This window comes from Solanum dulcamara, chromosome 10, assembly GCF_947179165.1.
Source record: "Solanum dulcamara chromosome 10, daSolDulc1.2, whole genome shotgun sequence".
NCBI lineage: Eukaryota > Viridiplantae > Streptophyta > Magnoliopsida > Solanales > Solanaceae > Solanum > Solanum dulcamara.
Window position 1 is genome coordinate 22618931 of NC_077246.1, and position 72089 is coordinate 22691019.

Sequence of the window (72089 nt, forward strand, 5' to 3'; positions counted from 1 at the left end):
TCAAATTATGCACATCACATACCACAAACTCACATTAGACTCCAATCCAGTTCATCACATAACATCCTCATCAATATACCTCTTCGTCAATCATTCTACATATATTAAATAAGCACCATTCACATCATCACTCACATCGTCACTAAAACATCATCATCACATCATCATCATATATTATCATTTACATCATCATCAAACATTATTATCACATCATTGTCAAGTATCATCATCACATCAATCATCAAACATCTACTCCAAAATCCTTATTTTTGTCCTATGTTCATTTTATAGAAGCAAAAGGACATTCTTAACAAATCAATTCATTCTTTTCATTCCAATCAATACATATATATACACATAACTATCCACCTCAACTCAAGACAAATTATGACCAAAGAAATCTCATCTTGGGTACATGTGAATGAAACATGAACCCATACGCTCAACAAAACTTCAACTCAAGAATATCGTCAATACCTATAAATCTATTTACAAGGATATATTTGTAGTTAATATTATGGAAAATACTATTTAGTAACTCAAGTCATTAAAAACATCACTCAACTAATAGTACTTAAAACATTCTCTAGTTTAGGAAAACTTTCAAGAAAACCTTCTTAGAAGGTTCAACTCCTTCCAACTTCTATCCACACATATATGGGCATATGGAAGAACTAAATCCATATTTTAGGTTATCCTTACATACCTTGGTAAAGACTTGAAGAAAACCTTGAGGTTGGGTCTTTAATGGAGGACTCTAATCTTGAAGCTTTTTGGACTCCTTTGTTGGAAATGGAGAAGAAAAGTAGAGAGAAGGGAGAGGAGCTCTTAGGGCTTTTTAGAGAGAGAGTGAGGGCTGCCAAATGAGTTCCCAAAAGGCCAAGGGCTACATATATATAATTGGGTAAGTTCCCCAAATTGCCCCTCCTCAAAAAGTTCTGAAAATAGGCTAAAACGCCCTTGGCGCGATAGTGGCGCGTCGCGCCCTTACAGCGCCAAGGCTGATTACGCCTAAAACCTGCACGACTTTTAGTGGCGCATCGCGCCAGGGACCAAACTACTGAGGCATGTTCCTGGCGCGATAGTGGCGCGTCGCGCCCTTACGGCGCCAGGGCCATTTCCCCAGCAGTGGTAACCCAGGCCAAAATGAAATCCCTGTCGTGCTAGTTCGTCTTCGGATCGTCATATCTTTTGGCCCCGAACTCCAAAATCTACGTTCTTGGTGGCGTTGGAAAGAAGACTCAAAGACCTTTAATTTGGTAGGTCGTGGTCCACCCAGTTCTTTATATCCTAGTAGATATGGTCGTTTGAAGTTGACCCTTATACTAACTCGTCCAAAAACTTAATCGATTGGAGTTCTTTGGACTCGACTTGGTGTTAGAGATCCCTTATTACCCCTAAACACCTCTAACACACTTCAAATACTTAGGAATTAGTCCTAACTCACATGTAGAATTACAAGTCCTCCGGCCCGAGTCTACTCACACGTGAAGAAAGGTTTGATTCTTTGCGAAAAATTTTCTGGGGTGTCACACCCTACCACAAGGGTATATTGTACGCAGTCTTACCTTACATTTCTGTCAGAGATTGTTTTCAAGTCTATTTAAAAAAATAAAGACATATCACATATTAATATTTTTTTAAGAAGGGATAATACATCAACCCCCCCCACACCACTTGGCATCATAACTTACTTTAGTACTTTAATTACATGGGTGTTTAAATGCTCCCTTAACAACTTTGAAATAAATTAAATATCATCCTGAGATCATAAAACAACTCTCACCTACCACATCATCGCTATGTAAGCACCACATCACTCCCATGTCAGCACCACGTCATTAATTTTATTTATTCTTTAACACATCTTAAATTAATTTATACTAATTAATTTATTAAAAATATATATATTTTTTTAAAATCAAAATATAAAAATGGCCCACTTTTATAAAAAAAAAATGTCATGCATATGATTTTATAATTTTTTAAAAAAAAACTAGTATAAGTACCCGTGTGATGCGCGGATTGTTTATATTTATTTATAGCTCATGCTGCATATGACTTAATAAGATGCAACTCAACTTTAATGATTATTATATACATATTTTAAAAATAAAGAAAAATTTTGAAAGTAAAATAGTTAGTTGACTTGATTGAGAAAGAAATGTGATAGAAAAAAATATTTCATTATGTAAATGCAAAAAATAATTATTATAGAATTTTATTTGAAATAATCTCTAAATGTATAGTGTAGAAAAAGAAAAGTCAAAAAAGAGAGGAAAAGAAAGTCAAAAAGGGGAGGAAAAAGGGAATAGCAGCCAGCAGCAAAACGCGTACAAAAATATTAACGCATTTTTGACAGAAATTAAGCAACTTTTCAAAAAAAACTTTTGAAAAAGTTGACAGCGTAATCATTACCCTTTTTGACAGGAAAACCAAAAAAAATTAGCACATTTTCATCCTCCTATAAATAGAGGGCCTTTTTCCCTCATTTAAATCATTTAGAAAAAGTGAGAGTAAAAATACAAAAAGAGATATACACCAAGATAAATATTGTAGTTTTGAGTGTCCTCTTTAATAGTTGTTTCTTTTACAAGAGAGAAGTGTTAATTGTTATTTTCTCCTTGTATTTGAGAGCAGTGTACTCTATATTTGAATAGTGACATCCTTCTACCCCATGTTTTTTCCCTTCTATCTATTAAAAAGGTTTTCACGTAAAATTTTTGTGTCCAATTTATTTTCATATTAATTGTCATATCAAACTTTAGTTGTGGGGCTTCCTCCCTACAACAATGTTATCAAAGCCCTCGGTTATTCTGTTTGTTTTATGCGAAGATACTATTCGTGAATAGTAAATTTTTGTAAATAGTAAAATTTGGTGAATAGTCCTATTCACGTGAATAGTACATTTTGGTGACGGTATAGTTTATCACAATTGTTCGCAAAAATATTCAGAAATGATCTACAAGGGTGTGAAGCAAATAATAATGTCGAGTACAATAAAGTTTGACGTTGACAAATTCAATGAGACTAATTTTTCATTGTGGAAAATGAAAATAAAAGAGATATTGAGAAAGGACGATTGTTTAGCTGCAATTGAAGGCGAACCCACAGATTTTACTGATGAAAGCAAGTGGAATGACACACACAGCAATGCAGTTGCTGATCTACACTTGCCACTAGCTGATTAAGTGTTGTCTAGTATGGCTGAAAAGCGGACGGCGAAGGAAATATGGGATACTCCTACAGAGTTGTATGAGGCCAAGTCTTTGCATATTAAAACCTTCTTAAAAATAAGATTGTATACTCTTCAAATGGCAGAGTCCATGTCCGTTAATGAACACATCAATACTTTGAATACTCTATTTTCGCAACTTACAATAATGGGTTGCAAAGTAGAGGGGACTGAACGTGCGGAGCTTCTACTTTAAAGTATGTCTGACTCGTATGATCAATTCATCATCAACCTAACGAACAATAAAGACAGTTTAGTTTTCGATGAAATTGTAGCCGTTGTCTTAAAAGAAGAAAATCAACGCAAAAATAAGGAAGATAGACAAGCAAGTTCGCAGCAAGCTGAAGCTTTGATGATGGTGAGAGGAAGACCAACGGAACGTGGCGTCAATGGGAGTCACAATCATGGTAGATCTCAATCAAGAAGTAAGAAAAATATCAAGTGCTACAATTGTGGCAAGAAAGGGCACTTCAAGAAAGATTGCCGGTTCAAAAAGAAGAGTGAACACCCTGAGCCATCAAATGCTCAAGAAAATATTACATGTACCTCGGATGATGGAGATATTTTATGTAGTGAAGCAATATCAAATAATGAAGGCAGAAAACGTTTCACTGATGTCTGGATCATGGACACACGAGCAACATGGCACATGACTTCCCGGAGAGAATGGCTCCATCAATATAATCCTATCTTAGGAGCGTCTGTGTTCATGGGAGACGATCATTCTTTGGATGTTATTGGTATTGGGTACATCAAAATAAAAATATATGATGGCATGATACGCAACATCCAGGAGGTACGACATGTAAAAGACTTGAAGAAGAATCTATTGTCTTTGGGACGATTAGATGATAATGGATTTTCATATAAGACTCATGGTGGAGTCATGAAAATATCAAAAGAAGCGCTTGTAGTGATGAAAGAAGAAACACTTGCTGTAAATATATATGTACTTAAAGGTGAAACACACCAAAAAGGAGAAGCATCAACCGCATCAGCAAGTTCATTTGAAGAATTAACAATGATATGGCATCGTAAACTTGGCCATATGTCGGAATGAGGTTTGAAGATTCTTGCTGAGCAAAAGCTTCTTCTAGGGCTCAAAAAGGTTTCACTACCCTTTTGTGAGCATTGTGTTATCAGTAAGCAACATAGACTGAAGTTTAGCAGTTCTTCTGCTAAAAGCAAGGAAATATTAGATCTGGTCCACTCTGATGTTTGGCAAGCACCGGTGGAGTCCCTAGAAGGAGCAAAATATTTTGTGTCATTTATCGACAATTACTCCAGGAGAAGTTGGGTGTATCCAATCAAAAGAAAGGTAGATTTTTTTTCCAGTTTTCAAATAGTTCAAAGTGCGGGTGGAACTTGAATCTGAGAAATAGATCAAGTGTTTGAGGACAGATAATGAAGGAGAATACACTAGTGATGAATTTGATAACTTTTGTAAACAAGAAGGTATTAAACGATAGTTCACGGTGGCATATACTCCACAACAAAATGGAGTATCAAAGCAGATGAGTAGAACCTTGTTGGAATGGACAAGAGCTATGTTGACAAATGTAGGGTTGAAAAAACCATTCTGGACAGAGGCAGTCAAAACCGCCTGTTATGTGATTAATCGGTCACCATCAACCGCAATTGATCTGAAAATGCCAATGGAGATGTGGACAGAAAAACCAGGTGATTATTCTCGCTTACATATATTTGGAAGTCCTACTTATGTTATGTACAACACCCAAGAAAAATCGAAGTTGAATCCAAAATCCAGGGAATGCATTTTCTTAGGGTATGTTGATGGAGTCAAGGGGTATCACTTGTGGGATCCCACAGCCCGCAAGGTGGTAATCAGCAGGGATGTTGTATTTATTGAAAATAAGATACAAGAAAAAGAAGGTAGCACTTCAAAAGAAAAATCAGAGACTACTACAGTTGATTTGAAGAAATAGAAGAAGCTCCAAACTTGAGAACTAGCACCAGAGCACGAAGAACAAGAGCAAGCTGAGATCAAAACTCGAGAAGTTCAACGGTCAACTAGGAAGAGAAGAGAACCAGCTTGGCACTCAGATTATTCTATGGAGAGCAATATTGCATATTGTCTACTAACAAAAGATGGAGAGCCTTCAACTTTTCACGAGGCTATGAAAAGCCAAGAATCATCTCTGTAGGTGGCAGCAATGTAAGAAGAAATTGAAGCTCTTCATAAAAATAAAATATGGGATCTTATTCAATTACCACACGGAAGAAAGGCCATTAAAAATAAATGGGTCTACAAGATCAAATACAATGGTAATAATGAAGTGGAGAAGTATCGTGCAAGATTGATGGTGAAAGGATTCGCTCAAAAAGAAGGTATAGATTTCAATTAGATATTTTCTCCGGTGGTTTGACTCACAATAATTCGAGTGTTCTTGGCGATGTGTGCTACATTTGACTTATACTGGGAGCAGTTAGATGTCAAAAATGCATTTCTTCATGGAGAACTTGAAGAAGAAATTTACATGCTCCAACCAGAAGGTTTTGAAGAACAGGGAAAAGAGAACTTAATTTATAGGTTAAACAAATCTCTATATGGTCTCAAACAGGCGCCAAGGTGTTGGTATAAGAGATTTGATTCCTTCATTATAGGTCTTGGATACAACAGATATAGTTCAAATCCTTGTGTTTATTACAAGAGATTTGGTGATGACGATTTTGTTATTTTGCTATTATATGTTGATGACATGTTGGTAGCAGGCCCCAACAAAGATCGTCTCACAAATTTAAAGGCACAGTTAGCTAGGGAGTTTGAAATGAAGGACTTGGGACCAGCAAACAAGATTCTAGGGATGCAAATTCACTAAGACAGAAATAATAGAAAGATTTGGCTTTCTCAAAAGAACTACTTGAAGAAAATCTTGAGACCCTTCAAGATGCAAGATTGTAAGTCAATTTCTACCCCACTTCCTATTAAATTCAAGTTATCCTCAAGTATGAGTCCTAGCAATGAAGCAGAGAGGATGGAGATGTCTCGAGTACCGTATGCATCAGCAGTGGGAAGTTTAATGTTCACCATGGTATGTGCAAGACCTGACATTGCACAAGCAGTGGGAGTGGTAAGTCGATACATGGCTAATCCTGGTAGAGAGCATTGAAATACTGTTAAGAGGATCCTGAGATACATCAAGGGTACCTCAGATGTTGCAATGTGTTATGGAGGATCTGACTTTACTATTAAAGGTTATGTTGATTTAGATTATGCAGGTGATCTTGATAAAAGCAAGTCCACCACAGGTTATGTGTTTACTCTTGCTGGAGGAGCTGTAAGCTGGGTTTCAAAACTGCAATCTATCGTGGCTACATCTACGACGGAAGCAGAATATGTAGCAGCTACACAAGCTAGCAAAGAGGCAATATGGATGCAGATGTTATTGGAGGAGCTCGGGCATAAACAAGAGAAGGTTGCTCTGTTTTATGACAGTCAGAGCGTTTTGCATCTTGCAAAGAATTCGGCATTTCATTCAAGGACAAAGCACATACGAGTTCAGTATCACTTTGTTCGTGAGAAGGAGGAAGAAGACAATGTGGATATTCAGAAAATTCACACCAATAAAAACCTGGCAGATATATTTACGAAGCCGATCAACAGTAACAAGTTTATATGGTGTCGATCTTCTATTGGCCTAGCAAAAACATAACATTGCAGTAATTGGGTAGAAAGGATGGTGTAAAGACTTAATTGATTCTCAATTAAAATCTTCAAGTGGGAGAATGCAGAAAAATAAAAGTCAAAAAATGGAGGAAAAGGAAGTCAAAAAGGGGAGGAAAAGGGAATAGCAGCCAGCAGCAAAACGCGTACAAAAAAATTAACGTGCTTTTAACAGAAATTAAGTAACTTTTCAAAAACAACTTTTGAAAAAGTTGACAGCGTAATCGTTACCCTTTTTGACAGGAAAATGCGTATAAAAAAAATTAACGCGTTTTCATCCTCCTATAAATAGAGGGCCTCTTGCCCTCATTTAAATCATTCAGAAAAAGTGAGAGTAAAAATACAAAGAGAGATATACACCAAGATAAATATTGTAGTCTTGAGTGTCCTCTTTAGTAGTTGTTCCTTTTACAAGAGAGAAGTGTTAATTGTTGTTTTCTCCTTGTATTTGAGAGCAGTGTACTCCATATTTGAATAGTGAGATCCTTCTATCCGTGATTTTTTTCCTTCTATCTGTTAAAAGGGTTTTCACGTAAAAAAAATTTGTCCAATTTATTTTTATATTAATTGTCATATCAAACTTTAATTGTGATGTTTTCTCCCCACAACATATAGTAACTTAATCAATAACATCGGAACTTCACTTTTTTTTTCCAAAAAAAAAAGAACTTTCCACCAAAAAAGAATCCTAAACGCTTACTTAAATATCGTTTAAATAATCATCTGAGCAAAAGAATTTTTTATGAAAAGTTTTTACCATTCTTTTGTAAATTAAAGTTAAATTTTTATTTGTACTCACTTGAAAATCAAAGCCAAGCTTTTGGTTTTGTTCTTCTAGCTCCTGTCTCCGTCGTTTTTGATGGGGCAATGCTTGTGGTGAGTCACTGCGTCTGTCACAATTAATGGTAAATCCTCCTGATTAGCCTATTTCCTTTCTTCATGACCAACCACTATATTATTCTTATATATTTTCTTTCAAATGAAAAGATGTAATATTTTGATCCTATCCACAGAGAAATTTGATCGTCTTCTTTACATGACAGGCTAAAGTCGTTATTACTTATGACTGCAGGAGGGAAAAAAAGGTTGAGGAGGCATGGAAAGCTGTACCTCCATCTTCGTATAAATGAAGTGAAATCCTCCATATTATTATAATAGTACTAATTAAGAAATTAAAAATACATTAAATAGCAATTTTGAAATATAAGGTTAAAAGGAAATCAAATTCATCTCATACGATATAGGTATCACAGGTAGCAAAAATTAGGAAAAAATAATTCTCTAGCAAACCAAACAAATCTGCAAATGGGTCAAATCTCAATAAAGAAATTTAAAATTATTTACGTAATACTAAAATTTACTTGCATATATATATCAATCCTTTCAAGAGGTTATTCTCAATAATCTCATCATTTGGATGCTGTTCTACTACCTTTCACATTCTAAAGAGAAAAACAATGCTCTACATGCCTCCAACATAGACTTGAGGATGGCCAATGCATCGTTCAGAAGATGCACATTTCAAGCAAATGTGAATGCAATAGATGATTAATCCTCTCCTTCCACCACAAAAATAACAAATACTGAAAAAACATAGTTCTCAAAGAATCCTCTTCTTCCACCACTCCATACAAAGTTAAAGTTTTATGCTTGCACAACTGATTTGTCCATCCGCTGTGCCGAATACATTTATAGTTAGTAACTGATGACTTCTCAATTATTTAGAGAGGTGGGAAAAGTATGGTAAGATTACCATATGCAATTACCAAAAAAATAAATAACCATCTACATTTCAAATCTATTGTCATATTTTAAACGGATTCAATTTGTATAAATTCTAACAGGATCTATGTTCCAACATATATAGAATGTAAAAATGATGGGTGTAAAATTTTTATTTACGATAGTGCGTATGTTTAGATTAAGAACATCATCTCCAAATATATGAATACTTAATATTTACTTGTAGTCCATATAACAAATAAACATTGAAACCTATGTTACTGGCCTGTACGAAAATATTTCATGTTCATAAAATAATTAATTGCTAGCAATAAAACAGAAAGGCTAAAAAATTACCAAATACATCTTTTTCAAGTGATATCCAAACAATGACATAAAGATTAAAGCAATATTAAAGAAAATTAGCAGAAATGTTTACACAAAATCTAAAGCTATTCTAGAAATCAAAAGTGACTCGGTGCTTTGATGCTCTATAGAGTGTCTATCCTGAACTATGACCGAAGTTAAGGTGTGTCACTGAAATTTCAGTCATATTTCAGGAGGGGTCGATTTTATTTTCCTCCTTTCTTGTGGCTCTACTAAAAGGTTGAAGATAAAAAGCTGCTTCAAGAAGACATTGTTGCAAATTGTATAACGACATAATAATCCAACGCTTTTTAAAAGTTACGTTGTTGATATTATTAAAGATGCAAGGCATTTGCCTCCTTAGGAAAACAACTGTAGTACATAAAGGTTGTCCTCGGAGGAAGATTGGCTATATCATAGTGGTTAATACTCTTTCCCTTTTTATGAGATTTTGGATAGTGGATAAGTTTTTGTATACAAATACTTGCCTATATTCTGATTTTTTCCAAATAACATAAAACAGTTTTATATTTATTATAAAAATAAAGATAGCATGGTAATACAAGGATACACCAAACAAAATCCTTGCACTTTAATAGGATGTTTTAAAAAACATTACCATGTACATACTGTAGAAATCAAAAGTAAGAAGATGTAAAATGAAAAACATTCTCCAAAATGTACATGTGCAGAGCTAGAACTTAGACATGAAACCAAAAAAACTTCATAGGCTGCAACTCAGTAACAACAAAACTTATGAACTCACCAATTCCGAACATATATATTCCTAATTAAGTCTCTTCTGGGATCTGTCTCTACACATTTTGCTGCAAATAGCTAGTATCCTTTTCATGTTGATGCTCCTCCAACTCATCAACCTGTACAATAATTATTGTGACAACAATAGTAGTTTCATTTTCATGTGGCTGCTTTTTAAAGACTCAAATAGCTATACAATTCTATCTACAGTAACTACTCGCTCTTTTTCCAATCCCTTATCTAGGAGATTCCACCTTTTTTTCTCCTTTGGTTACTCAAGCTCACAACCTTAGGGTTGACTATAGTCCGAGTACTCCCTCTTATGACATTAACTATAGGCTATTAAGTAGTGCCGCCCTGTTATTGCTTCTTCGTAGTCTCATCCAGCTCTATTCTATCCAGATATAATGTGTTGTACAAATATTACGGCATAACAGTTTATCTAACTGATTCTTGGTCTCAATTATTTGACTATTTATATTGGAGAGTGATTGTATTAATGTTTCTAACTTCTTTTTTGACAACTATAGAAACTAATCATCAGAAGGATGGGTGAGAAGAATTGAGAAAATAGAGTCTCCCTCTGTTTCTTGAACTTGCCAGAATTGTAGAACAGTAGAAAAAGATAACTTCTGCAACAACTGATGGTGATTAATGTACCTGGTACACGTAAGAATATGCCTCATGTTTGGATGCCCTTAAGATTTGTTTAATTGAATCCCATAGTAAATCTTTATGCACCGGAGAAGTTGTGATTGGATCCAACTTTTCACACCTAGTTTCATAAACTTAACTGCTTTATCTTCCATCGTTCTTTAGCCAGAAATTGCAGTCCAACAAATGAATTCATGTAATTTAAAGACCAAAACAGTTTGAGTTTCTCTTGTGCAACTTTAAGATTTACTTTCAGAAAAGCATCCTAATAATTGTGAAAGACAGAGAAACCACAATCCTAGTTAATGAAAATAGAACATGAATATATCCAGCAGATTATAATTCCATGTACAGTGAGTGCAAGAAAAGCAGACCAGAAGAGAAAACTAACCGTCTCTTCCTTTCTTGATCCTCAATTGTACGGTGCTTCAAAAATTGACATATACTTCTCAAAAGAGACACTTCTAATTACATAACACTATCCATATTTGTTATTATATCTTTCCATATGAATCTGGTGATTGGAGGGGGTGCATATTGCAATGTATTTTCCTCCGTAATTTGGTCAAAAAATTCTCATGAACCTTAAAATTATAATTCCACAATTTCATGAGAAATTACTAAAAATTAAAGATAATGGAGAAGCATAAGAGCGTCTAAATGAGTACAAAAAGTGTAATAAAAACAAAATCTTTTAAAACCCAATTGGGCATCTCTGATTTGTAGATCGACAAAAGAATAAGAAAATTTGAAGAGGGTAATTATCAAACGAAACCTTCGAAGAAGAGGGTAATTATCAAACGAAACTCATTACTTTCATGATGAAGACCATAATTTCATCTTTGACTGGAGTCCATCAAAAAATAATGTGCCTTGTTAAAGCCTTATTAGAAAAAACTCAGTGGAAAAATTCAGTCGTATAAACCCTTGGTTAAGGAAAAAAGAGTACAATCCTATTTTACTCCCTGATAAAAACTTCATTTGATATTTTGGAGACGGCGCATTACAATCTTATATCTTAGTTTCTCAAAAGTTGATGTCGGTAATGTCTTTGTGAATAAATCTACAAGATTATCACTCAAACGAACTTATTGTACATCAATATCACCATTCTTTCGGATATTTTTGACTGGAGTCCATCAAAAAATAATGTGTCTTGTTAAAGCCTTATTAGAAAAAAGTCAGTGGGAAAATTCAGTGGTATAAACCCTTGGTTAAGGAAAAAAGAGTACAACGCCTATTTTACTCCCTGATAAAAACTTCATTTGATATTTTAGAGACCACGCATTACAATCTTATATCTTAGTTTATCAAAAGTTGATGTCGATAATGTCTTTGTGAATAAATCTACAAGATTATCACTCGAACGAACTTATTGTACATCAATATCACCATTCTTTTGGATATTATGTGTGAAGAATAATTTTGGTTAAATATGTTTCATTTTGTCTCCTTTTATGAAGCCACATTTCAATTGAGCTATCCACGCGACATTGTGTTTGAATATAATTGTGGGTCCTTTGATATCATTTTTTAGGCCGCATCTTTCTTTGATGAACTATATCATCGATCTCAACCACACACATTCTCTATTTGCTTCATGAATTGTTATTATTTCAGCATGATTTGAAGAAGTAGCAACAATAGACTGCTTTGTAGATCACGATGATATAGCAGTTTTTCCGTATGTAAATAGATAGCCTGTTTGAAATCGAGCTTTATGTGAGTCTAATAAATAACCTACATCTACATAACCAATAAGGTCTGCACAACTTTTGTTAGTATAAAACAAACTCATATCAATGGTACCCTTTAAGTATTGCAAAATATGTTTGATATCGTTTCAATGTCTTCGCGTTGGGGATGAACTATACCTTGCCATCAAATTAACAGAAAATGTTATATCAGGTCTGGTTGCATTTGCAAGATACATAAGTGCACCAATAGCACTGAGATATGGTACTTTAAGACCAAGAAGTTCTTCATTCTCTTCTGGAGGTCGAAATGAATCTTTGTCCACTTCAAGTGATCAAATAACCATTGGAGTACTGATCTTGGATGCATTTATGAGCCCATGTGCCACGTTTATCCATATTTATAGGCGTTTTGAAAAGATATTGGAGCTAAAATGTGTGTTAAGAATAAAATACCAATCAAGTGTGAACTAAGGTATGTGTTTAAGTAAATGCAGGAAGTTTGGAGAAGCACAAGACAGATGGGAGAAATTTTCTCTGCAGGTGCTATAAGAGCGCGTCGCGCTAGCATGCAAACTTCAGAGACATGTTTCAGGCGTTGCAGTGGTGTGCCACACCAGAAGGAAAACAACAAATTCTCTCCAGGCGCTATAAGAGCGCGTCGCGCCAACATAGAGATATATTCCAAGCGCCATAGTGGCGTGCTGCACCACTGCAGCTCCAAGAGATTTTGATTTGTTTATTATTTTGGGTCCAAAAATAATTGAAGTAGGGCATTTCAATAGATTTTTTGGGGCTGGTGAGAGCTAACAACCGCGTTTTAGATCTGAAAAAGAAGTAAGAGGAAGAAGTTCACAAGCATTTTTAGGTTCCATTTCTTCTTCTTTTCTTGTTCTCATTAATTTATATGAAGTTAAGCACTTATTTTTATCATTTCAAAATGAGTAGCTAAGCACCCAAAATCTGGGGCTATAGATACGAAGTTATGGTTTAATATTATTTGAGCTTGATTGATGATGGGTTATTGATTTTAATTACTCTTGCATTTTTGTGGTTATGATTTTAATGTTTAGCCAGCATTAGAATATATGTATTGTCTATCTTGGATTCAGAAGAGGACAATTATATAGATCAAAGAGTGGAAGGAATGTGTTCATACTAGAATAATCTAGGATGATTCGTATATAAGATGCTCGTGACACATTCCTATATACCATATTAGGTTATGATAAAGGATGATAGTTTAAAGGCGTCTTTATTGTTTCATGTCTATCCCCGCTCAACGATGTAGTTAGGTTGACGATAAAGATAGGCAATTATAGGTCGGGAGACCATGATTGTATTATCAACCCTTTTTGATTAGTAATTAAATAACCTATCATAGACTGAGATCGAAGAATAGTAAGCTTGACTTCACATTATGCTATAGCCCTGGAATTTCTCATAATTTGATTAATATACATAAATACTGTATTGTTTTTATTTGTAGAAAATTTTCTTACATCCAAAATCATTAACAAGTTATCTCAAATCCATCACACAATCACAATTAGTGTAGTTCATTGGAAAGAAATAATTTGCCTTATTAAGGTTTCTGTGGGTTTGATATCTGGCTTAAAAAGCTGTTTTACTACTTGAGAGACTACGTACACTTGCGTATGCAATTATAGCCACAATAAGTACTTAATGAATGTGCTTTGTCCATATAAAATTATTTTAAAATTTTCTTAGTGTAGGCAGATTGGTGAACAAAGATCCCGTCTGCTAAATATTCAATTTGCAAACCCAGACAAAGTTTTTTCTTTCCAAGATCTTTTATCTCAAATTCTATCTTTAAATATTCAATCGCCTTTTGGACCTCTTCAGGGGTTCTAATGAGATTTATGTAATCAACATAAACAACGAGTATAACAAACTCTGATTCCATTTCTTAATAAAAACACATGAATAAATGACATCATTTATATAAAATTCATTTATCAAGTACTAACTAAGACGATTATACCACATACGTCCTGGTTGTTTCAGACAATATAATGATTTTTGTAATTTGATTGAGTATATCTATCGAGACTTAGTACATGCTTCAGGCAATTTTAATACTTCTGGGATTTTCATGTAAATTTCATTATCAAGTGAACCATAAATGTAAGCTGTAACTACATCTATTAGATGTATTTCAAGATTTTTATGTACAACTAAACTAATGAGATATCGAAAAGTTATTTTATCCATAATAGGTGAATATGTTTCTTCATAGTTGACCCCGAGTCTTTGAGAGAATCCTTGTGCAACAAGGTGTGCCTTGTATCTTACAATTTCATTCCTTTCATTTCGTTTTCGCACAAAAGTCCATTTATAGCCAACTGGTTTTACACCTTCAGGGGTTTAGACTATAAATTCAAAAACCTCACGTTTAGCAAGTGATTCTAATTATGATTGAATTGTCTTTTGTCATTCTGGCCAATCACATCTACGTCGATATTCTTCGACGTATTTAGGCTCAAGACTTTCACTATCTTGCATGAGGTTAAGCGGGCAATTTTGTTTTCATAAGTAAAGGTCTTGCTATCAATTGTAAGCGCTTAATAAATGAGTCTGCAAGACCATTTTGAGTATGAACATGAGTAACATGATGTTCAATTTTTATCTCAATTGATAAGCAATAATCATCAAAAGTTTGGGATCTAAATTCTCCAGCATTATCAAGGCGAATTGCCTTAATTGGATAATCTGAGAATTGCGCCCTTAATATTATTATTTGTACTAATAATTTCGCAAACTCCAGGTTGTGAGATGATAAGAGGCACACATGAGACCATCTTGATGATGCATCTATTAGGACTATAAAATATCTAAACAATCCACTAGGTAGTTTAATATGTCTGCATATATCCCCATGTATACGCTTTAAAAGTCAGGAGATTGGATGTCAATCTTCAGAGTTGATGGTCTGGCAATTAATTTGCCTTAATAACAAATACTATTTGAAAATTCATCATTCGTAAGAATCTTCAAGTTCTTTAACGGATGTCCAGTTGAATTTTTAAGAATTCGTCTCATCATTATTGATCCAGGATGACCTATTCGATCATGCCATAGCACAAATATATTTAGATCGGTAAACTTATGGTTTACGATCAAATATGCTTCAATTACACTAATTTCTGCAAAATATAGACCAGACGACAAAATGGGTAATTTTTCCAAAATATATTTCTGGCCTGAGACACTCTTGGTTATACCAAGGTATTCAATATTCATTTCATTTAGTGTCTCAACATGATATCCATTTCTGCGGATATCTTTAAAACTTAACAAGTTTTTTAGAGATTTAGAAGAGAATAATGCATCTTCTATAACAATCTTTATCCCCTTAGGCAGAAATATAGTAGCTCTTCTGGAGCCTTCAATAATTTTTGAATTACCAAAAATTATAGTAACATTTGTTTTTCTTCTAAGCAAGTAGAAAAAAATTTATCGTCTTTAAAAATGGCATGAGTCGTTCCACTATCAATTACATAAATATCCTCGTGATTGATTATTGATCCAATCAAAATTTGAGGCATATTCATATTTTTTTTCAAAAAGAAATAAAGTAAATATTATAATTAAAACATGACTCATTATACAAATTTTATTTATTTACATGAATTAGAAAAATATAAATATATTATTTAGTACAAATAAATAAAAAAAATTTTAAATTTTATCAGGCTTATCAATATTCAAATTTTCCTTCTGGAAAATTGAAGAAATCAGCTACATCCAGATGCATAGGCTTAATATTATCTTCAGGAATAAAATCTGTTTCTGGATTATTTTCTGCTCTCTTCAAGGATGCGTGATATAGCTGAACTAGACGTTTTAATGATCGCCAGGTCCGTGACCAGTGTCCCATACCTCCACATCTATGACATATACTTTCTAAATTTTTCTTTGGTATAACTTCTTGCTTCTCACTCTGCTTTTTATATTGTTGATCATTTTTCGATGCCACACGAACATCATGATTATAATTTCTTTTTCGACCTCGACCACTACCACTACTGGGGCCATGACCACTTTCTCATCGGTTATAATTTGTCAGATTCACTTCAGGAAATGACAAAGAACCAACGGTCTGACTATCATAATTTTTCATTAACAGTTCGTTATGACGTTCAGCAATAAGAAGGTGAGAAAGTAATTTAGAATATTTTTTAAAACCCTTTTCGCGATATTGCTACTATAGGAGCATATTCGCGGGTGGAAATATGGAGTATTTTTTTTTCAAGTTTGTATTGCTCAGTGATTTCTTCTCTGCATAAATTTAATTGTTCTATAATTCTAAATAAGATAGAATTATATTCACTTATATTTTTAAAATTCATTAATCTCAAATTGAGTCAATCATGACATGTCCATGGAAGGTTGACCAACTTCAGGTGGTCATATCTTTCTTTTAGATTCTTCCACACTTTAAAGGGGTCTTTTAATGTGATGTAGTGTAATTTTAACCCCTCGTCAAGATGGTGGCGGAGAAATATCATGGCTTTGACACGGTCTTGACTAGATGTCATATTGTCATCTTTGATGGAGTCTGCCAAACCCATCAATTCTAAGTGTATTTCGGAATCTAGTGCCCATTATAAGTAGGTATTTCCAGATATATCAAAAAAAAAAACTCAAGTTTAGACATATTCAATATTTTAAGAAAATAAAATTTTTACCTTTTTGTTACCTTTTGAAAATAGCTCAAAGTGATAGAGGCTCGTGCTAATAACGTGTTATAAAACAAACTAACTTAGCAAATTAATAAGAAGGAGAGACAGTAAGAGAAAGAAAGAGTGTTGAGAGATTTTTGTGTGTCACATTTCATTGCAGATTCAATGTCTTTTATAGACAAACTTTGTTGAAAAAAATGATCGAGTTACAGTACAAAACGCGTGAGATACAGTGAAAATACTATTTACTAAGGTGAAAGTGGATCCCATGAACATCCACTTTTTGACTTGTTTTACAATAATATAATATATTCATCAGTTTTAAAATTGGTATTTTTTTGGTGGAATCGTGAAAGTGGGAGTTATATTTGGCAGTGTTAACTTCCCAATTTTAAAACTGATCAGATTAATTTTATATAAATATTTTTCAATATTTCTTTACAATTTAAATTTTTTAAAAAACTGTTAAAAAATAATAATTAATCATTACCTAAAAACTAAATTTTGTCTTAAAACTGCCACATGTCTTTTTACTACGTTGGCACTTGACTTAATTCTAGGTTAGATTTTTTCCCTTTTAATTATATATAAATATCTTCACTCGCTTTAAAGGAAAGTACAAGTACAGTAACTTTTTTTACCACGTCACCTTTAGAGTAATATTTAATTCACTTAAAATTATTAAGAAATATCTAAATGAGTTTTGACGTATTATCCCTTTTAAAAAAAAGGTCTAGACTAATTGCATTTGATGAATCGTCCTTCGCTTCCACCTGTGTCATTCTGTATCACCAATTCAGTAGGAGTTGGGAGTTGACTTTTGTCTAGCACTCTCCCCTTCCTCTCTTGACTAGCTCATACAGAGAGATGGGTGTTATTAAAGCAGCGATTGGTGATGGGTTATTGACCTTTTTGTGGGTTTTGTGCTCCTCTAATATTGGTGTTTCTACATACTTAATAAGCTTCTTGTTTTGGTGTTGTGAATGAAATAGCATCCCTCTTCATCACCACTCTTATTGTTTTTCTTATTTTCTTGGTTTTTGGTTTTCTTGGTGATGCATTGGGTGGTGCTGGTTTCAATCCAACTGGAAATGCTACCTTTTATGCTGCTGGTCTTGGAGATGATTCTCTCGTCTCTGCTTCTCTTCGTTTTCCTGCTCAGGTTTCTTTTTTTTTTCTTTGGATTAGAGTGCAATCTACTACTACAACTACAATTATGAAATTCAAAATCGATTACATGTAGCAGGTGCTGTTGCTGGTTCACTAGCAGTCATAGAGCTTATGCCTAAGGAGTATCACGACATGCTTGATGGGCCTGCTTTGAAGGTGGATGTACAAGCCGGAGCTATTGCAGAGGGCGTCTTCACCTTCATAATCACATTTATGGTCTTTGTTATTGTCCTAAGGGCTCCCAAAAGTGCACTTGTCAAGAATTGGTTGCTCACTATGGTAACTCTCCCATTGGTACTTGCAGGTTCAAACTACACTGGACCTTCTATGAATCCCGCCAATGTAAGTAGTAGTACCTTTTCTTGCATATTCCAACATAACATAAATAGTTTTCCAGTGACTGTTCAAAAGGTAAGGTGGAAAATAGAAAATGAAGGTTTTTGATAACAAAGTCTTTTCAACTATCAAAGTATTTGTATATTAAAACCAGGGTTATGAATGATCTTCACTTACATATCTTGGATCTCAGCCTTTGTCTATGCATAAACATAGCATATGTCAAAAAACACAATTCTAATTTATAGATAGGGGTTTATTTTGAACTTTTAGTAGAAGCAATAAACTAAATACTGGAGTAGGATAGGAATGCAATTGCAATTTCCTAAGAAACTTGTAACAGTACCAGTTCTCAAAAGAAATTCTCAAGGAACTTCCAATGTAATTTTGGCTTCATGAATCATCCTGAAAGGCCCTCCTAGAAGATTCATCAACTTGCCCATTGTGTGAATAGTTGGGATTGAATTCCTTTAGGGATCGTTTGGTACGAGGGATAGGAGATAACTAATCGCGAAATTAATTCTAGGATGAGTTTATCCCATGTTTATTTCGGATAGAATCGCGGGCTAACTTATCTCTCTGCTACTATGATCTGTATATTTCATTAAGGGAAAAACCCTTCCCAGCCTTTCCATACACTCCCTACCCCAACAAGATAAAAAGAACTAGAAAAAGATGCTGTCTTAATCTTAAATTCTAAATGAACAACTTTTTTTTTTCTTTTGAGAAAGCAATCTTGATGAAGAACTAAGGCAACAAGTTCTTCAACTTGAGAGAATATCAGGTTTCCACAGATAAAATGTCCCACTCGTTTTTTACCCCACATCATCTAAGACCTTTGTGATGGATAATGGCAATGATAATTCCTTTCTGTGCCGTGCTTCCCCACATCCTTGTTACTGTATCTTTCCTGCACCCCTACTGTCTAGCATAATCTGCTATCTATTGTTTCCTGCTCTATGATTTCTTCATTTCCACTTTTTCTTTTCTTTCATATTTTGTTTTAGCACCTTCTTTAGCAGTTCCTCTTCTAGCTATTCAAGGAAAAAGTTATTGAACAAGAAAATACGACAACCCCGTAAATTAAAGGAGAATCATTACTGGAAGGGGATTTTAAATCTGCCTCTACCTTTTGAAAACCAATTCTATCCTCATTCATCCTTCCAAGTTAAACCTTCATGCATTTATATTCTCTTGAAGCTATTCTGTGTTCTTTTGGACTCTAATAATCTTGAGACTATGCATGGTCTTTGTGATCACAAACCTAGTGATAAATTGCAAGCATTCATGAAAATAAGGCTATAATTTACGCTAATTTTCGCTTCAAATTGGCTGGACTTATGACTGGCAATGTCAGAAGCCCACATTAAAGTTAATGACATCAGAGAACTGGTACTGCTAATGCGATGGTGACACTCAGAGAGACTTCCCTAATGGAAGTAGTGAAAACAAGTTTCATAAGTGACATTCTACATTAATTCTGTTTTTGGAATAATGTTGTTTTCTTACTTACCAAACACTAAAAAATACTTAAAAACACACTTGTTTTCTAGAAAAACATGTTCCTTCGTACTAAACACACCTTAAGATGAACATTTGTTACTTCTCTCTACAATCTTAGATTTCTAGGTTCTTTGGAAATTTATAACCTAGTTAAGCATTTCTTTTTGACTGTCCAACTTTAATATTTTCCAAAATGCTTTCTTGCTTCTATATTACATCCCCATAGCCTCCCCACGTTACACCATGAGTGAATTGAGGGATTCAGTGAAATAATTTTTAATTGGTATTCGTTTTTCTGGGGAATGCTTCAGGTAGTCTTGAGAAACCTGCTTTGGACTTTGCTCTGCATCTCAATCTTCCTCTAAGAAATCACTGATCTATTTTTCCAAAGGAGATGACCAGCACAAAACAGATGCACTTTCTCTAATATTTCTGTATTGGAATACAGAGAAGTGAAGAATGTTCCAAATAAAATATGCCTATCCATTTGAGTTTTTAATAAATTGCCAATGTGTGAACATTAACCAATTGAACCTTCGTTGGTGTTAATTAAATAATACTTTGCTTTTACATATCTTTCGTTTACAATGTGGGGAACATAAGACCGGGAATGAGTTTAATCAAGAATCAAGTCTTTCATTTTACCCTCATTTTCTATGAACGGGTTATGTTAGAAAACATAGGTACGTGCCTTTAGTGGAAGGAAAAGTTTGTATTATTTGACCATTTATGAAATTCACCTAAATCTGTAGCCATTTGATTATTTTTGTTGTTTTTGCTTGACTTCTTAAATCGCTCAATAACACGCAACTGTTTGTTAATTGGCTCTAGCCTTTGCAAGCATTTGGCTGGGATTACCAAAGCAATACACACAACACATGGGAACACATTTATGTTTATTGGATCAGTCCCTTTATAGGAGCAATTTTGGCTGCATGGATTTTTTGTGCTCTATTTCCGCCTCCAGTAGAGAAGAAGCCTCAGAAGAAGAAACGGAACTGAATAAAAATTTTCTGCTTTGTTTCATTCTCCAGCTCCTATACTACTGTTGTAGCTTGTCCACCAAGGATGGCTTTAAAAATGCTCTTACACCATTCTAAGTGGAAGTTTTCATGTACTAAATCATTTTATGAAATTATAAAAGATATTTTCCCTTTTCAGTGAACGTTTTTAATAATATCATTCAGCTATGGTTGAGAAATGGGTAATGTGACGATTTTATTGAAAGGATTGAAATATCTCCAATCTCGAGAAGTAGAGAGGAACACACCTACAGGCTACAAAAAAAGTCTTGCAGTTCAAAAATTGAATAAGTTGTGGCAATTATGTTCCATGAGTTTTAACTAGTAGAGTCCGTTTCCTCTTTCTAATATTCTGGGCTTTAACACTTCACCTAAACCAACGAAAAAAGGTTCATGTGATATGGTTGTATGATCTTGCAACTGACCATACCTTGATCATAAGAACTGCAAGATAGTCAAATACTACAGAACGCATTTTGAATGCGTAGTCAAAAAGAGAACAAAATGCATTTTGAACACGTAGTCAAAAAGGAATGTGCAATATGCGGATTTTACGTATTTCTAGTTTCCTATTAATAGAGGGCCTCTTCCCCTCATTTAGATCATCCCACAAAAAAAATACAATCTAAAAGAGTAAGAACACAAAGAAAGTTATACACCAAAATAAATACGGTAGTCTTAGTGTCCTCTTTAGTGAGTTGTTTCTTTACAAGAAAGAAGTGTTAATTGTTGTTTTCTTCTTGTATTTGAGAGCAGTGTACTCCCATATTATCATAGTACGATCCTTCTACCCCGTAATTTTTCTCTTCTATCTGTTTGAGGGGTTTTCACGTAAAATTCTCGTATCCAATTTATTTTTATTATTTATTATCACATCAAACTTTAGTTGTAGTGATTTCTCCCCCAACAGTGGTATCAGAGCCCTTGATTATTCTGTCTGTTTTATGTGAAGGTACTATCTGTGAATAGTAAATTTTCATGAATAGTAAAATTCGGTGAAAAGTACTATTTACGTGAATAGTAAATTTCGGTGGTGATACAGTTGTCATGATTGTTCGCAAAAATATTCAGAAATAATCTAGAAGGGTGTGAAGCAAATAACAATGTCGAATACAACAAAGTTTGACGTTGAGAAATTCAATAACACTAATTTCTCATTGTGGAAAATGAAAATAAGAGCGATATTGAGAAAAAAAATTGCTTAGCTGCAATTGAAGGCAAGCCCACAGACTTTACTGATGATAGCAAGTGGAACGACATAGACAGCAACGCAGTTGCTGATCAACACTTGACACTAGTTGATCAAGTGTTGTCTAGTGTGGATGAAAAATGGACGGCGAAGGAAATATGAGATACTCTTACGAGATTGTATGAGGTTAAGTCTTTGCATAATAAAATCTTCTTAAAAAGAAGATTGTATACTTTTCGAATGGCAGAGTCCATGTCGGTTACTGAACACATCAATACTTTGAATACTCTATTTTCGCAACTTACAACAATGGGTTGCAAAATAGAGGGGATTGAACGTGCGGAGTTTCTACTTCAAAGTATGCCTGACTCGAATGATCAACTTATAATCAACCTGACAAACAATACGGATAATCTAATTTTTGATGAAATTACAGCCGTTGTCTTAGAAGAAGAAAATCGGCGCAAAAATAAGGAAGACAGACAAGCAACATGACTTTCCGGAGAGAATGGTTTCATCAATATAATCCTATCTTAGGAGGGTCTCTGTTTACGGGAGACGATCATGCTTTGGATGTTATTGGTATTGGGTCCATCAAAATAAAGATGTATGATGGCACGGTACGCACCATCCAAGAGGTACGACATGTAAAAGACTTGAGCAAGAATCTATTGTCTTTGAGACAATTAGATGATAATGGATGTTCATAAAAGAATCATGGTGGAGTCATGAAAATATCAAAAGGAGCGCTTGCTGCAAATCTATATGTGCTTAAAGGTGAAACACACCAAGAAGGAAAATCATCAACCGCATCAGCAAGTTCATTTGAAGAATCAACAATGATGTGGCATCATAAACTTGGCCATATATCGGAATGAGATTTGAAGATTCTTGTTGAGCAAATGCTTTTCCAGGGCTCAAAAAAGTTTCAGTACCCTTTTTTGAGCATTGTGTTACTAGTAAGCAACATGGATTTAAGTTTAGCAGTTTCTTTGTTAAAAGCAAGGAAATATTAGATCTGGTCCATTCTGATGTCTGACAAGCACGGGTGGAGTCCCTAGGAGGAGCAAAAGATTTCGTGTCATTTATTGATAATTACTCCTGGAGAAGTTGGGTGTATCCAATCAAAAGAAAGGTAGATGTTTTTTCGGTTTTTAAAGAGTTCAAAGCGTGGGTGGAACTTAAATCTAAGAAAAAGATCAAGTGTTTGAGGACAGATAATAAAGGAGAATACACTAGTGATGAATTTGATAACTTTTGTAAATAAGAAGGTATTAAAAGACAGTTCACAGTGGCATATACTCCACAACAAAATGGAGTAGCAGTGCAGATGAATAGAACTTTGTTGGAATGGACAAGAGCTATGTTGGCAACTGCTGGGTTGGAAAAATCATTCTGGGTAGAAGCAGTCAAAACCGCCTGTTTTGTGATTAATCGATCACCATCAACCGCAATTGATCTGAAAATGCCAATGGAGATGTGGACCAGAAAACCAGGTGATTATTCTCGCTTACATATATTCGGAAGTCCTATTTATGTTATGTACAACACTCAAGAAAAATTAAAGTTGGATCTAAAATCCAGGAAATACATTTTTTTGGATATGCTGATGGAGTCAAGGGATATCGCTTATGGAATACCACTACCCGCAAGATGGTAATCAGCAGGGATGTTGTGTTTGTTGAAAATAAGATACAAGCAAAAGAAGGTAGCACTTCAAAAGAAAAATTAGAGACTACTACAGTTGAAGTTAAAGAAATAGAAAAACCTCCAGTTTCTTCTGAGGCAGCACCAGAGCACGAAGAACAAGAGCAAGCTCCACAAGTTCGACGGTCAACTAGGGAGAAAAGAGAACTAGCTTGGCACTCGGATTATTCTATGGAGGACAATGTTGCATACTGTCTATTAACAGAGGATGGAGAGCCTTCAACTTTTCACGAGGCTATGAAAGGCCAAGAATCATCTTTGTGGATGGAAGAAATATGAGAAAAAATTGAAGCTCTTCATAAAAATAAAATATGGGATCTTGTTCAATTTCCACAAGAAAGGAAGGCCATTAAAAATAAATGGGTCTACAAGATCAAACGCAATGGTGATGATCAAGTGAAGAAGTATCGTGCAAGATTGGCGGTGAAAGAATTCGCTCAGAAATAAGGTATAGACTTCAATGAGATATTTTCTCCGGTGGTTTGACTCAGAATAATTCGAGTGGTCCTAGCGATGTGTGCTACATTTGACTTGTTCTTGAAGCAGTTAGATGTCAAAACTGCATTTCTTCATGGAGAGTTTGAAGAAGAAATTTACATGCTCCAACCAGAAGGTTTTGAAGAATAGGAAAAAGAGAACTTGGTTTGCAGGTTGAACAAATCTCTATACGGTCTCAAACATGCGCCGAGATATTGATATAAGAGATTTGATTCCTTCATTATAAGCCTTGGATACAATAGACATAGTTCAGATCTTTGTATTTATTACAAGAGATTTGGTGATGACGATTTTGTTATTTTACTGTTGTATGTTGACGACATATTGGTAGCAGGCCCCAACAAAGATCGTCTCACAAATTTAAAGGCACAGTTGGCTAGAGAATTTGAAATGAAGAACTTGGGACCAACAAACAAGATTCTAGGGATGAAAATTTATCGAGACAGAAATAATAGGAAGATTTGGCTTTCTCAAAAGAATTACTTGAAGAAAATCTTGCAACGCTTTAAGATGCAAGACTGTAAGTCAATTTCTACCCCACTTTCTATTAATTTCAAGTTATCCTCAAGAATGAGTCATAACAATGAAGCAGAGAGAGTACAAATGTATCAAGTACCGTATGCATCAGCAATAGGAAGTTTAATGTTCGCCATGATATGTATAAGACCTGACATTGCATAAGCATTGGGAATGGTTAGTCGATACATGGCTAATCCTGGTAGAGCATATTGGATTACTGTTAAGAGGATCCTCAGATATGTCAAGGGTACCTCAGATGTTGCAATGTGTTATGGAGGATCAGACTTTACTGTTAAAAGTTATGTTGATTTAGATTATGCAGGTGATCTTGATAAAAGCAAATCCACCATAGGTTATGTGTTTACTCTTGCTGGAGGAGCTGTAAGCTGGGTTTCAAAACTGCAATCTATCGTGGCTACATCTACGATGGAAGAAAAATATGTAGTAGCTACACAACCTAGCAAAGAGGCAATATGGATGTAGATGTTACTGGAGGAGCTCGGGCACAAACAAGAGAAGGTTGCTTTGTTTTGTGATAGTCAGAGCACTTTTCATCTTGCAAAGAATCCGGCATTTCATTCAAGGACAAAGCACATACGAGTTCAGTATCACTTTGTTCGTGAGAAGATGGAAGAAGGCAGTGTGGATATTCAGAAAATTCACACTAATGACAACCTAGCAGATATGTTTACGAAGCCGATCAACAGTAACAAGTTTATATGGTGTCGATCTTCTGTTGGCCTATCAGAAACGTAACATTGTAGTAATTGGGTAGAAAAGATGGTGTGGAGACTTAATTGATTCTCAATTACATCTTCAAGTGGGATAATGCAAGATAGTCAAATACTACAAAATACATTTTGAACGCGTAGTCAAAAAAGAAAACAAAATGCGTTTTGAACGCGTAGTCAAAAAGAGAACAAAACGTGTTTTGAACGCGTAGTCAAAAAGGAAGGTGCAATACGCGGATTTTACGCGTTTCTAGTTTTCTATAAATAGAGAGCCCCTTGACCTCATTTAGATCATCCCACAAAAAAAATACAATCCAAAAGAGTAAGAACACAAAGAGACTTATACACCAAGATAAATATTGTAGTCTTGAATGTCTTCTTTAGTGAGTTATTTCTTTACAAGAGAGAAAAGTTAATTATTGTTTTCTCCTTGTATTTGAGAGTAGTGTACTCCCATATTATCATAGTAAGATCCTTCTACTCGTGATTTTTCTCCTCTATCTGTTTGAGAGGATTTCACGTAAAATTCTCGTGTCCAATTTATTTTTATTATTTATGATCATATCAAGCTTTAGTTATAGTGCTTCCTGTCTCCAACAAGAACTAGAAGTGGCAAAATCAAGTCCAATCAGCCCAACCCATTTAAGTTGGAGCGGATCAATAATCCGTCCATTTATTAGTTCAACTTAACTCATTTCAACCCATTAAAATTGGATTGATATGTAACCTAAATTGTTTTAAAATATTTTTAGAACTTGTTTTTTCCATTTGATATGTTATATATAGCTATAATAAAGAAAATAATAATTTTATTAGGTACTAACATATTTTAAAACACAAATAAAATATTATTAAACTTAGTAGAAATTGAGTTGGGTCTTGATCCATTGTACGACTCATTACCTGACCCATTTTGTCTTGATACAAATTTAAGTTAAGTTGTGCCTTGACCCATTATGACCTGCCTAAATTTGATCCAACTCACCCAATTGCCACTGCCCTTAATAAGATTAATGATATTACTTTCAAAAAATTGCTTTCTAAACCATCTTTGGCATGCTAATATTCCTTACACAATTTCCTTCTTTAACAAGATTAGTACTAATGCAAGTATTGATTGCCTGTGTTGCAGGATTCCACAGGTGGAAACCATACAAGAGATGTTTGTTGAAGCTAAAGCTGCAAAAAAAAACAATGTGGAATGTTGCTCGGGAGTCTTTTGGGAGTATAACTGAATAACCAATATCTATTGTCAGCATTTTAAAGCATCAAACCAGCCTACAAATATGTGTTGGGAATTATGGGAACATAGATATGCATATAAATATGGTGATCTAGGGAAGATATTTCATTTCATTACAAAATGGAGTATGAAGCCATTTAGAAAATCACAAGACTCTTCTTACTAGTATATTCCAATCATATTTGCAATGTGGTGGAACGGTTCAAACAAGTAGAAAGACAAAAACAAGGTTCCTCGGGACATAATCAAACACTAATGGGAGTATCTAAAGAATATGGGCAAAGGTAGTACAGCTGGAATTGTTATAAAATAATCAATTAGGTGATTTAATCATTGGCTTTCTCTTTTCCAATTCAAAATTTAGCAGTAGCAATATGATTGAAGATTCAGCGGCAGGCAGTGTTTGAAGTGAAACGGAGTTGTCTCAATGGGTAGTCAACATGGTGACAAAAGAGGACACTTGTTAAGCAGATTGTGGACAACATCATTAACTACAAGAAGAGAGCTGAAATTCATATCACTCACTGCTACAGAGAAGGAGACCAAATAGCAAACTTTCTTGCTTCAAATAATGATCACAACTTGATGGCTCACGCAAGACTAAGGATCTGCTTCAACTTAACAAGTGTCAAATGCCCAACATTAAGGTAAAGTTTCACAAAGCTAATTTCTTTGGTGTACATAATTAGCACCAGAGGGTTGTTGACCATGTAGCTGCCAAGTCGTGTTGTATTAGTGAGGCCCTTTTTTGCTAATACACACACCACCACTCAAACATTATTTGTGTAATTAATTTTTTGTAAGGAAAATTCATGTCATATAATTTTTTTACCTTAACTTTAGCGGCTCAAGATTGCTGGCCTGTTACACAAAAATCATCGTGAAGTAGACAAAGTTGTAAGGGTCTCATTTTCCACCTTTAATTAAATACTGTATTTGTTAAGACAACAAAAATACACATAGAACAAGGAAACAAGAAAGACAAGTCTTTTAAAATACCAAAGCTAAACAGAATCAATCATACTCTGTATAAATAGAATGAAGGTAGGTTGTAAGTATTGGCACCAAAAATAAGATGGATATTCTATCGATGAATCCAATCTCTATAGTTGCGACATTTCCTTCTCTTTGTCTGTCTTCTCTTATAGTGATAGTTTTCTTCGTGAGCAAACTAGGAAAAAAGCATAAAGGGAAAAAGAGATATCATCCAATTGTTGATTCTACAACGAAGCAGCTGATAAACTTTCATCGTATCCACGATCACATGACCGATCTTGCTGCAAGATACAAGACTTACCGACTTGAGAGCCCATTTCGGAGAGAGATTTACACTTCCGACCCAGCTAACATTGAGTACATTCTAAAGACCAATTTCGACAACTACGGAAAGGTTACAAATCCACATAAATTCTTGTAACATATATATATATAATTAAAAAGAATAGTATAATATTATTAAATAGTTTATTATAATTAAACTGTTTGACTCTCGAAATTCGAATTGTGTCACATAAGTTGTAACACAGGGAGTATGTGAATATGGACTGACTTAAAAAAAAAAAACGTGCAGGGAGATTACCATCATGAGATTCTAAAAGACTTCTATGGTGATGGTATGTTTACTGTGGACGGTGAGAAATGGAAAGAGCAGAGAAAAGTTTCGAGCCCAGAGTTCTCCAAAAGAGTTATAAGGGAAGTTAACAGTGTTATCTTCAGCAAAAATGCAGTGAAGCTTGCTAACATCTTAGATGAATCTGCAAATTCAAAAGATACAGTAGATATTCAAGTGAGATACTTCAGACCTATCACACAAATCAACCCCTCTTTTACGTCATGCTAGCTACTTCTTATATATGTCGATCGATTTTGTAGGATTTGCTTCTGAAGTCAAGTTTGGATTCAGTATTTCAAGTTGCATTTGGGATTGAACTTGACAGTGTATGTGGTTCCTGTGAGGAAGGGGCTAACAGATTCATCAAAGCACTTGATGACGCGAGTGAAATGAGTCTTTTACGCTACATTGATCTTTTCTGGAAGATTAAAAAGGCGCTAAATATTGGATCTGAAGCAAAATTGAGGAATAGTCTGGAAATCATAGACGAGTACATGTATAAGCTTATCCGCAGCAAAGCTGAACAGCTTTCACAACATCCAGTAAGTGGTGATCAATTGGTCTTTTCCTCGGTTCTAAACAATTCTATTTATTGATTGTGGACGTTATACAGGAGAAAGCAGAAAACATATTGTCAAGGTTCTGGCATTACTCTTCGACGAATCCAAAGTACTTAAGAGATATACTGATAAACTTCATGGGTGGTGGTAAAGACACAACAGGAACGACACTCTCCTGGTTTATTTTAATGCTTTGCAGGTATCCACTTGTGCAGGATAAATTGGCTGAAGAAATCAAAGAAGCAACGAATACGAAAGGCAGTAAAACAATTTCAGATTTTGCTGCTAATCTAAAAGAGGAAGCAGTAGATAAGATGCATTATCTCCATGCCGTGCTTTCCGAGACTATAAGACTTTATCCAGCCATTCCAGTGGTAATCATATACTATATAAACTTATTTTCTTATTTCCAAGTCCCCTACTATATCTAACATAGGGTTTACATTCCATGAATCCAGAATGCCAAAGTATGCCTTCAAGATGATGTATTTCCAGATGGATTTAATGTGAAGAAAGGGGATATGGTGGCGTACCCACCATATGCGATGGGTAGGATGAATTACTTATGGGGTGATGATGCTGAAGAATTCAAGCCAGAGCGATGGCTTGATGAGAATGGCTCCTTCAAGCAAGAAAGCCCCTTCAAATTTACTGCCTTCCAGGTCTGTTAACTAAACAGAAACTTTAAACATCATGTTCCACTTTAAATTCTGGATTCTCCTCTCGTTGCACACATTCAACCAAACTAGTTATCGCTTATATAAAGAGATTGAATATGCTGTTATTTAATTTGAGGGAGGGAGTCAAACAGACGTTTAAATTAATAAATTGAACATCTGACGTGAAACATTGTTTGTGCACATACATACAGGCTGGGCCAAGGATATGTATTGGAAAGGAATTTGCATACAGGAACATGAAGATCACTGCTGCAGTTTTAATGCAATTCTTTGTATTCAAGTTGAGTGATGACTTAAAGCCTGTGAACTACAAAACCATGCTCCAGCTTCATATAGATGGAGGGTTACATGTTCGTGCCTTCCGTAGAATCAACCACTACTAGAAGTCAAGGACAATAAATGGACTTCTATAATATATATGTGGTTCCTTTTTTCTCTGTGCTTTTCTCTCTCTTTGGATTATACTTCCTGTGCACCAAAAAAAAAAAAAAACTGGTACATCATTCTGCACTACCACATTGCAGCTGTATTAAAAATAATACTTACTCCATTTTAATTTATTTTTTGTTTTTGTTTTAACTTGCTATGAATTTAACAAATTAAGGAATACTTTTGAATTTTGTGGTCTTAAATTAAAGATATATAAAATATATTAAATATCCTTTAATCTTGTGATATTAGACATGTCAGGTCCAAAATTAGAATCAAAGAGTTGCCAAAGAAAAAAGACATTAATTATATTCTTTCTTATTGGATTACAGGTCATGGGTTGCCCATCTGGACCGACTCGACCCTTTCTTTTGTTTTTGTTTTGATTACCTAAAAAGAAGATAAGAAGGGTGTAACCTACAAATTTTTTTAAAAAAGGAAACAGTTAATAACTGTTAATCCGCTCAATTCCCTATACATATTGCTTCTTCTTCTTTTTCTTCACAAAACATGGGAGAAAAGAAAGAAATTTCTTGAGTACTAAAACGCAAATCAAGATATAAACACCAAAAGGAAGACATTTAATTTGTGAAACAATACTCCATTTTCAAGAGAGACGAAGTGGAGTTGGGGCGATTCTTTCGATAGCAAAATCAACACATTCTGCTGTAACATATCAAGGTACACACTAATTTTTTCTCCGTAATTTAGAACGATGATATCAGCGCCAGGTTCATTGCAATATATTTTGCATGTAAAATCTCGAGTTCACGCATGGATATTTTTTGAAATATTGTGTACTTACCTGATAGAAAATGGACATAAATCGGATGTAATCAAAATTTTGGACCCGACAAAAAATCGCACAATCAACCTTCTGATCTGTAGACAGCCGCCTTCATCGCGTTTTTGAATCTGGTGCGTGCTACCATTGCACCACGAAATTCGTTATGAATCTGACCATTGACTTCAATTTGGAGAAAATAAAATGAATTTAGTCAGATCTGTATTTGCATTTAAATGTCTACGGATTTTTTTTTGAAGAAGAAAATACTGCTATGAGATTATTGTTTCTAATTCTCCATGATTTTTTTGTGGAACATATAAGAGTGAACGAAGAAATTTGTTATTTCTTTGTTTCTATTCTAATAGAGGACATATACAAAGAAACTTTTTATTTTATTTTATGAAAATAAGCAATATAATGAAAGTTTCTTGAAGAGGACAGTGAAAAATATGTAAAGCATACATTGTACTACACACTTAAAATAAATGATTGGAGTACACCTATTCCCATTATTTAGTACTTTGTTTCTTTCAAAAAAACTATGGAACGTAAATATGGATTTAGTTCTTATAAAAAAATTAGTCAATTTTTTTTTATGATTAGAAAATTGATTATGTCTTCTGCTATTATTTTAGATATTTTAATATCTAAAATGTGTATTATTAAAGTCATATTTTTATATTATGTATAAATATGTACAAAAAAGTCGTTGTTTTAACATGGAATTGATTAATTTTGTGAAATGTTTATAAATTACATAAGTGAATAAATATGACTTGATATTATTTTTGTCTTAATTAGTCCCTAAATATTTTATAATGGATTTTTCCTTCTACAATAAACTGTGACATAAAATGTCACATTGAGTGGTTAAACCATTCTTGTTGTTTCTTGATTTCTATTTCAGAAATGGGTGAGCGGGGACACTGTCGAATCACTCCAAGTGGGAGTTCTAGATGTCGAGCAAAGAGACAAAGTGGAAGAGCACGTCAACGAAGGTAATGTTTTCGCATTCGTGAGATCATACGAAATGGTGTCCCCAGGGCGACACAAAATCTGTTACGAAATGAAAGGGCTATACGAAGGGAAAGACAGAAGAAACTAATAGAATTCAAGTCTTTCAAGATGTCCCAAAGTATTACTATGGCTAATTTTATTCATTTGTTTGAATTAAAAGGTGTAGAACTAGAAAACTATTTAGAAATCTCTAATTGGGAAGCTTTAGCTATTTTAGCAAATTCTCTCCGTGATCCTTGGGGTGATAGATTAATTAATATTTACCATGAGATTTGGCATAGCGAGCCTTTTTGGGTGTACATAAGTCATTTCAAATATTTGTGGGATGATTTTCATCTTTAAATTGACTTGTAACTTGACGATGTTTTTGCCAATCTTGTGAAAATTGTCTTGCTGGAAAGATTATACGTAAATCATTTGGAATTGCTAAAAGAGTTGAGTTCCCTCTTCAATTAATCCATTACGATATTTGTGGTCCAATAAATGTGAGGGCTAGGTCTGGTGCCACATATTTCATTACATTTATTGATGATTTTCCGAGCTATGGTTATGTCTATTTGATTTTCCACAAATCTGAAGCACTTGAGTGCTTTAAAAGATATATGAATGAAGTTGAAAATCAATTAGATAAAAGCATAAAGGCTTTAAGAACAAATAGAGGATGTGAATATTTGTCAAAACAATTTGAAGAATAATGTATTGTAAAGGACATTATCAGATAGTTAACTACTCCTTATACACCTCAAAAAAATGATGTAGCTGAAAGAAGGAATAGAACATTGTTGGACATGACAAGATCAATGATGGCGCAAGAAAATTCGTCTATTTCTTTCTTGGGAGATGCATTATTGACTGCGGTCTGCATATTGAATAAAGTGCCTTCTAAATCAGTATCTTCCACTCCTTATGAACTTTGGACTTGTCATAAAATAAACCTAAATGATCTATGGCCTTGGGGTTGTTCTGCATATATTAAAGATCGTTTTGGTGAGTTTGGTAAACTAAGTCCAAAAAGAAAAAAATGCATTTTTATAAAATACTCAGAACGCTCCAAAGGGTATGTGTTCATTAATGAATTGGAAGATAGAAGTATTACTAAAAGTGTATCATGAGATGTCCGATTTTTGGAAAATGATTTTCTCAAAAAGGGTGAAATAAATGAAGGTGAGCCTTTCTACAAAATATTGAATTCAGAAGATCAAATAATATCGTTGGACATACTTGATAGAAATAATGTCATTGGACATACTTGACAGATCAATGGATCAAGAAATGGTTCCTGATCTAAGTGAGAGTTTTTAATCTCAAAATCCTATAGAAGAATCTGAACATCATCTATGTAAGAATACAAGAAAGAGTGTACCTAAATGATCTTATGATATTAATAATTATGTTTTCTTGGTATCTACGATAAAATTAGATGAACCTAATTCTATATCTGAGGCTTTATTGAGCCCTAAAAAGGATGAATGGTTAAAAGTGATGAAAAAAGAATTAGGGTCCATGAAAAACCAACAAAGTCTGGGATCTAGTTGACCTTCCTAGGGGACGTAAAGCTATTAGGAACAAATTAATTCTCAAGGTTAAACACAAATCGGATGGGCCAATAGAAAGACACAAAGCACAATTGGTGGCAAAAGATTTTACTTAGAAAGCTGGAATAGATTATGAGAAAATTTTTTCACCAGTTGTGAAGTTTACCTCTATACGATTACTTTTGATTGTTGTTGCATGTTTAGATTTAGAATTACACCTAATGGATGTAAATACTGCTTTTCTCAATGGAGAACTAAATGAGGAAATTTACATGGAACAACATGTAGGTTTCGTTGTTTAAGGCCAAGAGAAGAAAGTTTGTAAATTGAAAAGATTATTTTATGGACTAAGGAAATCTTCAAGAAAGAGGTATTTAAGATCATAAGAAGCTGATTTCATTTGATTTCACCATGATCGATGATGACCATTGCATCTATGTAAAAAAGTCCAATGAAAAATTTATAATTCTTTCTCTTTACGTGAATGATATTTTATTAGCTGAAAATAATTTGGAATATGTAAAAAAGAAGAGTCGAGAATTTGAACTCATTTATATCTCAAAATGCAAGAAATTAGTGTCCTCTTTACTTTTGTTGTGTCCAAAATTCACTTCAAAGTGCTCATTTGCAGGTGAAACGTGTTGAGGATCAATCATGAGTTAAACGTCAAAGAAAAAAAGTAAAAAAGGGTAAAATTAAGCCAAATGGAAGATAAAGCTCGTAAAGAGCTTTACGCGGGTTTTCAAAGGCGTCAAAAACTCGTCGATCGCACCAGAACTCAAGGCTAAAGGCTTGAGCCTTTTGGCGAGGGAAGCGGATTTCGGCGATTCGCCAAAGTTATTTGGGCGAGTTACATCGCGATCGCCTAAATTCCATTAAAAAGGGCATCGACAGAACATCAAAATGGAAAGTAGCCAAGCAAATCGGCGACCCACGGATAGGAAAGGTGAGCATGCCCAAGCTTGCCTAAAATATCATAGCCTCAGTTAAAGAAAGCGAATGAAGAACCATGTGAGAGGTAAAAATAGTGACTCGCCGAGTGTGTTGGTGGGAGAGATCGATCTCGCCTAATCATAGATGGTGAACTAAAGGAGAAATGTTCCAGCAGGCAAGGTAAAGGACAAATCGGTGATACGCTGACCACTTTGGTGAGCCCGACTAACGTCGTCGAAGTGGTTCCAAGGGATAATTTTGCCTGATGTTTTGCACTTGTATAAATAGAGTTTTCAAAGGCAAATGAGGGACGTTTTTTCACTACTAATACTTAGAGATAAAAACCTTGAAGCTATCTTGGGATTTTGGAATTTGTTTTGGAGATTTTAGCTTTGAGTTTTGGATTTTGGATTTCAAATTTTGCCGAATCAGATCGATGATAATTACTTTGGTATAATTTCTTTAATTTCTGTAATGTGTAGCTAAATCCCCTACTTCTAGGGGGGTGTTATTAAGTTAGATTGTTGTTCTATATCTGAGTTTTTGTTACAGCTCATAAATTATTAATTTGAAATGGGTTTTGTTAATTTGGTATGGAATCAATTATGAATTATGGTTGCAAACATATTTCTGTGTTAGATCTTCATTATTAGATAGAAATTATGATGTGAAGTGACCAAATTATCAAATAGTCATTGATTCTTGTTTATCAATTGTAACCTCTTTCGTGAGAGGAGGTTTTGTTAAGGATTGGGTTAGTATTGTTGAATTGCATGTTTAGGCTCAAAAGTGCTTGCATGTAGAAACGAATAGCGATCGATAAATGTTATCTCGTACAATTGATTAACCTTTGCTAATCCATTAAGAATTAATGATGTTGAGCTGTGCTTTTACCCTTATTAGAACCTCAATTTCAACTTTGCACATCCCCTAGAAGCCTTTGTTAAATCGTTACAAATCAAATTAGTGAAATCGTTTTAATATCGAATCTTGCTAACTCTCAAAATTCTGATAACCAAATTTACAAAATTACTTTATGTTACAATCTACTTGTTTTTAAGCTACAAAAGTCTAGAGCACATTCTTACTTAGTAATTGAAGTCTATTCTTAACCGTTCCTTGTGGGATTCAACCCTGACCTCACACATTATTTTTATATTTCTAGCAATGGCCTAGACTCTGAATCGTAAGAAGTGTAGTTGAGCGTTATCAAAAATGGCGCCGTTGCCGGAGAATGGTGATTAGATTTCTTTTAGTGAAATGGTTTGTGATCTAATTATTTGTAGTAGGACTACTTTACTATCGTTTATTTGTTTTTCTCTTTGATAGGTGAAGAAATGAGTGTTAATGGAAGTAATGCTGCAGATGTGAATGATGACATTGAAAATTTGCACGATGTGAATGTTGATCAAATGGGTAGTGCTGGAGCTATAAAATTACCCCATACTATGGGTAACACTATTTTTCATGTCACTAGTACTATGTTGCTTTTGTTGCAAATGAAAGGGTTCTTTGGAGGCCTCGTTCACGAGGATCCTCATGATCACATCGACAATTTTATGGATATATGCAGCCCCTTTTAATTCAAAAACACATCGCAGGAGTCTATCCGATTACGGTTGTTTCCCTGCTCTCTTATGGGGCCGGCAACCAAATGGCTAGCGAAATTACCATGAGATTTGATTACCTCGTGGGATGATTTCACTGTAGCATTTTATGAGCGATTCTTCCCACCGTCCAACATGTTGAAACTTGGGGACAATATTCAAAACTTCAAAAAGATTGATGGGGAACCACTACATGAAATGTGGCTCAGATTTCAGAAATTGTTACTACAATGCCCAACACATGGGCTTCCTGACAATGTGCTATTACAGTACTTTAACCTTAGTCTTGATATGGTAAACAAAAGGGTAGAAGATAAGCTTTTTAGGGGCGTCCTTATGCGCCAACCTTTTGCTATTGCCTCAGCTTTGCTTGACGAAATGACAAAGATTAAATGTGCTTGGCATACCTGAGAAAATCATGTATCTCCTCTCCTTGCTGGGATGACTAAAGAACATCTTGAAAAGGACCACACAAGGGATGGGAATATGGCTAAAATAATGACCCAACTAGATTTGCTATCAAAACATGTTTTGGGGGGAGGTTACAAATCAGTGAATGCTGTGGATGTAAATGTTGGAGTAAATCTGGAGGAAGCCAAGTTCGATGCCATGTACAATGAAGAGGTGCAATATTTAGCAAGTCAACCAGGGGGTTCTTGACTGACCTTTTTAAGGCCGAGTGAGAACCAAGGTTGGAACAAAAAGCGCGACAATGATTGGAGAGATAGGGATTGGCGTGATATAGGAAATGCTTGGAGAGATGGTCAAGGTGATTGTGAGAGATATGTTCCTCCTCATCAAAATCCTAAGGAGGCGAGTGCTGACCCAGAAAGTTTTCGTACAGAAGATATGCTTGCTAGAATTTTGAACAAAGTCGAAGGTTCGAATAAGGTGTTAAAAGAGATAAAATCTGATTTCTCTTATTTAAATCAAACGGTCACCTCGCATTCAGTGTCAATTAAGAAATTGGAAGCTCAAATGGGTCAAATCTCAGCTCATCTTAACCCAAGACCAAAGAGAGGTCTCCCAAGTGATACCGTTGTTAATACTAAGAATGAAAACGCGCAATGCATGGCTATTTTGACAAGAAAAGGAAAATTTGTTGGTGATAATGTACCAACTAATGAAGCTACAAGTTCATCCAAAGGGAAGACCAAAGTATTCGAAAGTGATGAGCTAGCCAAAGAACTCAATAATGATCAGTCCAGCCAAGTGAAAGATGCACCGATGAAGATTGATTTTGGTGTGTTTCCCAATTCCAACATGGGTGTTATCCCATTGGTGGTGTCTCCAAAGCAACTTCCAAAAGTGAAACCTCCTTTCCCTCAATGTTTGAAAAAGAAAGATAAGGATATCAAGTTTCAAAATTTCCTCTCAGTGTTCAAGACTTTCTTAATAGATATGCCTTTGATTGAAGCACTATTGGAGATACCCGAGTATGCAAAGTTCATGAAGGAGATTGTGAAGAAAAATCATAATATGGACTTCGAAACTATCAAAGTGTCATGACCCAACCCCGTAGGCCGTGACTGGTGCCTGAGTGGGGCACCCAAACATACCCTTATCCCAAATTAACATTTTAATCGAATAAACATAGATAATGATTAGAAAAGATTGCTAAATAGATCACACAAATAGATGTAGGCACGAGGGCCGATAGGCCATCACGGAACACACACAACCCAAAACATATATACAAAACCCACAATATAACTCTGTCTACAGACCTCTACAGATGATAGCATAGTCATATGACGGGACAGGGCCCCGTCATACCCCTGACCAACATATCCAAATATACAGAGATAAAGTCAGTACCAAAATACAAGCTCCGAACAATGGAGCACTGTCAACGACGCAACAAATATCCTAAACAGGTGGATCAACAAATTGAACTTCGGTACCTACGGGCATGTAACGCAGCCCCTAGAGAAAGGGGGTCAGTACAAAAAATATACCGAATATATAAAACATGAACTGTAATAAATAAAACCATAATCTGAATAGTAGGTGCAGAAAATAAAATAAATGTTCAAAATTTCAAAATGCTTATCATAATCACAAATCATATATGCAAAGACATATGCCATATCCGGCCCCATTTTGTGGGACTCGGTGAACAAAACGTGGTCGCCCTCCCATCATTGGCACCACAACACATCATAACATCAGAGTAGGGAATGTCTCCATAACAGATCATATCATATCAGATGACCATATCAAATCATATCAAATCATATCATGTCATATCATATGTGTACATGGCACAGCATAACTCCGTGGCATAACATACACCACTCCATGTACATGATGTACCTGCCCCCTCACATCGGGGCACGACTAATAATGCAAAGAGATACGCTTGATAACATATCCTGGCCCAGGCTTAGTGAAAGAGTGGTTACAGTATGCACGAGTAGAGTAGTGAGAGACTAAATACAATTTAAAATACAAAATATTTATACAGACTCGATAGCGTAATTTCGATAGCAAATCATATATAAAAATACTTGAATAGTAATAATAGAGCAAGTCTTTTCAATGTTCCGATAGTCTATGTCAAAATAATTTTCTGAAATTATTTCCATATTTCAGAATATATTATGGGAATTAATGGAATAATTAATCATATGATATTTGGAAGAGTAGCAAAGAGTTTCCTTTAAATTCTAACTAATATAAGTCAAACAGAATAACAAAGAAAAAAATTCGAAATAGTGGGGCCCACCTCGGACAAATAAGGTGGCATATCAAAATTATAGGTGTTAATATCCATAACATTATTTATAAGAGTTTCAAGATACTCGGGTCCTATTTGTGCAAATTCTAGAGATTTAGACAATTTTTCAAATATATTCATAAATACTTAATTCAATTCGACTGAATAGAAAATGGTCAAATTTAGGTGTCGATTCCGAAGAGTAGAGTCATCACCGAGGCTCGTATCCAAACCTATTACACCTAAGACATGTCAATAGAAGAAAATATAAAGCTTTACATACCTTATTGGCCTTTTACGGTTGTCCAAATTCAATTCCCGTTTTCTCCAAAATCTACAATTGGTCACATTTACCAATTACCATTCATAAAACTTTAAGAATTCAATTATACCAATACTTGTCTACAAAAATTTCGGCAGCATCTCCCCTACATATATGACAACCCCGAGATTCCAATTCGGCCACAATATCAACAACCATGCCAACAACAACACCAATAACATCAATAATCAATTCAAAATGCACCATAACATAAACTAATTTCTTTTCCAAATAGTGCAACAATTTCCATTCTAACTTTGCACTTTCAAATAAATATGAATATTTCATGTTCATAAATTAATTTAAACTTATTCCAACATAGGTGAAAAATATTCCAACCAAGCTATCCAATATTCATCAATTTCATATTTCACCCAAAAACTCCATAAATGCAACAAAGCTATTATAATTCATTTTCTTCCTTCAACTTCATAACTAATAACAACAATCCACACTTTTAACAACTTTACTTCCATAATATTACAAAATCATACTAACAATACATGATTCCCTACAATCCATTTCAATACCAACTTAAACCATTTAATCTTCATTTATATCCCAAGGATCCTAACAACAACTAACAACTATACAAACTAAATTTTTTCCCATTTCATCACCTAATCCATATTTCCAACTTCAAATAAATTCATTCAACTTCCAATTCCAACATAAAATTTTTACCATAACTACTACTCCATAACTACTACTCCATAACTACTACTAAAATACTACACAAAAATTTAATTCATCTTGCCTCCACAATCTCCATATACATGGATTTACACATATGTAAAACCCACCATGCAAACTTCCATATTTCCATAAACTTTACACATCTCTACATACTACAACATAAACAATCTTCACAACACAAAGAAATTGGATTAATTCTTACCTTTTCTTTCTAACTTCTTCATTTAATCAAAGCTTTAAATCAACCAAACAAGCCTTCTATCTTCCAAAATAAATTTACCATGTTATAGAGGACCCTTGATTTAGTGGAAATACCAAGAAATTATAATTTTAGGGATGAAATTTCAAGGAGTTATTTTTTTCCTTACCTTGGCCGAAACTCTCTTCTTTTTTTTCTTAGAATTTTTGCTCTTCTAACTTCTTCCAATTCTCTTGAAAGTTCTAGGAGTTGGAAGATATAAAGACCCCTAGGTGAAATTACCATTTTGCCCCTCACCTTTTATAATATTCCCAAGTTGAAATTACAATTTTTGCCCTTAACCTTTTATAGTATTTCCACATGTGAAATTCCAATTTTGTCCTTAACCTTTTATAATATTTCCGCATGTGAAATTCCAATTTTATCCTTAAACTTTTCCAATATTTCCACATCCCAATTTAGTCATAAGAATTATGTATCCAACAAAATCAAACGTAGCCTTGCCCTTAACTTGATACCGTTATTCCAAAAATGTCCTATTGTGAAAAAAAAATAATAAAAAAATATGGGATATAACACAAAGTGTCTCACAGCTATAGTGCAATTATATCAAGCAACATTGTGGTAAAAAAGGATGACCTCGGGGCATTCACAATTCCATGCATCATAGGGATGTACCAATTCGCTAAGGCACTTTGTGATTTGGGTGCAAGCATAAATTTGATGCCCTATGCCATTTTCAAACAACTCGGTTTGGGTGAACCTAAACCAACTATTATGAGGTTACTCATGGCCAACCGAACAATTAAGTATCCCATTGGTATTCTCTATGATATTTTGGTAAAGGTTGAAAAATTCATTTTTCCAGCACATTTTTTAATTCTTGATTGTGAAATTAATGCGGAGGTGTCCATTATCCTTGGTAGGCCATTCTTGGATATCAGACGAGCTTTGGTTGATGTAGAGAGTGGTGAATTGAAATTTTGGGTAAATGGTGAGGAAGTCACTTTTAATGTTTGTAAGTCAATGAAACAACCTAGTGAGCTTCATGTCATCTCAGTGATCGATATTGTGGATGAGGCTATGGCAAGTATGCAAGAAGTTTCTAATGTTGGGGAGTCGTTAGTGGCGGTTTTGCTGAACTATGATGGGGAATAAATCCTCGACTATGGTGAAGTGGTACCAGTGCTTACGGTTATTGGTTCCTACCCCAAAAGCCCTGTGCGGTTAGAGATTGATATGAAAAATAGGGACTCACCACCCACCAAGCCTTCGATAGATGAATCACCCAAGCTTGATCTTAAGGTACTTCCATCTCATCTTAAATATGTGTTCTTGGGGGAAAATTCTACTTTTCCCATGATAATAGCTGCTAATTTAGACTAGGAACAAGTGCATGCTCTTGTGAGTGTGTTGTGAAACTTTATCAAAAATATTGGGTGGACAATTGCTAAGATTGTAGGCATTTCTCCCGCTATATGTACATACAGGATTCAACTGGCTAACGATAGTAAGCCTACATCGAGCACCAAAGGAGATTAAACCCTCCAATACAAGAAGTGGTGAAGAAAGAAATAATCAAGTGGCTTGATGCGGGTGTTGTGTTTCCTATTGTTGATAGAAAATGGGTGAGCCCAGTTCAATGTGTTCCTATAATGGGTGGCATAGATGTCGTGGCGAATGAAAAGAATGAGATTGTATCTATGTGATTGGTTATCGGTTGGAGGGTATTCATGGATTATCGAAAGTTGAATGCTTGCACGGAGAAAGATTATTTCCCTATGTCTTTCATAGACCAAATATTGGATCATCTTGCAGGTAGGAGTTGGTATTGCTTTTTAGATGGGTACTCTAGGTATAATCAGATTTCTATTGCCCTTGAGGATCAAGAGAAGAAACCTTTCACGTGCCAGTATGGCACTTTTGCTTTTAGGTGGATGCCTTTTGGATTATGCAATGCTCTCACAACTTTTCAAAGGTGTATGTTATCCATTTTTTCTGACATGGTAGAAGATACAATGAAAGTATTTATGGATAATTTCTCAGTGGTGGGGGACACATTTGATGCATGCCTTGAACATCTTAGTAAAGTGTTGAAAAGATGTGTAAAAACTCACCTCGTGCTAAATTGGGAGAAGTACCAATTTATGGTGAAAGAAGGTATTGTATTGTGCCACAAAATTTCAGGATATGGTATTTAAGTAGACCAAATGAAAGTGGAAGTGATTGCACCTTTGCCTCCTCCTATATCGGTAAAGGTTGTCCGGAGTTTTTCAGGACATGCCGGATTCTATCGAAGGTTCATCAAGGATTTCTCTAAAGTGGCCTATCTATTATGCAAATTGCTTGAGAAAGATAGTGTGTTCGAGCTTGATGACGCTTGTATCAAGGCCTTCTTATGCTTGAAAGAGAAAATTATTTGAGCTCCTATTATTGTGGCTCCGGATTGGACTATTCCTTTTAAACTTATGTGTGATGCATGTGGTATGGCATTAGGGGATGTTCTTGGCCAGAGAAAGGAAAATTTATTTCACCCCATCTACTATGCTAGCAAGATATTGAATGTAGCCCAAAAGAACTACACCTTTAATGAGCAAGATTTATTAGCGGTTGTTTATGTATTTGAAAAGTTTCGTGCTTATATCTTGGGTACGAAGGTAGTAGTTCATACTGATTATGATGCAATCTGTTATTTAATGGAAAAGAAAGGCGCTAAACCTTGGTTGATCCATTGGGTGTTGTTGTTGTTGCAAGAATTTGACTTCAAGGTGAAATATCATAAAGGGTGTGAAAATCAGGTAGCCGATCATTTGTCATGTCTCAAATCGGAAGTGGTTGTGTCCGGAGACCAAGATATTAAGGAAGCCTTTTCAGATGAATCTGTAATAAGGATTTTTCATACTTCACTTCCATGGTATACAGATTTTACCAATTTCGTTGCGTGTGGGAGTATCCTAGATAATTTGAGTTCTCACCAACGAAAATGGTTTCTGTTCAATGCAAAGAAATATTATTAGGATGAACCCTATTTTTTCAGAGAATATGCAGATTACGTGATCCAGAGATGTGTTCTAGAGGTGGAAAGTAAAGCAATCCTTAATGCTTGTCATTCATGACCAGTTAGTGGACAATATAGTGGGATTAGGACTGTGGCTAAGGTCCTTCAAAGTGGATACTATTGGCCTTCTTTGTATCTTGACGCCAACGTGTTTGTGAAAAATTGTGATCAGTATCAAAGGCAAGGCGGCGTGTCTAGACGGCATGAGTTGCCTCTTAACCTAATTTTGGAAGTCAAATTATTTGATGTGTGGGGTATCAAATTTATGAGCCTTTTTGTGACTTCATATGGGAACAAGTATATTCTCGTAGTTGTTAAATATGTTTCAAAGTGGGTAGAGGCAGTGGCCTTACCTAACAATGAGGGATGAAGCATAGTTCAATTTCTCAAGAGATATATATTCACAAGATTTGGCACTCCCCGTGTTATCATTAGTGATGGGGGGTCTCATTTTTTCAACCGCATGTTTGCCTCCTTATTGAGCAAGTATGGTGTCCCTCAAAAGGTTTCCACATCCTACCATCCACAAACAAGTGGGCAAGTTGAAGTGTCTAATCGGGAGATTAAAGCGATCTTGGCAAAGATGATGAATAACAATAGATCGTATTGGTCTTAAAAGATAGAGGATACCTTATTGGCCTATTAAATTGCTTACAAGACACCGATTGACATGTCCCCATATATTTGGTGTTTGGAAAAACACGTCACTTGTCATTTGAACTGGTGCATAAGTCTCTATGGGCCTTGAAAAGCATGAACTTGGATTGGAAGTCGGCATCCAAAGATTGAGTTGACCAACTTCACATTCTAGAAGAATTCAGGCTCCGAGCTTATGAAAGTTTAGTTATCTACAAGGCAAGGATAAAGAAATGTCATGATGTTCATATCTTAAAACTGGATTTTAGAGTCGGTGATTTTGTATTGCTTTTCAACTCTTGTCTCCGATTATTTCTTGAGAAGTTGAAGTCTAAATGGTATGGGCCCTTTAAAGTTGTTCATGTGTTTGAAAACAAAGACAGACCGACGTTCAAAGTTAATGGGCAGTGCCTCAAGTTGTATTTTGGTGAAGGCCCTAGTCTAGGAATAATTTTAGTGGTGTATTTGGATGATGCATGTCCACGTCGTGCCACAACATTAACTAAGGCACTTCTTGGGAGGCAACCTAAGTTTTAGTGTTTTAATTATTGTGTGTTCATTGTGTAGGTTGAAGTTGGACTCAATCGAAGTGCCTTAGTGGGCAAGTAATATGACTTAATTGGCGAGCCGTCGAAACTGGTAGGCGAGCCCATTGGGGATCAAATTTTAGGCGTCAAGATGGCAAATTATCCCTGGAGGTTTTGATCATTTATGCGAGCCATAGTTCGACTTGGTGACTCACCGAAGTAATACAACAAGCTCGCTTGAGATCACCTTTCTAACTTTCGAACCTTAAAAGTCCATGTGTTCTGGAACTATTAGTGAACTGATCTACCATTTGTCAACTCACCTACTTGTGTTGGCGAGTTCCATCATCCTCGCCAATTCACTTAATCAGGAACCTAAGGACTACAATACACTGGCGAGCATAGGGTTGATTGGTGACTCACCGATCCTGTTGGCGACGCTAGTTGCTCCTCGCCGAATTGGACGACCTCCTGGAATTAAAAGAGACCACTTTCATTTAAATTTTCAACTCTTCAAATTTCACTGCTTCATCTTCCTACAGTGTTCATCTCCCCTATTTCCCTTATTACAGTGTAATTTCTTTCGTTTGATTGTCGATCGTTTCGCATCTGTGTGGATTAAAACTTGTGCTCATCCATCTTTATCTTGTTCCTCATTTTAGCATTTTATAGGTGTGTTTCCTTGGTTCATATTCTGTGTTACTTCTATTGTTGTGCTAATACTTTGAATGTCTTAGATGTTCTTAACTTTATGTTGATTGGGCATGTTGATATGAGGTCATTTTTGTCATGAATATTCAATTTTTTGATTGTTTATTCGTTGAGAATCATATTTCCACCTTTGGCTTGAATTGCATGTGGGGATTCTTCAATGTTAAATACTAGGGCGTACATTTAATAGCCTATTTGGGGGTGAAGTCTAAGTAACCCCAACTCCATGAATTCCTGATTTTTCCCAATGATAGATGGGTGAGTCATTTTTAAGTGAAAATTTGGTCAAATTCATAGTGAGTTTCTTAGTTTCAAAGGGAATTGGAATTATTATGTTGTTGGGTAATGGGGGGGGGAGTCTATTATTTTTTTGAAAATTGTATTTGGGAATGGTTGAAATGCCTGTGGGGGAAAGGATTACTCAAAAAATTTTGAAATTGTGGTTATGGGCTATTTTGTGGGGTCAAACGGGTTCGCCTTGGTGGTTGGAGATTCGTAAAATGACGAGTTTACTGGCCATTTTTGATCTCAGGTGCCAGTTCTCTTTGAACGATTTGGTAAGCTACTAATGGCTCACCGATACACCTCCGCGACTTGCCTATATGCGCATCTCCTCACCCTTTTCCCTAGAAAAAAAATTGAGTCTACCTTGCAACTAGTCTATTACTTTCGATGAGATAAGCCTGCTCACCTATGATGCTCGGCGTCTCGCCAACTCAGTTGGAAGCCTGCCTAATGTGTTACATCTTTGGTTCTCTATGTTTGGCGAGCTCGACTGAGCTCTCCCTTGTTCATTAGGCGACTCACCTTTTGCTTTGACAATCTTTAGCTATGTTTGACCAAATTGATTTTCTTTGTGTTTGTACTCACCTATCTCCCAATGTGTTTTGCTAGTGTATATCTAGTGCATAGGTATGGCCTGAGACAAGAATCTTACTCGTCGCTTAATTGATGAAATTGATCCACCACTTCGATGAACGACCCGAGGTATCACTATTACTGAACTATCCAAGCCTTATTGCTCCACTCAACGCCCACCTAGATTTGTGAGTAAGAATGACAAAGGGAAAGTCAAACGTCAAGTGGTTGCTAAATCCAGTTCCCTTAAGTCCTCTTCTGATGAGGAAATGCCACGACATCGAGGTGAAGGGTCTACAACCCCAATGCATGCACCTATTGTGGAAACTCAACCCTCCTTTAGCTATAGAGCAAGGCCACGAGCGCACCCATATTGAAATGCATTCCAAGGCAGCTCATGACCCAGCGACGAATAGGGTAGTCTCCATGGTTGCACCTGCTCAATGAATCATTTAAAAGCCGCTGGTCTTCGTATAATCTTAGAGGAGAAACCACTCTCTACTGATGGAGTAGTCAATAGGTACCCGAACATTTGGAGAATGATTCAGTTCTATTAATTCAAGCGGTTTACTAGTGCTCAAACTCCATATTTTCCTTCTTGGGTTCGTAAGTTCTATAAAGCTTATGCAAATGCCCTTCCAAAAGGAAAAAAAAGACGATTGCAGTAGGGACGCTAGAAGTTATAACTATTCAGGGTAAAGAGGTGAAGTGCAGCCAAATCGATATAAATAATGCTTTGGGCTGCACTTACCGATCTCATCATTTTCTAACAGACAAACTCAAAACCTGCACTTTGGATGATTTAAAAGGATGGTTATCCCCATTGATTTTAGATATTATTTCACCACAGATTGAGGTCGGGGCTGTGATTGAGAAAAAGGATATAAATGTGGCTGCTAGGTATTGGTTTGGTTTCATTGGTAGTACGTTAATGCCTAGTTAGAATGAATCTATCTTGCTGCATCCCAAAGCTGCGTTGTTAGAAAGTATCATGTCTAGAAAGGGCCTAAACATAGGATCTATTATTGTTCCAGAGATATTCGTGAGGGTTAGGCAGCAGAAGACATCACTGCCTTTCCTTGTTCTGATTACTGACTTGTGTAAGCATACCGGGGTACCATTTATTGAGTGTACAAATTAGAGAGTGGCACTTGTATCATCTAGTGATATCTGCCGGATTGAGGTGGATTATTTACTTGATGTTGAGGCTAGGAGAAGGCCTCCACCAATTGACACTATATCGATCATTGATATAGAGTCTCTAGACGCTGCACTTATCCTTCCGCTTCTGATATGTCGGGTTCGTCTTCTACCCATCTGCTTCTACAACCCCTAAATATGGTTCTACACCTCGGCCTCTATTAACACAGGCTTTGATTTATAAAATAGGTAATCTAGCTCATTCAGCTGATATGAGGTCCTCGAGATTTGGTACTACTATTTTTTCTAGATCTCCACTGCTATTGAGGTTGCTATTGCACCGTTACGAGCTGAGGTAGCGGGACAACAGACCACATTGTCTGAGATAACTGAAAAGCTAGTCACTCTCACCATTCACGTTGAGGAGCGTGAAAAAGTTGAGGGCATCTTTATTGATTTGGAGTCCATTTGGACTGATATTGTTAGGCTAAGGAAGGATGTGGACGAGTTGAGGTCCACAAATATTTTGATATTGTGGGGTGGGGTTGACGCTCATGTGCATAATCGAGAATCGGTTTTGATTAATATCGATGACTTGAATAGTGCTTTTGATGAACAATATATTTTGTGTGAAGCTAATGAGGCTAAAAAGAGTAAGCATAAGTCTTGTGTGAACTCATGGCATCTCGTTGTGACTTATCGAATTTCAAGTGTGGGTTCTGTAATGATTTGTGCATGTGAGCTGATTTTGTAAAGTTATGTTTGATGTTTATGATTGGAATGCCATGAGATGTGAGATCTACCTGAAAGACATGCATGAGAACACCTAAAACTTGCCTCGTTACTCCAGTTGGTTGTGATCGATGATTGAGGGAAATGATCTAAGGCATAGTTTCGATGAGTGATCCTAAAATATCCTTAATCTATTGCGATTCCTTTGTGAGAGTGTGAGCTTAATTTGGCACCGTTTGAGCCTGATTTGTTTTCCTTGGATACAACTTATACCTCAAAAATCAACCTTTAAAGTCCATTATTTCTACCTACCCTTAAACTCCTTGGAGCATTGGATATGTTGAACAGTCAACTTAGGCCAAAAGCCAAAGTTGGGGGTGTGGTAAGATTTAGAAGGTAAATGGTAAAGTAGTTTGCGAAATGTTACCCTTGGATGATCAATAGAAGGAAATAGAACACCTCCATATACCCCTTGCATAAAAGAGAGAAATAAATGAACATTGGGTTAGCCCTTTCAAAAAAAAATGGGGGAGGAGTCCAAATGAACAAATAAAAAATACAAGAGTAGCATGAATGAAAAAAGGTGATCTATGATGTCAAAAGAGGAAATGAAAAGAAAAAGGGAGATGTTTACAAAAATTGATCCATGCTCCTAGGAAATTAAGTCACTAAAACCAGAATGATCATACCTTACATTCAGCCTCATTAGAAGCCTGAAAAGTACTTTTTGATCTTGTATGATCTAATTAATTGATTGATTGGAAAATAAGGGCAAGCATATGGGTGGAATTATGCATATTTTTATCGTTTTGAGTGCTAGAGTAGTGTCTAATTTCGATCCTATAACATGTGATCGACATATTGAGAGTGTGGAATGGAATCACTTCTTTGATGTGAGAGGAGCATTGGACATAAATTTGCACTTGGGAGCGAATAATTGAAAGCATGAACTTGCGTTGGGAATTGATTAGTCAACATTTGAAGCCTTGAGTGCACGATTGAACATTGCAGGCTAATTTGAACCTCGTGTACACTTCTTGTGTTGAGTCTCATGTAGCACTATTTGTAGTCTTTGGTTTTGAACTGATTAGCTTATTGATTTACTTGAGGACAAGCAAGAGTTTAAGTATGGGGTGTTGATGAGTCAGGAAATTGGACTCATTTATAGCTCAAAACACAAGAAATTAGTGTCCTCTTTGCTTTTGTTACGTCCAAAACTAACTTCAAAGTGCTCATTTGAAGGTGAAAGGTATAGAGGATCAATCATGAGTTAAACATTCAAAGAAAAGAAGTAACAAAAGGACCAAAATTGAGCAAAATGAAAGCTGAAGATCGCAAAGAGCTTTATGCGGGTCGCCAAAGGCGTCAAAACCTCACTGATTGCACCAGAACTCAAAGCTAAAGGATTGAGCCTTTTGGAGAGGGAAGCAGATTTTGGTAATTCGTCGAAGTTATTGGGGTGAGCTGCATCGCGATCTCCTAAATGCCATTGAAAAAGGGAATCAATAGAACATCAGAATGGCAATAGAAAAGCAAATTGGCAACCCACGGATAGGAAAGGTAAACATGCCTAAGCTCGCCTAAAATGTCAGAGCCTCAGGGAAAGAAAGAAAATGAAAAGCCATGTGAGAGGTAAAAACAGCAACTCACCAAATGTGTTGGCGAGAGAGACTGAGCTCGCCTAATCATAGATCATGAACTGAAGAAGAAATGTTTCAGCAGGCGAGGTAAAGGACAAATCGACGATACGCCGACCACTTCAGCGAGCTCGACTAACGCCGCCGAAGTGGTTCTAAGGGACAATTTTGCCTAGTGTTTTGCACTTGTATAAATAGAGTTTTCAAAGGCAAATGAGGGACGTTTTTAACTACTAAGACTCAGAGACAAAAACCTAGAAGCTATCTTGGGGTTTTGGAATTTATTTTGGAGATTTTAGCTTTGGGCTTTGGATTTTGGATTTCAAACTTTGCTGAATCAGATCAATGATAATTACTTTGGTATAATTTCTTTAATTTCTGTAATGTGTAGCTAAATCCCCTACTTCTAGGGGGTGTTATTAAGTTAGATTGTTGTTCTATATCTGAGTTTTTGTTACAGCTCATAAATTATTAATTTGAAATGGGTTTTGTTAATTTGGTATGGAATCAATTATGAATTATGGTTGCAAACATATTTCTGTGTTAGATCTTCATTATTAGCTAGAAATTGTGATGTGAAGTGACTAAATTATCAAATAGCCGTTGATTCTTGTTTATCAATTGTAACCTCTTTCGTGAGAGGAGGTTTTGTTAAGGATTGGGTTAGTATTGTTGAATCGCATGTTTAGGCTCAAAAGTGCTTGCATGTAGAAACGAATAGCGATCGATAGATGTTATCTCGTACAATTGATTAACCTTTGCTAATCTATTAAGAATTAATGATATTGAGTTGTGCTTTTACCCTTATTAGAACCTCAATTTCAACTTTGCACATCCCCTAGAAGCCTTTGTTAACTCATTATAAATTAAATTAGTGAAATCATTTTAATATCGAATCTTGCTAACTCTCAGAATTCTGATAATGAAATTTACTGATTTACTTTATGTTACAATCTACTTGTTTTTACACTATAAAAGTCTAGAGAACGTTCTTACTTCGTAATTAAAGTTTATTCTTAACCGTTCCTTGTGAGATTCAACCCTGACCTCACACGTTGGGTTTATATTGCTAGAGATTGCCTACATTCTGAATCCTAAGAAGTGTAGTTGAGCGTTATCAAAGAACTATTTAGTCATGGCTTTCAAAGTCATTTGACATGAAATATATGGGTGAAGCAGACTATATATTGGGTGTTAAGATCCAAAGAGATTGAACTAGGAAATTTTTGAGTTTATGTCAAGAAACATACATAAAGAAAATATTGAAACACTTTCGAATGAATAGTTTCAAGACCATAGATACTCCATTAGTAAGAGGTAAAAATTTAAGCCTTGAAATGTGTTCAAAGACTGAAAAAAATGGAAGCCATGTCTCGAGTTCCACATTCTAGTGCTATCGGGAGTCTGATGTACGCTATGATATGTACTTATCCAGAAATTTATTATGTCATAGGTATGGTTAGCAGGTATCAATCTAATCTTAGAGGAAATTATTGGAAGCCTGTGAAGAGAATATTTTGATATCTAAAGGAAACTGCAGATTATTCCCTATTCTATAAAGGATCTGGTTTACCCCTGAGAAGTTACATAGATGCTGATTGGGTTGGTGACTGGAATGATAAAAAATCAACCTCCGATTATAGTATTTTACTTAATGGTGGTGCTTTTTTGTGGAAAAGTAAGAAACAAACTTGCACAACTCTATCAATCATGGAATCTGCATTCGTAGCTTGTGCGTCTGCAATACAAGAAATTGTTTGGTTAAAGAGATTCTTTGAGCATTTGACATTGCAAAGAATTCTAAAGGTCCCATGATTTTATATTGTGATAGTTAAGCGGCTATCACATATACTAAGGATCTTAAATATCACAGCAAGACCAAGCACATTGACATTAAGTATATCTTTGTGAGAGACATAGTAGCAAATGAAAAAAATAAATTTACAATACATTCCTACAAGAGAAATGATAGCTGATTCCTTTACAAAGATGATATCTAGAGACTTGTTTGAGAAACATGTTATAGCTCTAGGATTATATAGGATATGAATATGTTTCTATATTGTGAAATGACTTGATTCTAATTATTATCAATATAAGAGTCTTCAATTTATGTTCAATCTAGTATGCATGAAATAATGTGTTTTATTGATAACGTGCTTCGAATAAGTCTCAAGATTGGCTCTCTTACACGAGAAATCGCCTCTTACATCGAGGAACGTGAAGAGATAATTTCCACCATAAGATTATGACTTGTTTTGTAAATCCAAATATGAGTTTCTCTAAGAATATGGATTTGAGGATTATGAAAGAAAGAAACTCAGGTTAGACATTTAGAGGTGTCTAGACCTAAATCTGTACGATGTTAAATGACTAAAAGAATAAGACACACACACCAATATAATGTGAGAACATCGTAGCATGTGTTTCATACCAGGTGTGCTAAGCGACTAATGGTTTAATATAAGAATGGTTCCATGCTTCTTCATTATGTAAGATCCTAAAAGTTATATTAACTTTTCATTGAAAATACCCTTGGACCTTTAACTGTTTTTTGAAGTTTCGATTGGTGTTGCTACTTTAGCATATTACTAATAGCCATGATTAATTCGGCAATGCAGTGCATGTCTAGAAAACTAGTTGATTTGAAATAAATAGATTTGAGTAGAAAGAAAAGACGATTAAAATAAATATTTTAACTTGTCTACACAAGACGGTTATTACACTAACCATATAGGTGTCAAGTGTAACTGTGCATATAAAGTTAAATAAGAACTCGAGTTCACCTTTTTAAGAGGATGAGGGATTGAATAAGAAACTACTAAAGTAGTGAATGATGTTTGGGGTGTTATCAGTATTAGTATCCTCATATTAGTAGGGAATTATTTCCACATGTGATTGAATTCCTAAATATAGCTTTTAAACCCTTAAAGGTAAAGGTTGTGATGCTCACAAGTCATACGAACTATTTATCATATGAATTGGTGTCTTGTTGATGTAGTACTGGCTCAGATCTTGTCCATCATGTGTGAAATGGGAGATGTTGGATTACTGGTCATGGGTCGCCCATGTGGATTGACCTGACCTGACCCTTTTTTTTGTTTTGATTATATTTAAAAAGATGATAAAAAGGGTGTAACCTACAGATTTAAAGGGGGGGACAGTTACTCAATAACTGTTTATCTGCCCAATTCCTCTATACATATTACTTCTTCTTTAGAAAAAACATGGGAGAAAAGAAATAACTTTCTTGAGTACTAAAATGCAAATCAAGATATAAATACCAAAAAGAAGACATTTAGTTTGTGAAACAAATCTCCATTTTCAAGACATATGAAGTGGACTTGGGAGATTCTTTCGGTAGAAAAACCAACACCTTCCACTGTAACATATCAAGGTACACACTTATAATGCTCAGTATTTTAGAATATTTCTTAATTGGACAAAAATAAAAGAGTAAGACAATACACCAATTTATAAGAGTTGGATACAATTTACACTAATACACTACACCAAAATTGATCATTAGCGACAACTAGTTAACAACAATAGCTTAACTGTCGCTAAATATGTTTATTTTAGAATCAACTACTAGTGAAAATTACATTTTAACACTTTGAAAATACTCCTAAAGCCTATAGCGATATTGGATCCAATAATAATTAACTAGTGTAAATGAAGACTTTAACATTTTTTGTTAATGTGCATATTTATTACCGCTAAAATTTATTTTTATTATAGTGATATATGAGTATTTTATTTAGTTAATAAGAATATAACTTTGACATTGATAAGAAAAGATTAAAAATTTGATGATGTAGAAAATTAAGGGGTTACTTGGGTGGTCATCAAAGAGATTGGTGGTAGTTGATTGGGTTGCTATCATGCACATGTTCTTTTTAAGTGGTCCAAAGCAAAGAAGATTGCATATACCAAGTTAGTTGAGTGTGTGGAGGAGGAAAAAAGTGGATGCTTAAGGAAGTATGTAATAAGACATACACATAAGCTAATCTAGGGGTTACGGCTGCTACTATGTCAGCTTTCGAAGGCTTGTATGTTGAGCTAGGGGGCAAAGGCAGGGTAAGAAATTGTATAGGATCGCGAAAGTGAGAGAGATAAAATATCTTGACTTGGATCAAGTGAAGTGCATCAAGTATAAAGAGCAAAGTGTTGGTGGAAGATACCGCTATTAATCAAAGATGGCAAGCATACTTCCACAAAACTCTTAAATAAAGGATGGGAAGAGACATTATGTTGGGTGAATTAGCACACTCTGAAGGACTTTGGGACTTTGGGTACTGTAAGTGATTTAGGGTTGAGGAGGTTTCTCGTGATATTAGTAGGATGAGAAGGAGAAGAGCAACCATACCCGGTGAAATTCTGGTGGAATTCTAGAAGCATAAATAAGCAGGTATGGAGTTGTTGATTGGGTTGTTTGATGCTATTTTAAGATGACAAAACTACCCGACAAATGGAGATGGAGAACAATAGTTCCACTGTATATGAACAAAGGTGTTATTCAAGACTTTAACAATTACAGGGATATCAAATTACTAAGCCACACTATGAAGATTTGGGAGCGAGTGATGGAGATGAGAGTAAGGAGATGGGTGTTCATTTTTGAGAATCAATATAGATTCATGCCAGGATAATCGACTACTAAATTCATCCACCTTGTATGGAGACTGCTGGAGAAGTATTTGGAGAGTACGAGGGACCTACTTATGATGTTCATTGATCTTGAAAATTCATATGACAAAGTCCTAAGAGATGTCCTCTGGAGGTGTTTGGAGTCTAAAGGTGTCCCATGGTTTATTTATAGAGATAAAGGATATTTATAATGGAGCAAGACTCGGATTAAAATGGTGGGAGGAGAATTAAAGCACTTCCCAATTGAGATGGGGTTACATCAGGGATCGAATCTTAGCCCTTTCCTATTTGCTTTGGTGATGGATAAGTTGATGCAGTCTATTTAGAAAGACGTTCCATGGTGTATGTTATTTGCAGATAACATAGTACTAATTGATGAGATATGGTACAAAGTTAATTCTAGGTTGGAGGTTTGGATACAGACTCTAGATTCTAAAGGCTTTATATTTGTCATGCTCCGAGCCTACACCCTGGATATGTCCGGCACTTGGAAACTATTGTTTGTCCTAAGAGAACCACTTGGCTTGGCTAACTCACTCAGTGGGAGACTTAACACGATAATACAGTAACATCAAGTGGGTATTTTAAAATAGTCTCCTCAATCTTTAAATAATAACTTAAAGTACTCATATAAAGATGTAAGTCAATATCATAACTCAATATTAAAAGTCGTATTTTCAAAACTGACTATGAAAGGCTCAACATGACTCTACTCTAATCAGTCTATGAAGCCTTTACTAACTACTAGAAAGGTGCCGAGAAAAGCACACGACTACCTCAAAGAAATAATGAAATAACATAAAGCTGACGATGAAGGAGCTTCTCTGAATACAAAGAGGTCGCACCAAAAACTAGAGAAGGTAGATCCTTAACGGTGCACCTATTGATAATCTCTCACACCTGTATCTTCATCATAAAATGATACAAGTCGAATGACTTTAGTACATGAAATGTACAAGAATGAAAAATGGCAAAAAGGAAAGTTACATTAAGATAATCAACTCAAAAACTCAACTCTAAAAGTAACTCAACTCGATAAGACATGCGATATAATGAAAGACAATGCTTTAAAAGACATGAGATAATAAATGCAACTCAGTATATGAAAATATAATACTTTACTTCTTGGGGAGATTCTCTAACAGAAAACCATCATTTATGAGCTAGTGACAATATAACAAAGCGATGTCGTTTCCACATCCGTCCAGTACTTTACCAAGGTAAGGGACATCACATCATCTCTAGATCCACATAAAAAATCCTCTTTTAGGAATGTGAGGAGTAGCCCGAATGAATGACACGATCCTATCCTACGCTGACTACCTAGTTTACTATGCTCAATACTACTCCCTAAACTTTTGCCTAAGTCGGTGCTCAATACTACTCCCAAAATATTTACTATGCTCATATACATCAAGTGACTGAAATACTCAAAATACATTTCATCTAGTCTCATTGGACTTTTACATCAACTCTTCTTAACTTATCTCTTCTCTTAAAGATAGGTAACATCTCATATAAATAATGCATTTTAAAAGATACATTAACTTCTCAACTTAATTCTCAAAAATAGACATTTAAAATATATAATACTCATGCTTAAAAATAGACATCAAGGGACTTCTTCAACTCAACATCATACTCAAATCATCATTTATTAAATATGAACAATCATCAACTCAACATCATACTCAACTCAACATATATATATATATATAATGCTCATAATTTGGATTTTTGAATATTTGGAATAATTGGTTGGTCATAATTTGAGGGATTTTCACCAAAGAAAGGAAATATATTGATCCCTCCGCCAATATGTATATATATATATAACTCAATAGAATTTATATAGATAACTCAATTTGACTTTATGAACACGTAGGGCATGAGGGCAAATTTAGTCCAATGTTCTGATAGCCTTACATAACTGGAAGAATTAGATTCTTAAAGAACTTTGAAGAACACTAGATTTCTTGGTGGAAATCTTTGATCGTAAAATCTTGGTGCTTTATCTTGAGAAAAGAAACACTTTTTAGGGAGTTCTTAGAGTGGAAGAACTTGGAAAAACCTTGGATAGAAGACTTCTCTTAATTCTTGAATTCTTTGACTTGAAAGCTTTAGGGTTCTTGATGGACAGGAGGAACCCTCAATTTGTTTTAGAGAATTTCTCGAGACTATGATGTTTAGATTGATGTTTATGAAGGAAAAACTAGTTATTGAATGATATACTCCTTTAAAAACACCCAAAAATAAATTACATAGGGTTAAAGAGCATTAGAAAAGACCAAAATAACCTTGGGATGCTTGCAGAAAGTTGCCAAAAAATCATGAAGGAAGCCTTTTACGGAAGCCTTCACAGCCCATGAAGGTCTTCATGGCCCGTAGTGGTGGTCATGAACATGCGACTGCTTGACAGGATTTTACTATAACAAACATAACTTTTCACTTAAAACTCTAACTGAGGCAAACTCAGTGGCGTTGGAAAAAGAACTCACAGACCTTTAAATTGGTAGCATATAGGCCATCTAAATCTTTATATGCTAACATATATGATCATATTAAATTAACCAAAGTAAAATTTTATATCAAAACTCAATCGGTGAGAAAGATTCCGACTCAACTTTTATGCTAGAGGATTCTTATGACCCTAATTCACATTAGATACACTTCAAACATTTAGGAATTGATCCTAACAACTATATACAATTAAAATTATCTGGTTTGGACCTATACGCATATGAAGAATAATTTGGGTCTTACTTTAGAAATTCCATGCCAAGTGTACCCATAGACTCTTCCAAAAGTGGCTAAGAAATTTGGAATCACTATCACTAACAATGATTTTAGGGACTCCATGCAATTTCAGCACATTAATGACAAATAAGGAGGCAACATGGGATGCATCATCATATTTATGACATGGAATGAAATGAGTCATTAAAGAAAATCTATCCACTACCACAAATATGCTATCATGTAGTCTTTTAGTCCTAGGAAGTCCCAACAAACAATTCATAGAAACGTCCATCCATGGACTACTAGGAGTTGGAAGAGGAGTATACTTACCTTGGGATCGAGTTGTAGATTTGGCTTGCTTGCATTCAAGACATTATCCACAACTCTGCTCCATATCATGCTTCATCTTGGGCCAAAAAAATTGTTCTTTTAGAATGTCAAGTGTTTTGGGTACCCCAAAGTGTCCCATCAAACTATCACTATGAGTCTCCTTGACAAACTCTTCTTGAGTTTATGAGCACACAAACTCGCCCATCCTTGAACCAGAAGCCAAGATTATCAAAAGTTTCCTTGAATTCAAAATCCATAGAATAGAATCCCTTTAAGCTCCCAAATCCCATCATCTCGGAAACCAATGTATTGACCAACACATACCTTCTTGATAGAGCATCCACTACCACATTCCCCTTGCCTTGATTATAGCTGATCACATATGGAAATGTTTCAATGAATTCAACCCACTTATTATGTCGCTTGTTCAACTTGGAGTGCCCCTTAAGATGCTTTACGGACTCATGATTGGTCCTTATTTACAAAATCTTTGTGCCACAAGTAGTGTTGCCAATGAGCCAACACCCGCACAAGTGTATATAATTCCTTGTCATAAGTTGAGTACTTGAGAGTAGCTCCCTTTAGATTTTCACTAAAGTAAGCCAATGGTTTTCCTTGCATCAATACACAACCTATACCAACACCCATAGCATCATATTCAATTTCAAAGGCCTTATCAAAGTTTGATAGTTGGAGCAAGGGTGAAGAACTCCACATCGATTTCAAGGCTTCAAAGGACTTCTCTTGTTCCTGCCCCCCCACACAAAAGGGACATATTTCTTGATCAATTCGGTCAAAGGAGAAGCAATTGAACTAAATCCCTTCACAAATCGCCGATAAAAGCTTGCTAATCTATGAAAACATCTTAACTCGGTTGCATTAGTTGGGATTGGCAAAGTTTTGATGAAATCTATCTTCTCTTCATCAACCTCTATTACATTTACACTCACTATAAAACCCCAAAACATAATCTTTTCAAAACAAAATGAATATTTCTTGATATTAGCAAAGAGACGCTCTTATAGTAGGACATCAAACACTTATTTCAAATGGGACACATGAAGTAGCACATTCTCTTGCTATACACAAGAATGTCATCAAAATACATCACAAGCCATTCATATAACCCAAACTTTATTTTGAAAGCCGTTTTCCACTGATCACTCGATTTCATACGGATTTGATGATACCCACTTCAAAGATCAATCATGGAGAATACATTTGAGACACATAACTCATCGAGCTTGTCATTAATCCTAGGAATTAGATGTCAATACTTTATCGTGATCTTGTTTACTACTCAACAATTAATACAGATCCTCTATGTGCCATCTTTTTTGGGAACAAGAATTATCGGTATGGAACAAGGACTTAGGCTTTCTGTGATTAACTCCTTTTCAAGAAGCTCATCCACTTGACTTTGTAGCTCCTTGGTTTTTTCTAGGTTACTCCTATAGGGTGGATGGTTGGGAATTTATGACCTCGACACAAAATTTATTTAGTGCTCAATTCCCCTCAAATATGGTAATCCTGCGGGCATATCTTCCGAAAATAGTTTATCATAGCCCTGCAAAAAAGAAGAAACAATACTAGGCAAAGTGCTAGTATCTTGGTTAGCATGCAGTGAAAGATTGGTGTTGACAAGACACACTAGAAAGAGTTCCTCATCCACACCCTTTTAACACTTGCTTGGGTTTGATATCATGCACATGTTCTTTTTATTTTTAGCCAGTCACTTTCCTCTTTTGGAACAATAGTGGAACTTTTACATTCACTTTTTACTTCATCCACTCTTATCCTCTCTTGAAGGTCCTTCATAGCCCGATAGTCCTCACTCACTTGATATAGAGTGAGAGGTGAAAGCGTATATTTTTTACCTTCAATCACAAAAGTGTATTTGTTGGATCTCCTCTGATGTACAACATCTCTATCAAACTACCACGACCTTCCCAATAATATTTGACAAGCCAACATGGGTACAACATCACAAACCAATTCATTATGGTACTTGCCCATACTAAACCAATTATTTGCTTGTTTGAGGACCTTCATTTCCCCACTCTCATTGAGACATTATAGCTTGTAAGGATTGGATTGCTTTCTTGTTGGTATTTCTATACGCTCCACCAAAGAACTAATCACCACATTAGTGCAATTTCCACTATCAATAATCAAAGAACACACCTTATCTTGGGATTTTTACCTAGCGTGAAATAAATTCTCCCATTGATCTAGTTCTTCATTTGCAAGGGCTCCCATAATTCTCCTTACAACACTTGAAAGATTGGTATTCAGTTTCAAGTCATAACCATCATCAAGTAAATATTTCCCCTTCCCAATAAAGCAATAAAAAATTATCCTCTCATCCAACCTCTCTTCTTCATCCCTCAAAGAATCTCCCTCGCCTTCACTTCTATCTACCTCTACCTCATTCTTTTCATCACTGTCTTATTCATATTTGGTGTTACACCCATCTCAAAAAGCAATAATTTTCCTCCTATTAGGACACTCACTAGCAATATGTCCCCTCCCTTGACATCTAAAACATTGAATTGTAGAGGGATGAGGAAAGTTGGGTTTAACATAGTTACCTCCTTGTGGTTTCTCACTTGTCTTGGATTTGTAATCAAGCTTGATTTGATTAGCTTGACCACCTCCCTTAGGTTTCTCCCTAGAATATGTTTCCTTCCAATTATCTCTACCTTTGTCCCATGTGGAAGTTGAAGAACTTTTGGACTTGTATGACTTTTCTTCTTTCAAATCCGCTTCTACCTTTGAGGTATCATAGAAAGCTACTTCAAGAATCTCATAGTGTTTAAGCTTTAAGATATAATACCTCAAGTTCCATGAATTATATCACGGTACATTGAATGTTTTCTTATATTTTAGACATCATCCATAAGTTCTCAAACTCATCATAATATTCTTCAACACTTTTGGTACCTTGCTTCATCATAAACACCTTCTTGATCACCTCTTGGTAGTAGTTTGGAGTCAAATATCTCAACTCCATAAGTGCAATCAACTCTTGCTAAGTAGGTAACTCATAGTTATGATGGCTCTCTCTTTCCCTCCTCTTGGACCCCTACCAAGTTGATGCATACCCTTCAAATTGCGTGAGAGCATACTTTGCCTTTAAAGTTTTTGAGATATTATTCGTGAGAAAGATTCGCTCACCTTGAAATTACCATTCCAAGAACGCATTGGTGTCACTACTTCCTTTGAACCTTGGAAGTGTGACCTTGATTGTGTTGAAGCCCTTATCTTTATCATTCCTATCCCAAAACCTATTTCCTAATTTCTCATTCTATCACCTCTATATCCTATCCTATCTCCTCTATTCTCATATTCTTAATCTTTCATGCTTTGTTCCCACCCTTAGTCCCGAGGTCGTACTCCTCCCCTTGGTACTCCATACCCATCCCTACCGTAACACCCCAATTTTCTTTTTATGGTTTTTTCTAAAAAATTATTTGGTGATCCACGTTATATATGAAGTTCTACGTGAGTTGTGTTGGTATCAGAGCCTAGGTTTATGATTCTAGAACTTTTGTTGTGACTTGTTGGTATACTATTTATTTTTGTTACATGTTGTTTTTGTATATAGTGTATATGCATCATGTACATGTCCCCTATGCAATGTGATCTTCCCTTATGTACATGCCATGTGATGGGTTTACACTTTGACTTGTCTTATGGACAAAAGAAGATATTAGTTTTATGATAATTACTAATTTGAGTTTTGTATATTTTATGAACTCGAAATGGTGTTGAATTGGAAATAGAATTTCAAAACAAGTTTTCTAAATGTGTTGACTATTTGAGATTATAAAAAAGAAAAACTATCTTTTGCTTCGTAAGTGGCATCCTCCCAAAGGGGATGCTACACCTACCCCCATGTTCCCAAAACTCATCATTATTGAGCTCCTCATGCATTTCATCATAGAGAGGATTTTGGTATTAGTAGTATTGGTAGGGTATTTATGGTGTATTTCATGGAGGTGATGTTCGGGCTTCATGAAAAGATGCATTAGAAGCATTGCGGAATGGAGTTTGGTATTGGACATGGTTTGCCACAAAAGGAAGGTTTTCTTGTGGGAATGATAGGGTTGTGGGTTTGAATGTGTAGTTTTCCTTAGGTGGTTGGAGGGTTGTTCATTTGGAAAGTGGGGCATTGGTAGTTTCGGGTTTGGTTTTGTGGAGGAAAACATAGATTATAAGCTTGTCCAGAGTAATATTGGTGGAATGCACCGACACCTTCCTTATCTCCTCATATTTGGGCTGAATTACTTTCTTTTTATTCTCATTCTCCACCCGTATCAACTTTTCCTCTATACCTCCCAACTTTCAATTCATTTCAGCTATTTGCTTAGAGATGTTGGTAAAAGCCTCCATGATGTTCTCCGAGTCCTCTCCAATTGGACTTGTATTAGACATGATACCTATAAAATTCAAAAAATGAGGTTAGTAGCAAAAGCCTCACGTCACTCATATGTAACTCTCCACTTTCCTTCTATGGCGTTGTCCCAAAATTGATTGTGAACTAGCTCTGTTCAATCAATTCAATATCACCCATCCTTTATGGTAGAGTGAATTCTCGTGACTCTTGAAAGAAGGAAAACCCAAAATAAAGCTAACACACTTGAATCAAGAAGTTATCTACGAATCAAGATAAGAAAAGTAGAACAAAAGAAGCACAAAAAATATCAGACTCAAAGGAAAAGTAGACGTGGGGACTCAGGTCGGGGTCTTGCTAAAGCTAAAAATAGAACTTAGCTCCGAACTTCCACGGGGGGCAGCAGTGGGAATCTTGGACAATGGGAGAAAGCGGAAAAAGGAAGAAAAAGCAGTCAATCACAGGGACAGAAGGACTTTGTACTTAAAGCGGATATGCATCATGTTGTGCACCTCAAGATGGTGGACCAGCACAAGAAGCTGCTGCTGATTGGAGGAGTCGGTGGTGGTGGAGATATATAGATATAATAGATGTTCATGGATAGACAGAAACTAAGCAACAAAAGTAAAAGAAATTGCTTGTTGTTACTTAATTATAAGAATCAAAGAGATGATTTGATGTTTAGAAACTAGTTAATAAGTAATTAAACATGTTAATTAGTTTTTAAATAGTAGAGAAATTGAAGAAAAAGAGTGTAGAAGAAGAAGAAGTGAGTTTGAACACTAGTTTTTTTGGGGTCCCAAAATTTGAGACCCAAAATTTGGCCAAGTATAAAACCCTGTACATTTTAGCCTCTACATTTGATACACACGCGCGTCAGATACGATTAGGATTGGTTGCTAATGTGGCTGCTGTGATGGCAGCTGATGTGGACTTTTTTTTCAGATTCTTTATTTTTTTTTCCTCAAAATTCTACTTGTGGACCAATAAACATCTTGGCCAACATTGACTTGAGAAATTGGATCAAATATATTTTCTTCCTTCTTCTTCTTCTTCAAAAATAACTTTAAGATCACCAAGAACACCTACTAAATCTCAATACCCTCAAATCAACTCAGAATTTGCTCAAAATTTAGGATTAGTTTCCCATTTACTTATAGAACAAACCTCAATGGTTAGCAACCTCCAATTCCTTCTCAATCACATGACTCACTTTCAAAGTTTGAAAAATTTCAAAAGTTCAAAACCCTTCAATGGCAACTTCACCTCTACAACTCCAAATTGAATGAAATTTGAAACCTACACTCAAAAGACACTCTGAACAAGGATATAGAGTCAAAAATAACAAATCAAACAAAAATAATTTTGGATTTTGTTTTTGAGTTTTTTTGGAAGATTTTTTTTTGGCTTTATGAAAAGATAAAAATTTCAAGACTTAGATTTGTGAAAACAAGCTTAAACCTAGGCTCTTTATACCAAATGATAAGAATCAAAACAAAGAAAGGAAATAAAAGGAAAAGATATGTGGATTAAGATTCAAGCTATTAAAATTATAGGCAACAAGGGGATAAAACCCTCACCTCCCAACTGATTTCAACAACCCAAACAAAATCCTAACAAGAAAAATCAAAGAAAACAAAGAACCACAAATAGGTAACACTTTGATTAATCAAACCCAAGAAGTTAACTAGCATTTCCAAGAGTTCACCCTAATTACTTACTAAGAAAATACTACAATTTGAGAGTTCAATATTCAACATAATCTAAGTTTTCCAAAATGAAAAACTACTATTTATACTAAGAAAATAAAGAAGACATTGTCTTTTACAATTTTACCCTTAATGAGATAAAAGCCTTGTTTGGCTGGCTTCTTTTGTGAGTTCTTGAATTCATGAAATGACCATTTGCACACATGGACTCTTTTCTTCTTCCTCTTCACTTTGATAGACCTTCCACACATTGTATGTCTTTCTTTGGTGATCTTCAAGCTCTTCCAACACTTCTTTTTTCATGAACATCATTTGTAGGTCTTTGAGATCCTTTTCTTGACTCTTTTTGAATGGTCTTGAGGGGTACATGACACTAATATTAGTGTCATCTATGCTACCCATTTTATATAGTGAACATGTTGAGAGATAACTTTTTACGCCAAACTCAAAATGAGGCAAAGTTGGTTGAGTTAGAAATAGAACTTAGAGATATTTAATTTGATAGTTCATGGGCCACCTAATTCTGTATATGCTGAGACATATGATCATTTGAAGTTGACCCAAATAAAATCTTATATCAAAACTCAATCGGTAAGGAAACTTTCAATAAAATTTATGCTAGAGGATTCTTATAATCCTAATTCACATCAAATACACTCCAAATACTTAGAAATTGATCCTAACAAATATATAAAATTAAAATTATTGGGTTCGGGCCTATACACATATGAAGAATAGTTTTGATCTTAGCTTAGAAATTTTTAGGGTGTCAAAACAAAATATTTGGAATGCAAATTTAGTATTACGTCACATGAAGCAGACATGGAAGTATGGCTTTCCACACAAACTATTCATAAGGGAGAAAATTTTAAGTATCTTAGATCTGTCATTCAATGTAATAGGGGACATTGATGATGATGTCACACATTATACTAGGGTGGCATGGATGAAATGAAGGCTTGCTTCTGAGTCTTGTATGATTAAAAGGTACCACTAAACTTCTGAGTTAGGACATTGTGACACAAACTCAACAATGTCCTTCTTCATCCCCGTATCACCAATAGATCTCCTTAATATCATAGTACATCTTCATCAAACCTGGGTGAATAGAATAATAGGAATGATGTGTATATCCCAACATCCGCAACACAAAATCGACCTATATATCTAAGGACTCTATTTCCTTGTATATCAAAGTCTAAAGACTCCTTTTCTTGAGCCTTGGATCTGAGCTGCTCTTGGAGATCCTCATGCTTTCATGCCATTATCTCCATAACTAGAGATGATATGGCTGTGTCCTGAACTATGACCCTACTATAATCTGCTTTTAGTAATCTGACTCCCAAGCTAGCTAGCTGATGAAGCTCTCCAGCTAACTCGCATTTTTCAACACTTAAATAGGATAACATACCCATAGATTTATGACTAAAGGCATCAACTACCATATTTCCCTTCCCTGAATGATATAAAATATCTACGTCGTAGTCTTTCAGTAACTCAAGACATCAACACTATCATAAATTTAACTATTTATGTCTAAAGATATATTGAATGCTCTTATGATCAGTCAAGATATCAACATGAACACCATACAAGTAGTGTCTCCATATCTTCAACGCATACACCACTACAGCCAACTCTAAATAATAGGTCAGATAGTTCTTCTCATGCTTCCACAATTTCCTTGAAGTATATACGATCACCTTACCATATTGCATTAGAACATATTCCAACCCAACACTAGAAGCATAATATTATATTGCATAGCCCTAGGAACTCTCAAGAAAGGCTAAAACTGGTGCTAATGTCAACCTGACCTTCAGCTCTTGGTAACTATGCTCGTAAGCCTCAGTCCACTAAAACTTAGCTTCTTTCTAAGTCAGCTTTTTCAGTGGTTCTGAAATTGAAGAAAACCCCTCCACAAACCTTTTGTAGTACCCAACTAACCCTAGGAAACTATGAACCTCTATCAAAGTCGTGGACCGGGCTAAGTCTTCACTGCCTTGATCTTCTGTGTATCCACCATAATGCCCTCATCTGATACAATATGGTCTAAGAAATCCACAAATTTCAACCAAAACTCACACTTAGATAAATTTGTGTAAAATTCCCAATCTCAAAGAACCTGAAGGACTGCTCGCAAATAATCTCCGTGCTCAGTTTTTGAATGTGAATATATAAAAATATCAGAAATGAATACAATCATGAACAGGTCTAGATATAGCCTAAATATGATATTCATTAGGTCCATGAAGACTGTTGGGCCATCAGTCAATCCAAAAGACATCACCTAGAACTCAAAGTGTCCATATCTGGTTTTAAAAGTTATATTTGGAATGTCTTTCTCCCGATGGTATCCTAATCTCAAATCAATCTTTATAAAGCACTTAGCACCTTGCAACTGGCCAAACAAGTCATTGATCTTCGGAAGAGGATACTTATTCTTTATAGTCGCCTTATTCAGTTGTCGGTAATCGATGCACATTCTTAGTGAGCCATTTTTCTTTCTGACAAATAACATTGGTGCACCCTATGGTGAAGCACTACGATTGATTAAGTCTTTCAATTGATCCTTCAACTTCTTTAGCTCAGCAGGAGCCATTCTATAAGGAGGCATAGATATGGGTTGTGTACTAGTATCATATCGATAGCAAAATCAATTTCCCATTCTGGAGGAAGACCAAGAATCTCATCTGGAAATATATCTCAAAATTCATTAACCACCAAAATAGATCAGAGATTCGGTGGTTCTGCATCTATATCCTAAAAGCGTACAAGATGATAAATACAACCCTTTATAATCATTTTCCCTGCCTTAAGATATGAAATAAACCTACCTTTCAGCGTTGTTGTACTACCTTTTCATTCTCGAACTGCCTCTTCTGGAAAGTGAAATCTAAAATTCTTTTCCCTATACTCAGCATTAGTATAACAAGACGCTAATAAGTCCATACCTATGATCACATCGAAATTGACCATCTCTAACTCTACCTGGTATACAGAGGTTTAACGATCGATAATATCTATCATGCAACCTCAATAGACTCTCTTAGCAATAATAGACTCACCAACTAGTATAGATAAAATAAAGGGTCAATTTAATGACTCTACTACTATACCCAACTTCTCCACAATAAATGGAGTAATATAAGATAGAGTAGATCTAGGATCTATCAAACATAAACATAATATGAGTAGATAATCAATGTATCTGTCACATCATCTAGTGATGACTTTGAGTCTTTTCGGTCAACAAGTGCATATGTATGGTTCTGGTCACTATAGAACTAGATGTTCCCTGTTTGCCTCTACCTCTACCTTCTGAAGTCGAGGGTCCACACCCTGTAGGATATGCCGATAAGGAAGAACCTACTACCGACCTAGTCGCCTGACCCATACCACCCAAACCTATGGTTGGGCAGTTCCTCCAACCATGCCCATCTAGACCATAAGAGTAACATCTCGTGTAACCCTAACTGCACCTCTTGAAATGCATCCTACCACAAGTAGCACAACAGGGTGGGGCTGACCTAGCCTGGCTTGAACTTCTTTGTTGCAGAGAGCCTAATACTGGTGAACCCTTACCTGGGCCTGACCGTCCCCAACGATCAAGTCTACTGCCCTAAAAATGTTACGGTGGAGGTGGCCTACTAGAGTATCGAGGTCTGGGGACCACCCTAAAATTCTCCTTGAGAACCATGGGCCTAGCCCTCTTCTATTGCTCTCTTTTGACCCTCTCACTCATATACTGCTGATCTCGGGATCCTCTATGCCCTGTTCCTGAATTCACAAGATATCTATACTATCATTTAGTGCAGTAGTAGAACAAGTGCCGATATAGTCTGAATGAAGACCTCCCATAAATCTACGCACTCTATCCTACATCATATCAAACAATGCTGGTGCATATCTAGCCAATGAATTAAATTTTAGCTCGTACTCTCGAACACTCATGCTGCCCTATCGAAGGTTCATAAATTAATCTAACTGGGCATCTCTTGAGGCAATTAGTAATCTATGAAAGCTTCTGTAAAGCTATCATAAGTGGGTAGAAGTGCATGTTTTCCCTTGGATCTCTCCAAACTCTCATACCACCATATTGTAACATCACACAATTGAAATGTTGCTATCTTAACTGACTTAGTCGCTGAGGCATGCATGACCCTGAAGATATATGAAGCTGATCAATAAAGTACTAGGGTCTTATATGTAATTGGTCTTGTAAACTATGGAGGATTCAAGGTAAGAAATTCACGAACTCTCAAACTTTTAGGCCCTTCAGAAGGTTTGACAACATTTAGTGCAACTAAATGGCGCTATGTAACTATTAACTGTGCTAACATATACACTGCACTCTTGAAATCCTAGTCAGATAGAATAGGAGGAGCGAGAGGTGGGACTACTAATGGGGCCATGGGTCCTGTAGCTCTTAGAGGCTCCTGACATAGTGGAGAAGCTATAGGGGACTGACAAGATATCTCTCCTTATGTCGCAAGATAGGCTACCTATACCTGTGGTACCTTTTAGGAACCCTCACCTATAATTGTATCTAGGCTTTGTCTAGTTGTGATCTTTCTTGTGTTGGCCATCTCTCTCTATAAGTAAATATCAATTATAATCCTAAAAACTCAACCCATAAGATGTCTCTCTATAGCTCGAGTTGAGCAAAAGAAGAATGACCATTCTAGAATGACCATTCTAATATGCCTTATAGCTTCATGCATATCGAATGTGGTGTACAACATATTTATAAACAAGACTCTACTAGACACAGCTTGTAAACTCCCTAGGATATGACATTACTTCAATAACAATTTTGTCATGCCCCATACTCAAAGGGTGCAACTGGCACCTAATGCAAAAACTTATAACAGGGCTGACTCTGCCGAACCATTTGATACTAGCACATGGAAGCTACATGTAATTAAGAAAATAAACAAGTATATCTCAGCTTAAAAATAAGCCCTCGGTCAGCAAGGCCCATGTCAACAGCTCTATAAAAGAAATAACTACTTCCAGCAATTCATATAAATAAATGGCCAACTAGAACACTGGTCCTGATTAGGCCGTCGAGGACACCATGATCTCTATACAGAAGATGAACTCTTGTATATATCAAGACAGTTCATCAAACAACTATCAAGCCTTAGAAAACTAACTAACCAGGACAACATGACCATTAACTTAGCTATACAACCCACACACTAGTCTGCAAGCCTCTAAAATTATTAAAGCTTAGCGGGATAGGACCCCAACCTACCCAAATATATAAAACAAAAGCTAACGAATCTCAGAAAATTTGGCAACTATGGAAGAAAGGGGCTAGCCAACCTGCTAGAACTCAATCGTACTATTAGGGAGGTCTAACCAGCCATCTGTCGGGACCTACACTCATGAATGTACCCCGAAAATAGGGTGTCATTATGAAATATTATACCAAAAGTCAATAGACTAAATGAGCAGGTATCATAATATACTAAAAAATAATCAGGAAAAGAAATCAAGAATATGAAAAAGGTACTGGCCTACTCCCGAATCTTAACATACCAAAAATAATCAAACAATAACCTAACCAGCTCCCCATAAGCTCGGAAGGTATAAACAACAAACAAAATCACCTACCTATGCCTCATAAGCCCAAAATGTGTCAATTTAGTCTATATACCCCTATCAGTAGTCCCCTAGCCCTGTAGGCAGTCACATAGACCTCCTAGGAAATAATATAGTCCTATAGGTAGCACATAGCCCTCTTAGGAATCAATATAACCTCATAGTCAACTCATATCCCTCTTGGCAACAACATAGCCTCGTAGGCAACAGATAGCCTTCTTAGGCATCATTATATCCCCGTAGGCAACTCATAGCCCTCTTAGGCAACACTATAGCTCTGTAGGTAGCACATAGCCTTCTTAGGCATCAGTATAGACCCATAAGAAACATATATCCTTCTTAGATAATAATCACATTCCTGCAGCTAACAACAATAGCCCCAAGGACAACAATAACAAATCAATAGCTAAAAGCGAGCAATTTAGCTATAACCAACCTATTCGAATAGAATCTAAGTTGTTCCCAATATAGGGCCTCTACTAACAGTATATGAAACCCAATAAGGGAGGATTACAATAACTTGGACATCAAACAACCAACAATCTTGACTACAAGTATAACAACAATAGCAACAACCTTCTCGTATTGCTCCTAAGCTTTAAGAAAATATGCCAAAAGAAGGAAATAGTCTTAACATACCTTTTTGATGCTTATAAGTGGTCAACTAACCTTTTCCCACACCCACGTAATACTTTAATATGGCAAGATCTGAACTAGTATGTAAAAAGATAAGGTGACATGATAATCCGACAAATGATATGGATTTTCACCAAGGGAACTACTACTCGAGGTCTAAAGTAGCCATATTCCAATAAAAGAACATTCTTACCTTGATATACACTCTCTTTATATCACAAGGAGAAATTTATGTGGTTAGTACCCCACTGCCACAACACCCAAGAAACTATGCCACGAAATTAATTGGGGCAAACTATGCCAAAATGACTAGCTTGTGATGTAGAGCAATTTCCGTTAAAGATCCAAGATGAGATTATCAATGTATAGGGATGATTTAAGGGGTATTTTCTCTAATTGGGGGGGGGGGGGGGGAGGGGGGGTTTCATGAACTGAAAATGAGAAAATATGAAGATGATACACTTTTATAAGGCTCAACCGACCTAGGGGCCCCACTTCACGTGCCTACTTATGCAGTCTTATGAAAATGCAAATATCTCCCTATTCTGAAGTCATATTGACAAATGGTTTAATATGTTGGAAACTAAACTCATTGATCTTCGATTTGATAGGTCATGGACCCTGTAAATCTTTATAAATTGGGAGAAAATCTTCATGATATTTGACCCAAATTTCAGAAAAATCTTTATAAAGGAACTTATGATAATTTTTGCCAATTTTTATTTTACAACCCACTAAACTTCAAAACCTAAAATACGAACCTTGAACACTTCAAATGTGACATACCAAATAATTTTTAATTTATTAATAACTCTTTATCTAACCATGAAGACACGGGTTAATTAGATATTTCGAAAAGGCGGGGTGTTACAGTTCCCTTCTCTAAAAGTATGCATGAGTCGAGCCTTCAGTTTCCCCATTAGTTTCCTAACATCCTATACTCTTTCTACTAATTCCTAAGGAACCCTTCATTGGCATTGAATCATACATGTGAAAGGGAAACTTGGGCTTGTATCTTCTTAACTAACCAATTACATTAGTCCATAACCAAGAGTCTAATTTTATCCATGGGTATAAAATCTTGATCAGCTTCTTTACCAGGTTATGTATCTGTGTCACCATCTCTGTTTATGTGGTGTTTCCTTCATGTTTTCTATTGTTCCTTCTCTTTCGTTATGTCCACATAATTATAGCGGGCATGGATCTATATATCACCTGTAGTTTTGGTAGTGCTTCTAGTTTCCACCTAGTGATTATAAGCTTCTGCAGATGCATCCCCTCCATTCTAATTCATACAAAAATATAGCAAACTGGATCCATAGCCTATTGGTTATATGGCCTGTTAGAAAAGGTGTGACATGGTCTCTACTATTGGATCTTCATTCTCTTGAGGTTATCGTCAGTAGCGATCCTCCTATTCCGAACTCTACATAGGAAGGAATTTTAAAGGTAAGCCTTTGGCCCATATCAGTTCATAATTCTTCCTTTGCTCCTGCCTCATTAGCTCCCATGTTGATTTCACTATGAACCCTCCTTGAATTGTTTCTCATACCCCATGGATCATTATTAATTTGCTCTTCAGAGGGAGGTGCAGTGCTTTCTATGTTGTAATCAATCATTTCTTCATAAATCATTTTCGACAATTTCTGAGTGAAAAATGACCCATTTGCTTTAGCCATGTCAATGATTGGAAGAATCCAAAGGGTTGTTCATTCATCAAGACGTATACCAATTATTGTTAATTAGCCTTATTACCACCATATCTATAATTTTTTTATGATAATTCAAATCCTCTTAGCACTTTGGTTAAGAAAATCCAGTAAATCATATCTAATGATTTAGCAATGTCCAACTTAACCGCTACACAGTGCAACTTATTCCTTTTGTTGATGTCCTTAATAATCTCCTAAGCAAGCAATACATTCTCTGTTATACTTCTCCCTTGCACAAATCCTGATTAATTATTAGAAATAATATTAGGGAGGACTGCGACTAGTCTCTCATGCATCATCCTAGATATAATCTTATTGGTTAAAGCTCTCGGACTGATGAGTCTAAGATCTTCAAAAATCGCCGCCACTTCTTAGGAACATTATATGAGGAATGTACTTCGGCAGTTCATGACCACTAATGAATGCTTTCACCATTTTGTGATGTTTTCTTTTATATTATCCTATCTACTTCGGAAAAATAACCCTGAGAAACTATCTCGATCACTTACACTATCCCCATTTAATGATAACACCACTTTTTTGACCTCTTTTTTTGTTTGTACCCTTTCCAAATCTCCATTTTGTTCCTCTATAATCAATTTAAGAATGCACTATAACATTGTATAATCTCTCTCTTCTTGCATTTTCTTAAGTTGATCCCTAAACACATTAACTACTTCCACATCAATGTTCTGGGTGGATGTAATTATACTAGATAAATATGACCCATGCTAATTGGCCCAACATTCACTTTAAGTGGTTGATTTTTGTTCCACCTTGATACTTATTCGGTGATGAAGTATAACAGTATTACAATATTTTAATATTATAATTGAAGCACCAAGAGGCACATGAGTACAAAGACATGTAATGATTGACCTTGAGGCTAATCTACCTTAATACATATAGGTAAGGAAATTTATCAGTCGATTGCATTATTTACATACTAATATATAACTCAATAAGATAACAAGTGTAAGAAAAAGTTTTTGAATTGGTACATAGAAGAGCTGATTCTTTTGGTGCATATTTTATTGCACTCCTAAGATCCAAACTATGCATAAAGAGGTAGTTTTACCCCTTCCATTGGACCTAAATTATAAATAATGGAATAATTTTTCAATGCTTCTTAAAAGTCTTCTACATCATTCCAGTTCCAGCTGCTAAAGACTT

At 35.5% G+C, this 72089-nt stretch overlaps 1 protein-coding gene, 1 long non-coding RNA gene and 1 pseudogene across 3 annotated transcripts; 2 read left to right on the plus strand and 1 right to left on the minus strand.

Annotated features, from left to right (window-relative positions):
• Positions 1 to 8237: 8237 nt before the first annotated feature.
• On the minus strand, positions 8238 to 10936 carry LOC129871349 (uncharacterized). Of its 2 annotated transcripts, XR_008762243.1 has the most exons (4): positions 10813 to 10936; positions 10428 to 10580; positions 9775 to 9886; positions 8238 to 8594 (listed from the first exon to the last, which is right to left on the minus strand). It is a non-coding gene; the product is annotated as an uncharacterized LOC129871349 (long non-coding RNA). The 2 variants fall into 2 exon arrangements; XR_008762242.1 differs by lacking the exon at positions 10813 to 10936 and having other exon boundaries at positions 10428 to 10677.
• A 6643-nt stretch (positions 10937 to 17579) lies between these two features.
• Positions 17580 to 20990, plus strand: LOC129871421 (aquaporin SIP1-2-like; annotated as a pseudogene).
• Positions 20991 to 27814: 6824 nt separating this feature from the next.
• Positions 27815 to 30059, plus strand: LOC129869711 (cytochrome P450 704C1-like). Its single transcript, XM_055944351.1, has 6 exons — positions 27815 to 28129; positions 28310 to 28525; positions 28612 to 28893; positions 28965 to 29285; positions 29370 to 29573; positions 29783 to 30059. The coding sequence occupies exons 1-6, from the start codon at positions 27815 to 27817 to the stop codon at positions 29972 to 29974; spliced, it is 1530 nt and encodes a 509-aa protein (XP_055800326.1). The 3' UTR covers positions 29975 to 30059.
• Positions 30060 to 72089: the final 42030 nt, after the last annotated feature.

What these genes read in the sequence shown, in the direction of transcription:
- LOC129869711 (XM_055944351.1), top strand. Translation starts at nt 27,815, where the DNA reads ATGGATATTCTATCGATGAATCCAATCTCTATAGTTGCGACATTTCCT. An exon ending in ATTTCGACAACTACGGAAAG is followed by an intron (nt 28,130 to 28,309) that starts GTTACAAATCCA and finishes AAAAACGTGCAG; the next exon opens with GGAGATTACCATCATGAGAT. An exon ending in TCAAATTTACTGCCTTCCAG is followed by an intron (nt 29,574 to 29,782) that starts GTCTGTTAACTA and finishes ACATACATACAG; the next exon opens with GCTGGGCCAAGGATATGTAT.